The sequence below is a fragment of the Mustelus asterias genome, chromosome 21 (assembly GCF_964213995.1).
Source record: "Mustelus asterias chromosome 21, sMusAst1.hap1.1, whole genome shotgun sequence".
Classification (NCBI taxonomy): domain Eukaryota; kingdom Metazoa; phylum Chordata; class Chondrichthyes; order Carcharhiniformes; family Triakidae; genus Mustelus; species Mustelus asterias.
The window spans coordinates 5,754,761-5,826,375 of NC_135821.1; the positions used below are offsets into that span (position 1 = coordinate 5,754,761).

The 71,615-nt window shown below is 48.9% G+C and overlaps 2 protein-coding genes across 3 annotated transcripts; one reads left to right on the plus strand and one right to left on the minus strand.

Moving 5' to 3' along the window:
- Nucleotides 1-7,463: 7,463 nt before the first annotated feature.
- Nucleotides 7,464-25,266, minus strand: LOC144509028 (insulin-like growth factor 1). 2 transcript variants are annotated; one of them, XM_078237286.1, is made up of 4 exons: nt 25,130-25,266; nt 17,692-17,848; nt 12,778-12,941; nt 7,464-8,197 (listed from the first exon to the last, which is right to left on the minus strand). In XM_078237286.1, the coding sequence occupies exons 1-4, from the start codon at nt 25,202-25,204 to the stop codon at nt 7,940-7,942; spliced, it is 654 nt and encodes a 217-aa protein (XP_078093412.1). In that variant the 5' UTR covers nt 25,205-25,266; the 3' UTR covers nt 7,464-7,939. The 2 variants fall into 2 exon arrangements, with proteins under 2 accessions (XP_078093412.1, XP_078093411.1); XM_078237285.1 differs by having other exon boundaries at nt 12,778-12,962.
- Nucleotides 25,267-34,846: 9,580 nt separating this feature from the next.
- On the plus strand, nt 34,847-55,758 carry LOC144508891 (achaete-scute homolog 1-like). The gene is made up of 2 exons (XM_078237105.1): nt 34,847-35,396; nt 55,521-55,758. The coding sequence occupies exon 1, from the start codon at nt 34,925-34,927 to the stop codon at nt 35,390-35,392; it is 468 nt and encodes a 155-aa protein (XP_078093231.1). The 5' UTR covers nt 34,847-34,924; the 3' UTR covers nt 35,393-35,396; nt 55,521-55,758.
- Nucleotides 55,759-71,615: the final 15,857 nt, after the last annotated feature.

The window sequence follows — 71,615 nt, forward strand, 5'->3', positions numbered from 1 at the left end:
CTTACCCTCGCGTGGAGGACCCGGAGTCTGTCGGCGTCGTCGTTGACCGCTGTGGAGGCGTCGAGGTAATCCTGGAAACACTTCAACCAGTGGTCGAAAGTGTTCGAAGCTCCCGCCGCACGTGGGTCCAACGTAAGCCGTTCGGGTTTAAGCATTTGCTCCATGTTTTCTTTGTCGTTTTTTTTTCAAAAAAAAGAATTTACTTGGTTGGTAATAAAATTGATGCGCGATATAACACACGAGAGGCGTGATGTACTCGGGAAATAAAGGCTTTTATTGCCAACAATAACAGAGCTACCATATACAGTACACGATCCCAGACTAAAGGGTCACCAGGCAGAGCAGTGACCTTTATACCTCTCCCAGGAGGCGGAGCCGACTGGGGTGTACCATAACAACAATATTAACAGGTAGAACAGCCCAACCCTAACCCCAACAGTAACATATATACAGACTCATAGTACTGGCCAGACCATGGCTCAGCACTACCTGGTGGGAACCAACAATGGTTCACCACACTGACGCTGTGAGGCAGCAGCGCTAACCACCATGCCACCATGCCACCCATAGCCTTGGTGATTTGAACGGGACTGTAAGGCCATGAGTCGGCTAGCAGAGAGGTGACGTTGTGGTACTCCACAAGACAGGTTATACCTTTTAATCCTCACCCTCCCACCATTCCTACCATCACCAGAAGCCCTCCCTCTCCCCCTCCCACAGTCAGAGAGGCCCTTCTTCAAATGTGAAAAAGTTGGCAGCTCAGCCACTACGAGGATTGAAGGCAGCGACTGGAGAAGGGGGCACGATGGAGTGAGAGAGGAGGTAACTGGCGGGTAGAGGTGGAGGAGGTGCCGTTAAGGTCAGCTTGAGTCGAAGCCTCGGATCTGCAAAATGTGGTTTTGAAACCCAAACAGTGGACTTGTTGCTGTAAGCAAGAGTAAAATTATTTCCTAATCATTTGTTGTAGAATTATTATCTAATGTAAAGCAAAAGGTGGAGTTTGTTCCTCAGTGTTTATTTGGTCTAAACACCTTTATTACCGTGGAGAGCCAGGGGACAAATAAAGGCCAAATCCAATCTGAGGCGCATCAATAAATTGGTTTATCTTCCACCCTTCTGTTGATGGAATCCCCGAGAGGCTCCCACCCCCAGTTTCCTCAGAGCCAACCACCCTTGACCCTTAAACTCTGACTCCTGAAGAAGCAAATGACCTTTGTCAACAGGACCAAGAGGGTTGAAGGGTTGCAAACTAGAAGCAGGAGGAGGCCATTCGGCCCTTCAAGCCTGCTGCGCCATTCGTTTTGATCATGGCTGATCATCGAATTCAATATCCTGATTCCCCCCCCTTCCCCCCTGTCATATCCCTTGATCCCTTTAGCCCCAAGAGCTATATCTAATTTATTCTTGAAATTTACTGAGGAAACGGGCATGGAGTCTATGGAAATAGGGCAAACAGGTAGGGAGGTCATGGAACCTTTACAGATTAAAGGGGAGGAGGTGCTCGCTGTCTTGAGGCAAATCAGAGTGGATAAATCCCCAGACAGGGTATTCCCACGGACCTTGAGGGAAGCTAGTGTTGAACTTGCAGGGGCCCTGGCAGACATATTTAAAATGTCAGTATTCACGGGGGAGGTGCCGGATGATTGGAGGGTGGCTCATGTTGTTCCGTTGTTTAAAAAAGGTTCCAAAAGAAATCCGGGAAATTATCGGCCAGTAAGTTTGACGTCGGTGGTGGGCAAGTTATTGGAAGGTGTGATACGGGATAGGATCTACAAATATTTGGATAGACAGGGACTTATTAGGGAGAGTCAACATGGCTTTGTGCGTGGTAGGTCATGTTTGACCAATCTATTAGAGTTTTTCGAGGAGGTTACCAGGAAAGTGGATGAAGGGAAGGTGGTGGATGTTGTCTACCTGGATTTCAGCAAGGCCTTTGACAAGGTCCCTCATGGGAGATTAGTTAGGAAGGTTCAGTCGCTAGGTATACATGGGGAGGTAATAAATTGGATTAGACACTGGCTCAATGGAAGAAGCCAGAGAGTGGTTGTGGAGGATTGCTTCTCTGAGTGGAGGCCTGTGACTAGTGGTGTGCCGCAGGGATCGGTGTTGGGTCCATTGTTGTTTGTCATCTATATCAATGATCTGGATGATAATGTGGTAAATTGGATCAGCAAGTTTGCTGATGATACAAAGATTGGAGGTGTAGTGGACAGTGAGGAAGGTTTTCAATGCTTGCAGAGGGATTTGGACCAACTAGAAAAATGGGCTGAAAAATGGCAAATGGAATTTAATGGTGTGGAGATGCCGGCGTTGGACTGGGGTAAACACAGTAAGAAGTTTAACAACACCAGGTTAAAGTCCAACAGGTTTATTTGGTAGCAAAAGCCACACAAGCTTTCGGAGCTCCAAGCCCCTTCTTCAGGTGAGTGGGAATTCTGTTCACAAACAGGGCATATAAAGACACAAACTCAATTTACATGAATAATGGTTGGAATGCGAATACTTACAACTAATCAAGTCTTTCGCAGCTGGTCTGCATCCTGAGCGCAAGTTGAGAATATGATACCCAAAAGACTACGGATCACGAACCCATCAGGTCAACCTATAACACAGACTACGCTGAGAGACTTTGCCGTCGCACCTCTCTCACCCTCCTCAACCACCTCATACACCAACTCTACAGCAAACGCCGCAGCCTGGAAACCAAGATAGAGTCCATATTCTCAACTTGATTGGATGGACACTTGAAGGCAGGAGTCCATATATCTAAATCTCCAGAAATAGGTTTAACCAGAGATGGCAACCCTACCAGGGCATCTTAGAGTCATAGAGGTTTACAGCATGGAAACAGGCCCTTCGGCCCAACTTGTCCATGCCGCCCTTTTTTTTTTAACCATTAAGCTAGTCCCAATTGCCCGCGTTTGGCCCATATCCCTCTATACCCATCTTACCCATGTAACTGTCTAAACGCTTCTTACATAAAACATAGAACAGTACAGCACAGAACAGGCCCTTCGGCCCACGATGTTGTGCCGAGCTTTATCTGAAACCAAGATCAAGCTATCCCACTCCCTATCATCCTGGTGTGCTCCATGTGCCTATCCAATAACCGCTTAAATGTTCCTAAAGTGTCTGACTCCACTATCACTGCAGGCAGTCCATTCCACACCCCAACCACTCTCTGTGTAAAGAACCTACCTCTGATATCCTTCCTATATCTCCCACCATGAACCCTATAGTTATGCCCCCTTGTAATAGCTCCATCCACCCAAGGAAATAGTCTTTGAACGTTCGCTCTATCTATCCCCTTCATCATTTTATAAACCTCTATTAAGTCTCCCCTCAGCCTCCTCCGCTCCAGAGAGAACTGCCCTAGCTCCCTCAACCTTTCCTCATAAGACCTATCCTCCAAACCAGGCAGCATCCTGGTAAATCTCCTCTGCACTCTTTCCAGCGCTTCCACACCCTTCTAATAGTGAGGTGACCAGAACTGCACACAATATTCCAAATGTGGTCTCACCAAGGTCCTGTACAGTTGCAGCATAACCCCACGGCTCTTAAACTCCAACCCCCTGTTAATAAAAGCTAACACACTATAGGCCTTCTTCACAGCTCTATCCACTTGAGTGGCAACCTTTAGAGATCTGTGGATATGGACCCCAAGATCTCTCTGTTCCTCCACAGTCTTCAGAACCCTACCTTTGACCCTGTAATCCACATTTAAATTAGTCCTACCAAAATGAATCACCTCACATTTATCAGGGTTAAACTCCATTTGCCATTTTTCAGCCCAGCTTTGCATCCTATCTATGTCTCTTTGCAGCCTACAACAGCCCTCCACCTCATCCACTACTCCACCAATCTTGGTGTCATCAGCTTCTTAAAAGACAAAATTGTACCCGCCTCTACTACTGCCTCTGGCAGCTCGTTCCAGACACTCACCACCCTCTGAGTGAAAAAATTGCCCCTCTGGACCCTTTTGTATCTCTCCCCTCTCACCTTAAACCTATGCCCTCTAGTTTTAGACTCCCCTACCTTTGGGACAAGATGTTGACTACCTAGCTGATCTGAGCCCCTCATTATTTTATAGATCTCTATAAGATCACCCCTCAGCCTCCTATGCCTCCAGGGAAAAAAGTCCCAGTCTATCCAGCCTCTCCTTATAACTCAAGCCATCAAGTCCCGGTAGCATCCTAGTAAATCTTTTTTAATAATATCCTTTCTATAATAGGGTGACCGGAACTGTACACAGTGTTCCAAGAGCCAGTGACTGCCCAGTGGCCATTAGGATAATAAAGTTCCCAGCTCCAGGGGGAGGCAATGAAAAGAGATCGTAAAAGCAAACACAGACAAACATCTTTTACCATTTTATTAAACAGACAAAGCTTTACATACGATACGATTTTTAAAAATGTGAGTTTTGTTTATTCTTTCGTGGGGTGTGGGTGTCGCCGGCAATGCCAACAGTTTTTGCCCATCTCTAATAGCCCTCAAATCGCTTGCTGAACCTCTTCAGAGGGCAGTTGAGAGTCAACCACATTGCTGTGGCTCTGGAGTCACATGTCGGCCAGACCGGGTAAGGACGGCAGATTTCCTTTCCTAAAGGGACATGAGTGAACCAGATGGGGGGGTTTTTTTGACAATGGGCACCATCCTGAAACTAGAATCATAAAATCCCTACAGTGCAGAAGGAGGCCATTCGGCCCATTGAGCCTGCACTGACAATTCCACCCAGGTCCTATCCTCACAACCCCACGTATTTACCCTGCTAGTCCCTCTGACACTAAGGAGCAATTTAGCGTGGCCAATCCACCTAACCTGCACATCTTTGGACACTAAGGGGCAATTTAGCATGGCCAATCCACATAACCTGCAGATCTTTGGATACCACGGGGCAATTTAGCATAGCCAATCCACCTAGCCTGCACATCTTTGGACACTAAGGGGAAATTTAGCATGGTCAATCTGCCTAACCTGCACATCTTTGGACACTAAGGGGCAATTTTGCATGGCCAATCCACCTAACCTGCACATCTTTGGGCATTAAGGGGCAATTTAGCATGGCCAATCCACCTAACCTGCACATCTTTGGATACTAAGGAGCAATTTAGCATGGCCAATCCACCCAACCTGCACATCTTTGGACACTAAGGGGCAATTTAGCATGGTCAATCCACCTAACCTGCACATCTTTGGACACTGAGGGACAATTTAGCATGGCCAATCCACCTAACCTGCACATCTTTGGACACTAAGGGACAATTTAACATGGCAAATGCACCTAACCTGCACATCTTTGGACACTGAGGGGCAATTTAGCATGGCCAATCCACCTAACCTACACATTTTCGGAGTGCGGGAAGAAACCGGAGCACCCGGAGGAAACCCATGCAGACACGGGGAGAGGGTGCAGACTCCATGCAGACAGTGACCCAAGCCAGGAATCGAACCCGGGTCCCTGGTGCTGCGTGGCAGCAGTGCTAACCCACTGTGCCACCGTGCCGCCAATCGCCTATTGCGGCAGTACCTTGAGCCGCTATAATGAACCCCGGCATCTCTGGGGTGAGAGTGGACGTGTTTGCACTGTTTCCAAGTCAGACTGAACTGGTACATTTTGCTACCAGCCATTGGCCAATTGAAAAATCGCCAAGTTTTGACAAAACAAAACAAGTCAAAAGTTTATGCAAATAACCTCAAATTGGGAAATGTAGCTTGTGGCAAGTTAACTCATAGCTCAACTGAGCTTAGGTCTGAAAACTTTATCGTAATTTGCTTTAGAAAGCTTGCATCCAAACTTGTATCCAATCCCACCCAGCTGACTCCCCCTTTCCTTGTTGGTCTGCTTTGACTCCTGAACAAGTTATGCCTGAAATGTAAACTTCTCATTCTCATGGTCAAACCCCTCTGTTGCCTCGATGTTCCTCATCTCGGTGAACTCCTCCAGCCTTCCAACTGTCTGAGATCTTTATTTTCCTGTCATTCTGGCCTCTTACGCACTCACCCCACTGCTGGTGGCCATGTCCAAAGCAATGGAATTCCTCTCGTAAGCGTCTCTGATTCTCCCTCGTCTACGAAGTCTCCCTCTTTGACCAAATTCTGATCATTTGTTCCAATGGCCACAATTTTACCCAAAAAAAACCAGAATACCGGAGCGATCTGTGCTGGTCTCTCGGGGCGCGCTCCAGATCACAATGCTTCCACACTTGGTCACTTTTTTTGGTGAGTTGGGAGTTTTGTGCCGGTACTGGGGATGGGGGGAGGGCGGGGGGTTGGGGGGCTTAACACGCCGGTGAGCCGATTCCAGAGCACCTTTCCGCAAGGGTGTCCCGGTCTCGCAGTGCACTGGGAGACCCCCCCCCCCCCCACGGACATCGGGATCCCCATCCCACGCCATCAGCGGCATGTTCCCGCATTCCCTCCCTTCCGCAGGTCGCCAGTATCAAGGCATTAGAACCCTTCCGAAGTGTCCCTCTGCATGACGCCTGACCTGCCCCTCATCACAACCCTTGACCTGCCCCCCATCATGACCCCTGACCTGTCTCTCCAACATGACCACCAACATGACTCCCATCATGACCCCTGACCTGCCCTCCATCATGACCCTTGACATGCTCCCCAATCATGACCCCTGACCTGACACCCCGTCATGACCCCTGACCTGTCCCTTCATGACCCTTGACCTGTCCCCATTATGACCTCTGACCTGCTCCCCATCATGACCCTTGACCTGCCCCCATTATGACCCCTGACCTGCTCCCCATCATGACCCTTGACCTGCCCCCCATCGTGACCTCCGACATGCCCCCCTTCCTGACCTACCCCTGCATGACCCCCTTGCACGACCTCCCACACAACCCCTCACCACTTCATCATAGCTTCGTAGCCCCCACTCGGGCCCACCCCCTCTCAGACTCCCAGGGCACTGCCCCGGCACACTGGTAGTGCCCAAATGGTACATGCAGGGCGCCAACCAGGCACTGCCAGATGGACACTGCCCAGCCACGCCCCCTAACTACCCGGGGGCTTCAATGGCCTACGATCCTCCCTCTGGCGTGCCCATTGCACCAGGTCTCCGCTGGCAGAGACCTCTCGCTGGGGTGGGTGCGGGGAGGGAACATTCACCGATTGAAACTTTACTGGCCTGTTGTTAGTATCTAACCCCCGCGGAGATTTACCCAACGTAGAGATGAGAAGACGGCTTTCAGGCCAAAATAAAATCTGAGGTCCCCTGAATCAAGAGTGACCTGGAAAAGTTATCAGTTACTCGGGCAACTGTCCAACATTCTCATGCAGCAGACAAAATGGGCCGAATGGCCCTCCGCGCTACACCCCTGATACAAATCTGTTCAGCTGCTTGGTAAAAGTTTAAGGTGAAAGGTGATGTCAAAGGTCGGAGGGCGAAGGCCAGATTTGTACTTGGTGCTGGAGGTGGCACTATCGGAAAACCGTCGGCGGGGGAGGAGGAGCTTTGGTTCCGCACCGTTCCGGGGTCCGATCTTGCGTTGAGCTTTGGTCGCGACCGATTGGGTCAGATGTTGGCTCCATTTCCCTGTTGCCCCCACCTCCAGTCCTCTCCACCTCTCCTCTGTTGGACAGCCTTAGGGCGTAGAAGTAGCGGCCGGGTGAAAAATGGTGTTACCGCGACATGGGAGGCGGTGGAGGGCAAGGCTGGGCCTCGAGTTCGTCCACTTGAGGTAAAACCTCCTCCAACTCTGGGCGCTCCTTGTTGAAGCGAGGGAGATGGTTTCTCTAAGTTGTCGTTGCAGCAGGAATCCCTGAGCCTCTCTCCATTAACCCCCCCCCCGCCCTAAACTCCGCAGATTGTCTATCCCGTCGCTTTTTGTTTTGTTTTTTAGAAAAATCGGCTAGTCCGCGTGGCCGCGTCATTCCCCTCAAAGGTCAAAAGTCAACGCCACCCTCTGCGCGCTTTCAGAAGGCTTTAGGACACAGAGGGGGAGAGCAGGCCGGGCTGTGGTGAGGTAAGTGCCGCGTTCAGCCACGCCCAGTGCTGGGGCCAGTACCGTCCGTGCCCCCTGATGTCCCCAATGCGTGGCGAGACTTCACCCCCTCCCAGCCAATCAGGGCTCTTTGCCTTGGGTGGGGCCGCAGGGCTTGCGTAGCTGAGATATTTCTCCAGGTGTCCTCCAGGCCAGGTGAGGTTGTCCTGATCGCTTCCGAGAGAACGTTTCCCGACAATCTGTTCAAACAAAGAAAAAAAACACAAGGTCCAAGTGTTTTTCACTCTCATTTTGGACCTATTTTGTACAGTGCAGTATGGAGACAGAACGCCCCAGGTTCCAGCCATTGTCCTTGCTGCCCACTGACCTCCTCCAGGTAGGAAGCACAGATTCATAGAACCACACACTGCAGAAGAGGCCCTTCGGTCCATCGGACCTGCACCAACACTCGAGAAACACCTGACCTCCCACCTAATCCCATCTGCCAACACTTGAATGTTATGGCGTGCCAAGTGCTCATCCAGATACTTTTTAAAGGATGTGAGGCATCCCTCCACCACCCCCCCAGGCAGCGCATTCCAGACCCTCACCACCCTCTGGGTAAAAAGGTTTTCCCTCACATTCCCCCCCGAAACCTCCCACCCCTCATCTTGAACCTATGTCCCCTCGTGACTGACCCTCCAACTAAGGGGAACAGCTGCTCCTTATCCACTCTGTCCGTGTCCCTCATAATCTTGTACACCTCGATCAGGTCACCCCTCAGTCTTCTCTGCTCCAGAGAAAACAACCCAAGCCTATCCAACCTCTCTTCATAACTGAAACGCTCCATCCCAGGCAGCATCCTGGTGAATCTCCTCTGCACCCTCTCCAGTGCAATCACATCCTTCCTATAATGTGGCGACCAGAACTGCACACAGTACTCCAGCTGTGGCCTCACCAAAGTTCTATACAACTCCAACATGACTTCCCTGCTTTTAAGAACATAAGAACATAAGAAATAGGAGCAGGAGTAGGCCATCTGGCCCTTCGAGCCTGCCCCGCCATTCAACAAGATCATGGCTGATCTGAAGCGAATCAGTTCCACTTACCCGCCTGCTCCCCATAACCCCTAATTCCCTTATCGATCAGAAAACTATCGACCCGTGATTTAAACATATTCAACGAGGAAGCCTCCACCACTTCAATGGGCAGAGAATTCCAGAGATTCACTACCCTCTGAGAGAAGAAGTTCCCCCTCAACTCTGTTCTAAACTGACTCCCCCTTATTTTGAGGCTGTGCCCTCTAGTTCTTGTTTCCTTTCTAAGTGGAAAGAATCTCTCCACCTCTACCCTATCCAGCCCCTTCATTATCTTATATGTCTCTATAAGATCACCCCTCATCCTTCTAAACTCCAACGAGTACAGACCCAATCTGTTTAATCTCTCCTCATAAGCTACACCCCTCATCTCCGGTATCAACCTGGTGAACCTTCTCTGCACTCCCTCCAAGGCCAATATATCCTTTCGCAAATAAGGGGACCAAAACTGCACACAGTAATCCAGTTGCGGCCTCACCAGTGCCTTGTACAGTTGCAGCAAGACCTCCCTGCTTTTATATTCTATCCCCCCCGCGATAAAGGCCAACATTCCATTCGCCTTCTTGATCACCTGCTGGACCTGCAGACTGAGTTTTTGCAATTCGTGCACAAGGACCCCCAGGTCCCTCTGCACAGTCGCACGATGTAATTTTTCTCCATTTAAATAATATTCCAATTTACTATTATTTCTTCCAAAGTGGATAACCTCACATTTGCTAACGTTATATTCCATCTGCCAGATCCTCGCCCACTCGCTCAGCCTATCCAAATCTCTCTGCAGACTTTCCGCGTCCTCCACGCAATTCGCTTTCCCACTCATCTTCGTGTCATCAGCAAACTTGAATACCCTAGATTCAGTCCCCTCCTCCAGATCATCTATGTAAATGGTAAACAATTGATAAACAATTGAGGCCCCAGCACCGATCCCTGCGGCACGCCACTGGTCACCAACTGCCAACCAGAAAAGCACCCATTTATCCCAACTCTCTGCTTCCTGTTAGATAGCCAATCCCCAATCCACGCCAACACCTTACCCCTAACTCCGTGTACCCCAATCTTCTGCAGCAACCTTTTGTGAGGCACCTTATCGAACGCCTTCTGGAAATCTAAAAACACCACATCCACCGGTTCCCCTCTGTCAACCGCACTAGTGACATCTTCATAAAAGTCCAGTAGATTCGTCAAACACGACTTTCCCTTCATGAATCCATGCTGCGTCTGCTTGATCGAACCATTCTTATTCAGGTGCTCTGTTATTTCCTCTTTAATAATGGACTCTAGCATCTTCCCAACTACGGACGTTAAGCTAACCGGCCTGTAGTTACCCGCCTTTTGTAATCTTTGCCTCGATTGATAAAGGCAAGTGACACAGATGCCTTTTCCACCACCCTATTAACCTGCCTTTCCGCCTTCAGAGATCTATGGACAAACTCGCCAAGGTCCCTTAGTTCCACAGAACTCCTTAGTGTCCTACCATTCATTGAATATTTCCTTGTCAAATTACTCCTTCTAAAGTGTATCACCTCACATTTTCCAGTGTTAAATTCTGCCACTTATCTGCCCATTTGACCATCCTGTCTAGATCTTCTTGTGGCCCAAGCCACTCCACCTCACTGTTAACCACCCGGCCAATTGTCATCCACACAATCTGGACAGGATGTCTCTGGGGACGCAGGAAACAAAAAGCCCGAATCATTGAAGGATGAACGAGGTTCTACCCAGAGTCCCAGCTAACACCTTAAACTGGTCACTCACTGATGCACTATCAATCAAGCAAAGACTAGTTTGTATGCAAGAACAAATAGGCTTTTATTCGCAAAAGACTTGGAGCACACCCATGCTGATGAACTGGTCCGGCGACTGAGGCAGAGGGGGTTGGGAGCAGTCACCTTTATACCTGGACCAGGGGGGGGAGGAGTCTCAGGCAGGGGCGGCAGGGGCATGCCCAGGCATGTCACACACACGCACAGGCAATAAGCTTAACAGTGGTTTACCACACTCGCCTCATCACCGTTTGCCGGGAGTCTGCTATGAGCAGATTGGCTGCTGCATTTAGTCAGGATGGAATACTCCCCACTTGCCTGGATGGGTGCAGCTCCAACAACACTCAAGAAGCTCGACACCATCCAGGATAAAGCAGCCCCGCTTGAAAAACCCTCTCCACAACCTTCAACACTCACTCCTCCATCACTCGCACACAGTGACAACTGTTCACTAGATGCACTGCAGCAACTCACCAATCCTCCTTAGACAGCACCTTCCGAACCCGTGACCTGCCTAGAAGGACAAGGGCAGCAACTGCATGGGGAACACCACCACCTGCAAGTTCCCCTCCAAGCCGCTCCCCACCCTGACTTGGAAATATATTGGCCGTTCCTTCAATGTCGCTAGGTCAAAAAACCAGGCTATCCCTCCCTAACAGCACCTACACCACAGGGACTGCAGCGATTCAAGAAGGCAGCTCACCACCACCTTCTCAAGGGGCAACTAGGGATGGACATCAAATGCTGGCCCAGCCAATAATGTTCAACTCCCATAAGGTTAGATACAGAGTAAAGCTCCCTCTACACTGTCGCCATCAAACACTCCCAGGACAGGTACAGCGCGGGGTTAGATACAGAGTAAAGCTCCCTCTACACTGTCCCCATCAAACACTCCCAGGACAGGTACAGCATGGGGTTAGATACAGAGTAAAGCTCCCTCTACACTGTCCCCATCAAACACTCCCAGGACAGCTACAGCACGGGGTTAGATACAGAGTAAAGCTCCCTCTACACTGTCCCCATCAAACACTCCCAGGACAGGTACAGCACGGGGTTAGATACAGAGTAAAGCTCCCTCTGCACTGTCCCCATCAAACACTCCCAGGACAGATACAGCAGAAGTTAGATACAGAGTAAAGCTCCCTCTGCACTGTCCCCATCAAACACTCCCAGGACAGGTACAGCACGGGGTTAGATACAGAGTAAAGCTCTCTCTACACTGTCCCCATCAAACACTCCCAGGACAGGTACAGCACGGGGTTAGATACAGAGTAAAGCTCCCTCTACACTGTCCCCATCAAACACTCCCAGGACAGATACAGCACGGGGTTAGATACAGAGTAAAGGTCCCTCTACACTGTCCCCCATCAAACACTCCCAGGACAGGTACAGCACGGGGTTAGATACAGAGTAAAGCTCCCTCTACACTGCCCCCATCAAACACTCCCAGGACAGGTACAGCACGGGGTTAGATACAGAGTAAAGCTCCCTCTACACTGTCCCCATCAAACACTCCCAGGACAGGTACAGCATGGGGTTAGATACAGAGTAAAGCTCCCTCTACACTGTCCCCCATCAAACACTCCCAGGACAGGTACAGCACGGGGTTAGATACAGAGTAAAGCTCTCTCTGCACTGTCCCCATCAAACACTCCCAGGACAGGTACAGCATGGGGTTAGATACTGAGTAAAGCTCCCTCTACACTGTCCCCCATCAAACACTCCCAGGACAGGTACAGCATGGGGTTAGATACTGAGTAAAACTCCCTCTACACTGTCCCCATCAAACACTCCCAGGACAGGTACAGCACGGGGTTAGATACTGAGTAAAGCTCCCTCTACACTGTCCCCCATCAAACACTCCCAGGACAGGTACAGCACGGGGTGAGGTACAGAGTAAAGCTCCCTCTACACTGTCCCCACCAAACACTTGAAGCAGGTGGAAGGGTCTCACTGTTGGGTTTTCCCATTGAGTCTTACCCGGTGTAGCGAGGTCCTTTGTGGTACTGAGGAAGGTGTAGATCTGGCTCCCTCTGGTGGGATGGCGCAGTATGTCTCCAGAATCAGGAGGTCACAGCTCCGAAAGCAGCACTGCTCCACGATGCCGCGTTTCTGCATACTCCGACGGCCCATCACTTGGCTGACTGGGAACCAGGAAAGTGAAGCTATTAAACACACGGGAATCAGACAGCTGGTCACTCAAACTGCTCATCTGCGATTCGCCTTCCTTACATTTTACTCAAGTCCTTTGTTTAATCTTCTTCCAGTAACTTTCATTCCTGGTAAAAAGAAAAATATTCTACATACAGGGCTGTCCAATTTCCCATCAACCACTCCCAGGACAGGTACAGCACGGGGTTAGATACAGGGTAAAGCTCCCTCTACACTATCACCATCAAACATTCCCAGGACAGGTACAGCACGGGGTTAGATACAGAGTAAGACCATAAGACCATAAGACATAGGAGCGGAAGTAAGGCCATTCGGCCCATCGAGTCCACTCCACCATTCAATCATGGTTGATTTCAACTCCATTTACCCGCGCTCTCCCCATAGCCCTTAATTCCTCGAGAAATCAAGAATTTAAAGTAAAGCTCCCTCTACACTGTCCCCATCAAACACTCCCAGGACAGGTACAGCACGGGGTTAGATACAGAGTAAAGCTCCCTCTACACTGTCGCCATCAAACACTCCCAGGACAGGTACAGCACGGGGTTAGATACAGAGTAAAGCTCCCTCTACACTGTCCCCATCAAACACTCCCAGGACAGGTACAGCACGGGGTTAGATGCAGAGTAAAGCTCCCTCTACAATTGATTATGCTGGCTGCTTTTCCGAGGCAGCGGGAAGTGTTGACAGAGTCAATGGGTGGGAGGCTGGTTTGCGTGACGGACTGGGCTTCATTCACAACTCTTTGTCGGTTCTTGCGGTCTTGCTCAGAGCAGGATCCATACCTTGGTTTTGCCACTGGGCTAGTAATCCAGACCACGGGGGTGTTGTTCTGGGGACCCGGGTTCAAATCCCACCATGCCAGATGGTGAACTTTGAATTCAATGATACTCTGGAATTAAGAATCTACTGATGACCATGGAACCATTGTCAATTGTTGGAAAAACCCATCTGGTTCACTAATGTCCCTTTAGGGAAGGAAATCTGCCGTCCTTACCCGGTCTGGCCTACATGTGACTCCAGAGCCACAGCAATGTGGTTGATTCTCAACTGCCCCCCAGGGCAATAAGGGATGGGCAATAAATGCTGGCCCAGCCCACAGCTCATGAATGAGTAAAAAAAAAAAAGTTTTCAAGACAACATTAATCATTTCTGCTCCAGGATATTAGAGAAAGGCATTTTTCTGTTCACGGGATGTGGCAAGGCCAGCATTTATTGCCCATCCCTAGTTGCCCTTTAACTGAGTGTCTCGCTCAGCCATTTCAGAGGGCAGTTGAGAGTCAACCACATTGCTGTGGCTCTGGAGTCACATGTAGGCCAGACCGGGTAAGGACGGCAGATTTCCTTCCCTAAAGGACGTTAGTGAACCAGATGGGTTTTTTCGACATTTGATGATAGTTGCCATGGTCACCGTTACTGAGACTAGCTTTCAATTCCAGATTTTATTAATTGACTTTAAATCCCACCAGCTGCCATGGTGGGATTTGAATTGACAGCATCTATAGGGCGACAGGGTGGCACAGTGGTTAGCACTGCTGCCTCACAGTGCCAGGAACCTGGGTTCAATTCCAGCCTTGGGTCACTGTCTGTGCGGAGTTTGCACGTTCTCCCTGTGTCTGCATGAGTTTCCTCTGGGTGCTCCAGTTTCCTCCCACAGTCCAAAGATGTGCGGGTTAGGTGGATTGGCCATGCTAAATTGCCCCTTAGTGTTCAAAGATGTGTAGGTTAGGGGGATTGGCCATGCTAAATTGCCCCTTATTGTCCAAAGATGTGCTGGTTAGGGGGATTGGCCATGCTAAATTGCCCCTTAGTGTCCAAAGGTGTGTAGGTTAGGGGGATTGGCCTTGCTAAATTGCCCCTTAGTGTCCAAAGGTGTGTAGGTTAGGGGAATTGGCCATGCTAAATTGCCCCTTAGTGTCCAAAGATGTGCAGGTTAGTTGGATTGGCCATGCTTATTTGCCCCTTAGTGTCCAAAGATGTGCAGGTTAGTTGGATTGGCCATGCTAAATTGCCCCTTAGTGTCCAAAGATGTGCAGGTTAGTTGGATTGGCCATGCTAAATTGCCCCTTAGTGTCAGGGGGATTAGTAGGGTAAATATGGGTGGGGTTGTTGTCATTTGGAGGTTTGATGGGCCAAATGGCCTCCTTCTGCACTGTAGGGATTCTATGTGTCCAAAAGGGAAGACAGTGAGAAGATGGATTGGTGATGTTAATCTCTGAACAAGAGAAAGGGTCAATGAACCTCTTTCTGAGCTTAGAGAATCTTCCTTTTTCTGATAGAGAGGGAAGCAAAGATCTGGGGATTGTAAATGAGGTGGAATGCAGAGTGTGGTCCGGCCCACTGCTGAAGATTTGATTAATCTGTCAGCCAGCTTTCCATGAAATTCAGTCATTGGCAGATCTATCGATGAAGGTCTGTATACATGCCCCATTGAACTCCCGGCAGCCTGAATACGGCCAGTCAGCAATTTGTAGTCTCACACTCGATACAAGTCATGGACTGTAAATATAACTGGACTCGCGTGTAAATATAACTTCAACGTGTGTGTAAATATAACAACTGAATTGGAGCTCTCCCAGTCCCTTAGCCAATATTTATCTCTCAAAAGGCATGGCAGTGGAACTGACGGTCTGGCTGTTATCATGTTGCCCGCTGTGGGATCCTGCTGTGCAATATTTGCACAGCAGGATCCCACAACAGAGATGCAGTTCGCTGGCTGCGGGTTGTTCCGGGGTGTGGCAAGGATGTGCTAAGGTGCTATAGGAAAAAACGCAAGCCCTTTCATCCCCCAGGTTCAGTGGTCACCCAGGGGACGTACTGGAGAGCGGGTGACACCCATCGACCCCAGTGACAGAATCATAGAATCCTACTGTGCAGCAGGAGGCCATTCGGCCCATCGAGTCTGCACTGAATGCAATCCCACCCAGGCCCTCTCCCCATAACCCCATGCATTTAGCCTAGCTAGTCCCCCTGACACGAAGGAGCAATTTAGCACGGCCAATCCACCCTAACCCGCACATCTTTGGAGTGTGGGAGGAAACCGGAGCACCCGGAGGAAACCCACGCAGTTACGGGGAGAACGTGCAAACGCCGCACAGAAACTGACCCAAGCCGGGAATCGACAGAGTCAACACCTTCTGCAATAGTGGGGAAGGGAGAAATAGTGACAGGTTTCAGGTTATTTAACCTAAGACAGACTTGTCGCAGGTTTAAGAGAGAATATTGCCCAATCAATGGTGACTAATTGGTTAACAATCCCACCCAGGCTCATTCCCATGCATTTACCCTCGCTAGTCCCCCTGACACTAAGGGGCAATTTAGCATGGCCAATCCACCTAACCCACACATCTTTGGACTGTGGGAGGAAACCAGAGCACCCGGAGGAAACCCACGCAGACATGGGGAGAACGTGCAAACTCCACACAGTCACCCAAGGCAGGAATTGAACCCACTGTGCCACCTACAATAATTAGTTAACAAATTGACCACAATAGAATCATTGAATCCCTACAGTGCAGAAGGAGGCCATTCAGCCCATCGAGTCTGTACCAACTCTCCAGCAGAGAATCCCACCCAGGCTATTTCCTGTTCCCCCATGTATTTGCCCCAATAATCCCTCTAACCTGCACATCTTTGGACACTAAGGGGCAATTTAGCATGGCCAATCCCCCTAACCTGCACATCTGGTTAGGTGCATTGACCCGAACAGAAATCATAGAAACCCTACAGTGCAGAAGGAGGCCATTCGGCCCATCGAGTCTGCACCGACCACAATCCCACCCAGGCTCTACCCCCACATATTTACCCGCTAATCCCTCTAACCTACGCATCTCAGGACTCTAAGGGGCAATTTTTAACCTGGCCAATCAACCTAACCCGCACATCTTTGGACTGTGGGAGGAAACCGGAGCACCCGGAGGAAACCCATGCAGACACGAGGAGAATGTGCAAACTCCACACAGACAGTGACCCAAGCTGGGAATCGAACCCGGGACCCTGGAGCTGTGAAGCAGCAGTGCTAACCACTGTGCTACCGTGCCGCCCTTAGTGACCTGAATGCCAAGTGCCACAGAGAAAGGGGAATCAAATGTACGTATAGAAAATGTTAGGAATATATCTGAGGGACTCTGTATTTATTGAGTTAAAATTGGCATTCAAGGAAGACCGTTATCTGTACTGCAGTCGCAGTTTGTGGTATGGGGCGGCGCGGTGGCACAGTGGGTTAGCACTGCTGCCTCACGGTGCCAGGGACCCGGGTTCGATTCCCAGCCTTGGGTGACTGTCTGTGTGGAGTTTGCACGTCCTCCCCGTGTCTGCGTGGGTTTCCTCCGGGTGCTCCGGTTTCCTCCCACAGTCCGAAAGACGTGCTGGTTAAAGGTGCATTGGCCGTGCTAAATTCTCCCTCAGTGTGCCCAAAGAACAATACAGCACAGGACCAGGCCCTTCGGCCCTCCAAGCCTGCGCCGCTCCCTGGTCCAAACTAGACCATTCTTTTGCATCCCTCCCTTCCCACTCCATTCATGTGGCTATCTAGATAAGTCTTAAACGTTCCCAGTGTGTCCGCCTCCACCACCTTGCCCGGCAGCGCATTCCGAACAGGCGCCGGAGTGTGGCGACTAGGGGATTTTCACCGTAACTTCTTTGCAGTGTTAACGTGGGCCTACTTGTGACACTAATAAATAAACTTTAACTTTATTTAATGATTAAAAAAAGGGGTGTCCTCACCAAAGTAAAACCCCCTCTCTGCACAGATGAACTGCAGGGCATCGACAAGTTCCGCTCCACATAATGTCTCCTCTGTCCGTGCTCCTGATGTTCCCGAACAGACAGTCAGAGCGAACAAGAGACACAAGGGCTTCACGGGGCTCCTGAAACCAATTACCTAGGAAGGAAGCAGAGATTTGTCTCGATTCACTCTTGTTATCTTGGGATAAACTCAGGGTCGCTCACTGGGATGTTGCTTGGGCTGAAGCGTTGCAGCGATGAAGCGAGGCTGGGATTATTTCCCTTGGAGCAGAGAAGGCTGAGGTAGGACCTGATCGAGTTGTACAAGATTAGGGAGACAAGTAAGAAGCAGGTTAAAGTCCAACAGGTTTATTTGGAATCACGAGCTCTCGGAGCGCTGCTCCTTCATCAGGTGAGTCGCGTACCTGATGAAGGAGCAGCGCTCCGAAAGCTCGTGATTCCAAATAAACCTGTTGGACTTTAACCTGGTCTTGTGAGACTGCTTACTGTGCCCACCCCAGTCCAACACCGACATCTCCACATCCAAGATTATGAGGGATAAAGACAGGGTGGATCGGAAGAAACTTCTCCCCTCAGTCGACGGGTCAGTAACCAGGGGGCAGAGATTTACTCAGATAAACGCAAAATACTGCGGATACTGGAATCTGAAACAAAAACAGAAAAAGCTGGAAAATCTCAGCAGGTCTGACAGCATCTGTGGAGAGAGAATAGAGCTAACGTTTCATCAGAGCTGAGTCATGACCCGTGCTGAGAAAGGGTCATCCAGACTCAAAACATTGGCTCTATTCTCTCTCCACAGATGTTGTCAGACCTGCTGAGATTTTCCAGCATCTTTCTGTTTTTGTTTGTTGTGATATAGATTCACAGTCGGGGCAGGGGATTTAGAGGGGATTTGAGGGAAAACTTTTTCACCCAGAAGGCGGTGGGAATTGAGGGGAGGCGATGGCCTAGTGGTATTATCGCTAGACTATTAATCCAGAAACTCAACTACTGTTCTGGGGACCCAGGTTCGAATCCCGCCAAGGCAGATGGTGGAATTTGAATTCAATAAAAAATATCTGGAATTAAGAATCTACTGATGACCATGAAACCATTGTTGATTATTGGACAAACCCATCTGCTGATCTATGTCCCTCGTTATTTTAGAGACCTCTATAAGATCACCCCTAAGCCTCCTACGCTCCAGGGAAAAACATCTCAGTCTATCCAGCCTCTCCTTATAACTGAAACCATCAAGTCAAGGTAACATCCTAGTCAATCTTTTCTGCACTCTTTCTAGTTTAATAATATCCTTTCTACAATAGGGTACACAGTATTCCAAGTGTGGCCTTACCAATGATGGGAAGGAAATCTGCTGTCCTTATGCAGTCTGGCCTACATGTGACTCCAGAGCCACAGAGAGTTGACTCTCAACTGCCCTCCAAGGGCAACTAGGGATGGGCAATAAATGCTGGCCAGCCAATGATGCCCATGTCCCACAAACCTAGAACTTGCTGCCTGAAAGGGTGGTAGAGGCGGGAATCCTTAGAACATTAAGAAACATTTAGATGAGCACTTGAAATAGTGTACAAGAGTGCTGGAAAATGGATCAAAAACAGAAAAATGCTGGAAAACCTCAATAGGTTTGACAGCATCTGTGGAGGGAGAATAGAGTAAGAGTTTTAACAACACCAGGTTAAAGTCCAACAGGTTTATTTGGTAGCAAATGCCATTAGCTTTCGGAGCACTGCTCCTTTGTCAGATGGAGTGGATATCTGCTCTCAAACAGGACACAGAGACACAAAATCAAGTTACAGAATACTGATTAGAATGCGAATCTCTACAGCCAACCAGGTCTTAAAGATACAGACAATGTGAGTGGAGGGAGCATTAAGCACAGGTTAAAGAGATGTGTATTGTCTCCAGATAGGACAGCCAGTGAGATTCTGCAAGTCCAGGAGGCAAGCTGTGGGGGTTACTGATAGTGTGACATAAACCCAACATCCTGGTTAAGGCCGTCCTCATGTGTGCGGAACCTGGCTATCAGTTTCTGCTCAGCGACTCTGCGCTGTCGTGTGTCGTGAAGGCCGTCTTGGAGAACGCCTACCCGAAGATCAGAGGCTGAATTCCCGTGACCGCGATTTATTGAATGCCCGTGACCGAGGGAGAATAGAGCCAACGTTTCAAGTCTGGATAGCCCTTTGTCAGAGCTGGAAAATGGATGGTACTTGATTGTTGATGCAGACATGATGGGCCGAAGGGCCTTTTTGTGTGCTGTGAAACCCTGTGACTCGATGCCCCACTCTCCTCAATCCATAGAGGAAATCATAGAAGCCCTACTGTGCAGAAGGAGGGTGATCGGGTGAGATGCAGGCAGGACGAGGCTCATGTGGAGCATAAATACCAGCACTGAGCAGATGGGCCGAATGGCTTGTTCCACCACTGTGAATAATGACAGCATAACAATGGACTGCACTGATACACCACCTGCACCAACAACACAAGCTGTGGAATTAACCCCCTGAGGACTGAGCGTTGTTTGAGGGTTAGGGAGTCACCTAAGTTTCCTGATGGCAAACCAAATGGTGGAAGAAATAATTGTTCGGTTAGTTTGATGGGCGCCGTGTGGGGCACAAATCGTCGATATTTAGGATAATCCGTGAACGTTGAAACTTCTGGAAATCTCAGTCCCCATCCAATGGGCCAATCCAAGGGCGGCATGGTGGCACAATGGTTAGCACTGCTGCCTCACAGTGCCAGGGACCAGGGTTCGATTCCCGGCTCGGGTCACTGTCTGTGCGGAGTTTGCACGTTCTCCCCGTCTCTGCGTGGGTTTCCTCCGGGTGCTCCGGTTTCTTCCCACAGATGTGCTGTTTAGTTGCATTGGTCATGCTAAATTCTCCCTTAGTGTATCTGAACAGGCGCCGGAATGTGGCGACTAGGGGACTTTCACAGTCATTGCAGCGTTAATGTAAGCCTACTTGTGACATTAATAAATACATTTTAACTTAAAACTTAACCAATGAGTGTGGTGGGGACTGTAAAATGTAACGAGTTGTTCAGAAGGTCATTAACTTCAGAGAGGCTGGAGGAGGCTGGAAGATCTTGCCAACAGGCTATTTATTGACTACAGCTCAGCCTTCAACACCATTATTTCCATGAAACTCATCTCCAAACGCCTGGGCCTCTGCACCTCCCTCTGTGACTGGATCCTGAACTTCCGAACTCACAGACCACAATCAGTAAGGATAGGCAACAACACCTCCTCCACGATCATCCTCAACACCGGTGCCCCACAAGACTGTGTTCTCAGCCCCCTACTATACTCCTTATACACCTATGACTGTGTGGCCAAATTCCCCTCCAATTCAATTTTCAAGTTTGCTGACGACACCATCGTAGTGGGTCGGATCTCAAACAATGATGAGACGGAGTACAGGAATGAGATAGAGAATCTGGTGAACTGGTGCGGCAACAATAATCTCTCCCTCAATGTCAACAAAACGAAGGAGCTTGTCATTGACTTCAGGAAGCGTAAAGGAGAACATGCCCCTGTCTACATCAACGGGGACGAAGTAGAAAGGGTCGAAAGCTTCAAGTCTTTAGGTGTCCAGATCACCAACAACCTGTCCTGATCCCCCTCATGCCGATACTATAGTTAAGAAAGCCCACCAACGCCTCTACTTTCTCAGAAGACTAAGGAAATCTGGCATGTCTGCTACAACTCTCACCAACTTTTACAGATGCACCATAGGAAGCATTCTTTCTGGTTGTATCACAGCTTGGTATGGCTCCTGCTCTGCCCAAGACCACAAGAAACTAGCCTCCCATCCATTGACTCTGTCTACACTTCCCGCTGCCTCGGCAAAGCAGCCAGCATAATTAAGGACCCCACGCACCCCGGACATTCTCTCTTCCACCTTCTTCCTTTGGGAAGAAGATACAAAAGTCTGAGGTCACGTACTAACCGACTCAAGAACAGCTTCTTCCCTGCTGCTGTCAGACTTTTGAATGGACTTACCTTGCATTAAGTTGATCTTTCGCTACACCCTAGCTATGACTGTAACACTACATTCTGCACTCTCTCGTTTCCTTCTCTATGAACGGTATGCTTTGTCTGTATAGCGCACAAGAAACAATACCTTTCACTGTATGTTAATACATGAGACAATAATAAATCAAATCAAATCAAATCAGGTAGGGGCTGTAAATTTTCCCCCCCATGGGATCTTCCAATGCTGTCAAAGATGATCCCCGGTGGTGCAAACAATGGGAAACCCTCCTGACAGCGGCGGGACTGGAAGATTGTGCCTGCAGACAGTGGTGCAGAAAACATGCCATGGCGGACACGGACAATTCCCCCCCTACCACTGTCTCCTCCCTCCTTTGCTGATGGCGCTGACCCTTGTTTGGGTTGGGATTCCACGGATACCAGTTGCTTCTGGTTGCCTAGGTCTTGCGGATGCCTTAGGAATGGTTACTGAGAGGAAGCATCAAGCGGGTGACGAGATGCTTGACAGGAAAATGGTGAGAGTTGGGGTTCGGCAGAGAGTCGGTGAAGTGATTTCCTCCAGAACAATGACTGCTCTTCAAAATAGTCCATTGGGTGGGATTCTCCGGCTCCCAGCCACGTGTTTCCCACCGGCGGGAGGTGGCGCGTTGCTTGCTGGTGGCGGAATTCTCCAGTCCTGCAGCTGCCAATGGGAATCCCCATTGATGTCACCCCCCCCCAGGCCAACAGGAAACTCATGGGCGGAGAGTGCGCTGCCGGCGGGACTGGAGAATCCCTCCAGCGTGAACGGTCAGAGTGTTCCGGCCAATGGGCGGGAGTTTACGGCCTTGCTCGGGCGAGACCGGAAATTCCCGCCCGAGGTCAACGGAGATTTCTGTTGTCGAACCTTCGCCCTTGCCGTTTCCATGGCGGACGTGGTGGTAGAGTTCTGGCCATTGTCCTTGACGACTTTAGCGGGGGGGGGGGGGGAGGGGGGGGGGGCAACTGGGGCTGTGAAAGATTCTGTGGAATTGGAAATACTTTATTTTCTTTCTATCTCCCGTTCTTTGCTCCGATTTCCACCCTTTGCTCCTGTTTTAGTCTACCTGATACTGGATCCTGGACCCTGTCGTATTAAAGTGTTGCTGGGAAGTTTCTAAGGGGTTAAGACGACAAAGCAAATAAACAGTAAACATGCTTTTTGGCCCCAGGTGTTCCTGCGCTTATTAACTTGACCTTTAACCTGGCTCGATTGTTGACTCTGCTCCCTGGACTGACTGAAAGGCCTCCTTTGCTTTAACGAAATACAATTACCCCAAAATACCCCGATCTTCAAATGTCCCAACTCCCCCTAAATCTCCAACAAGAGGGGAATCTTCCCTTGACTTCCAGCAACATTGACGTCACTGAACGCCCCAAAGTCCCGGGGGCTATCATTGACCAGAAACATAACTGGGTCACCCACAGAAACTCTGTAGTCACAACAGCAGGCCAGACGTTGGGGCTGACACAGCAGTGGGTAACTCACCACTTGCTTTGGAAAGGGTACAGAAGAGGTTTACCAGGACGTTGCCTGGTCTGGAGGGCATTAGCTATGAGGAGAGGTTGGAGAAACTCAGTTTGTCCTCACCGGAACGACGGAGGTTGAGGGGGGCGACCTGATAGAGGTCTACAAGATTACGAGTGGAATAGACAGAGTGGACAGTCAGATGCTCTTTCCTTGGGTACTCGGGGACATATGATTCTATGATTCTATAGGCTTAAGGTGCGTGGGGAAAAGTTTAGAGGAGATGTGCGAGGCAAGTTTTCTTTACACAGAGGGTGGGGAATGTCTGGAACGCGCTGCCCGGGGAGGTGGTGGAAGCAGGTACGATAGCGGCATTTAAGGGGCAACTAGACAACTACACGAATAGGATGGGAATGGAAGGATACGGACTCTGTAAGTGCATGCGGTTTTAGCTTAGGCAGGCATCATGATCGGCGCAGGCTTGGAGGGCCGAAGGGTCTGTTCCTCTGCTGTACTTTTATTTGTTTTCTTTGTTCTTTGTTCTCCCGACTCCCCAAAGTCTGTCCACCATCTACAAGGCACAAGTCAGGAGTGTGATGGCATGCTTCCCACTTGCCTGGATGGGTGCAGCTCCAACAACACTCGAGAAGCTCAACTAACCCGCACATCTTTGGACTGTGGGAGGAAGCCAGAGCTGGAGCAGTCGGAGGAAACCCACGCAGACACGGGGAGAATGTGCAAACTCCACACAGACAGTGACCTGAGCCGGGAATCGAACCCGGGTCTCTGGAGCTGTGAGGCAACAGTGCCAACCACTGTGCCACCGTGCCGCCCTGTAAGTCACTCACCATCCTGACTTGGAAATAAATCGGCCATTCTTTCACTGCAGCTGGGTTGAAATCCTGGAATTACCTCCCTAACAGCACTGTGGGTGGACCTATACCACACGGTCTGCAGCGGGTTCAAGAAGGCAGCTCACCACCACCTTCTCAAGGGGCAACTAGGGATGGGCAATAAATGCTGGCCAGCCAGCGACACCCATGTCCCATGAATGAATTTTTAAAAAGTAGGTGTTAAAAATTGGCTGGGTCCATTGACAGGGGAGAATTAAACCTCCCCAGTTTTATCGTGCAGAAGGTGGCCAATCGGCCCATCGAGTCTGCACCGACCACAATCCCACCCAGATCCCTATCCTCGTAACCCTACATATTTACCCTGCTAATCCCCCTGACACTAGGGTCAATTTAGCACGGCCAATCCACCTAACCTGCATATCTTTGGACTGTGGGAGGAAACTGGAGCACCCGGAGGAAACCCACGCAGACATGGGAGAACGTGCAAACTCCACACAGACAGTGACCCAAGCCGGGAATCGAACCCAGGTCACTAGCGCTGTGAGGCAGCAGTACTAACCCACTGTGCCACCGTGCTGCCTATGCTTCCACCACACCTCCGTCAATAAAACACCACCAAAAGCAAACTATCCGGCTGCTCCATTTCATTACTGCGCGTGGGATCTTGCTGTGCATGAGGCGCTGCTGCATTTGACATTTTGGCAGAAAGGAGTAGAGGTCAGAGCGGGGCTATTGGGAATCTTTCTCGACAGTTGTTCTGGAATGTTCTGCTTGGAAGTGGGAGGGGTGGTTGCAGATTCAACAGCAACTTTCCAAAGTGATCCTGGGCTTGGACAATGGAAACATCTGCGGGGCTCTGCGAAAAGATACGGAGGACTGGAACTAATTGGGTAGCCCCTTTAACACAACCACGATGGCCTGAATGGCCTCCTTCTGTGATGGATGATTCCAGAAATTAACTCCATGCAAACACTGTGAAATGCAACAGACAAATGAAAGCCTTTTCTTTGCAAAGGATGGAAGGAGAAATCTCTGCAATGAAATTCTGGAAGAAATTGCCAAAGTTCTTGAGAATTTGGAAGTTACCTTAAAGGGGTGCGCTCCCGCAAGTCTGGGGAGCTGGCGGAACCCGGTGAGGCTGAGTGTCTGATATTTTCCCATTGTTGAGCAGTTGGTTTTACCAGGCAGTAACCAAGAAGGAAAGCCTTGGCGTCGTACCGAATCCCAGAGTGACACAGAGCTGTTAGCAGCAGCGAGTGTAATCAAACTCTGTCAGGGGGACTTTGCTCTGCTGTGCTTGCTTGGCAGCTGTGTGTGTGTGTGTGCGTGTGTGTGTATGTGAGTGAGTGTTTCTGTGTGAAAGTGTATGTGTGTGTTTGAGTGTGTGTCTCCGTGTGTATGTGAGAATGAGTGTGCGCGTGTGTCTGTGTGAGAATGAATGGGTCTGTGTGTGTGTCTGTATGTGTGTGTGTGCATGTGTGTGTGTGCGTGTATGTGTGTGCTTGTGAGTGTGTGTGTCTATGTGTGTGTGTCTGTGTGAGAGTGTATACGTGTGATTGAGTGTGTGTGTCTCTGTGTGTACGTGAGAATGAGTGTGTGTGTTTGCGTGTGTGTGTCTGTGTGACAGTGTATGGGTCTGTGTGTGCGTCTGTATGTGTGTGTGCATGTGTGTGTCTGTGTGTATGTGTGATTGCGTGTGTGACTGAGTGTGTGTCTGTATGTGAGTGTGTGTGTCTGCATTTGTGTGTGTATGCATGTGAGTGCCCGAGTGTGTGTGAGTGAGTGTGTGTGTGTGTTTGTGTGTGTATGTGTGAGAATGTGTGTATGTGAGTGTGTATATATTAGTGTCACAAGTAGGTTGTGGAATTCACTACCACAGAAAAAATTTGAGGCCAAAACTTTGCATGATTTCAAGAAAGAATATTCCTCTCCTTTCCTTCTCCTCTACGTGTCTATGAATTGTATGTTTTGTCTGTAACAACTCACAAGAAACAATACTTTTCACTGTATCCCAATCCATGTGACAATAATAAATCAAATCAAATATAGCTCTTGGGGGCTAAAGCAATCATAGGATATGGGGGGAAGGCAGGATCAGGATATTGAATTTGATGATCAGCCATGATCACAATGAATGGCGAAACAGGCACAAAGGACCGAATGGACTACTCCTGCTTCTATTTTCTATATTTCTATGTTTCTATTTGTCTGTGGTTTGACAAGGATCCTCCTCCAGGTTTTCCGACTTTCCTTTCAGGATTTCTTTGCCTTGCATCGCCACAACATCCAAACATCTGCACAAACTCAGGTGCTCAACCCCCCCCAACAGCGTACTCTTACCTCACAAACTGTAAGTAAGGACACCAAACCTTATAAGCGCTTCAGGTATGTTGTCTTTCTACAGCCAACCTCATCAGCTCTTCTCTTCCTAGGTCTAACTTTAACTTCTATGAACAGTAAGTACTCTGTTCCAATGGCAATTCCTCTCTGTTCCGTTTACTTCAATATTCCTGGCGCTTCTTTTCCTTTCCCTGGTTTCTGGAACCAACTGTCCTTTAGGTCCTCTGGAGCTTGCTTTCCTGAAGTTCATTCCATGGTATGGCTTTCCTCCTTCTAGCTGCGCCAAGAGCTGTTCCCTCTCCAACTTCTTATCACCAACTGCCCTGAATTCAGATAAAGACAATTACAAAAAGCCTTCCCAGCCTAAAGGTGCCCCCGTTTGCTGTGATGAAACTGCCTTTAAGAAATGCATTTGTGTCATGTTTCTGGTGCGGGATTTGTTTTAGCAGCCAGTCCTATTATCGGTGCTGCTCTGTCTGTACCCGGCAGCCCATGTTGTTGCTGCAGCAGCAAAATTGATCTTAATTGTTGGAAGGTTTGTTTTAATCTGGACTAATGCAGAGTTTTTCAGAATAGGGCTTGATTTGATTTGATTTATTATTGTGACATGTATTAACATACAGTGAAAAGTATTGTTTCTTGCACGCTATACAGACAAAGCATACCGTTCAGAGAGAAGGAAACGAGAGAGTGCAGAATGTAGTGTTACAGTCATAGCTAGGGTGTAGAGAAAGATCAACTTAATGCAAGGTAGGTCCATTCAAAAGTCTGACAGCAGCAGGGAAGAAGCTGTTCTTGAGTCGGTTGGTACGTGACCTCAGACTTTTGTATCTTTTTCCCGACGGAAGAAGGTGGAAGAGAGAATGTCCGGGGTGCGTCGGGTCCTTAATTATGCTGGCTGCTTTGCCGAGGCAGCGGGAAGTGTAGACAGGTCAATGGATGGGAGGCTGGTTTGTATAATGGATTGGGCTACATTCACGACCTTTTGTAGTTCCTTGCGGTCTTGGGCAGAGCAGGAGCCATACCAAGCTGTGATACAACCAGAAAGAATGCTTTCTATGTTGCATCTGAAAAAGTTGGTGAGAGTCGTAGCTGACATGCCAAATTTCCTTAGTCTCCTGAGAAAGTAAAGACGTTGATAGGCTTTCTTAACTGTACTGTATCGGCATGGGGGGGCGACCAGGACAGGTTGTTGGCGATCTGTACACCTAAAAGCTTGAAGCTCTCGACCCTTTCTACTTCGTTCCCATTGATGTAGACAGGGGCATGTTCTCCTTTACGCTTCCTGAAGTCAATGACAATCTCCTTCGTTTTGTTAGGTTGTCTGACAGGAAAGGTCATGTGACTGGGCAGGGCCAGGCTCATGAGAGAAACCCAGTTCAGTTGCTGCTTTAGGACTCGAGAGATAAGGAACTCTTTCTCTCCCTGAAGATGGGAGACTGGAATCTGCCAGAAAATAGGTTTCTTTTCCTGAAGTTCTGCTGCTTTAAGGGAGATGTTTCTCTGCCAGCTACTGTATGGGAGTCACAAGGCAAGTGTCTGATGGACCTCTGTCCAGAGGTGTTAAAAGGAAATCTAGCATCCATGTGAGCATATCTGTTTTTGTGCAAATTGCTGAAGAAAGATTGATGTCTGTGGGGATATTGCTTAAATTGGAACCATAGAGATAGTTAGCTGTTAAGAGTTATACCTTGTCATGTTTAAACATTTTCATTTGGTAAAATCTATGCTAATTCAACTGTGTTGTTAAATAAAGTTTGTTTTGATAAAAGCTTCCTAGTGGGTCACTGGAATCACACCCGGAGTGAAACACTGTATGCTTACCCTAATGCCAACTGCATAATATACCTTGGAGTTTCTGATCTGCTCCCTAATATTGCTAAGGAACCATTCATTCCTTTTCTAAGTTTTTATTTACTTTTCATGCTGAACACTCACTCAGCAGAATGGAAACGCAACTTTAACTGAAACCATGCAAACACCTGGATCTAACATGAATCGAACCATAGGTTTAGTGTCCAAAGATGTTAGGTGGATTGGCCATGCTAAATTGCCCCTTAGTGTCCAAATATGTGCAGGTTAGGTGGATTGGCCATGCTAAATTGCCTTAGTGTCCAAAGATGTGCAGGTTAGGTGGATTGGCCATGCTAAATTGCCCCTCAGTGTCCAAAGATGTGCAGGTTAGGTGGATTGGCCATGCTAAATTGCCCCTCAGTGTCCAAAGATGTGCAGGTTAGGTGGATTGGCCATGCTAAATTGCCCCTTAGTGTCCAAAGATGTGCAAGTTAGGTGGATTGGCCATGCTAAATTGCCCCTTAGTGTCCAAAGATGTGCAAGTTAGGTGGATTGGCCATGCTAAATTGCCTCTTAGTGTCCAAAGATGTGCAGGTTAGGTGGATTGGCCATGCTAAATTGCCCTTTAGTGTCCAAAGATGTGTGGGTTAGGAGGATTGGTCATGCTAAATTGCCTCTTAGTGTCCAAAGATGTGCAGGTTAGGTGGATTGGCCATGCTAAATTGCCCCTTAGTGTCCTGGGATCAGTAGTTTAGAGGGATTAGTGGGTTAAATGTGTGTGTTTATGGGATAGGGCCTGGGTGGGATTGTTGTCGGTGCAGACTCGATGGGCTGAATGGCCTCTTTCTGCACCGCAGGGATTCTATGATTCTATGAATGGTATGCTTTGTCTTTACAACACGCAAGAAACAATACTTTTTACTATATCCCAATACATGACAATAAGAAATCAAATCAAGTCGGCAAACTTCAGTAAGGTTTCCCGACTCTATTAAGATATCACATTAGTCTCCCACAATAGCAGCCTTCTGTTTGGTTTGACAAATTAATTATAATTGGCGCACAAGAATGGGTAGCTTTTGGAGCCAAATTTGGCGTCAGCTAAATTAAGATCCTGATGATGTGCCTCAGAGAGAGACCTTGAACCTTCTTGTGTCTGAAAGCATTTTAAGTCCAGGCCTGATTGTGTCTAAACACATTTCCATTAAGCAGTGAGGGGTGTGGCTCCCTCTGTCTGAATACTGGTGCTAAGGAACAGCAAGAACATCAACGGGGACGAAGTGGAAACGGTCGAGGGCTTCACGTTTTTAGGTGTCCAGATCACCAACAACTTGTCCTTGTACCCCCATGCCGACACTATAGTTAAGAAAGCCCAGCAACGCCTCTACTTTCTCAGAAGACTAAGGAAATTTGGCATGTCAGCTACGACTCTCACCAACATTTACAGATGCACCATAGAAAGCATTCTTTCTGGTTGTATCACAGCTTGGTATGGCTCCTGCTCTGCCTGAGATGGCAAGGAACTACAAAAGATCGTGAATGTAGCCCAATCCATCACGCAAACCAGCCTCCCATCCATTGACACTGTCTACACTTCCCGCTGCCTTGGCAAAGCAGCCAGCATAATTAAGGACCCCCACGCACCCCGGACATTCTCTCTTCCACCTTCTTCCATCAGGAAAAAGATACAAAAGTCTGAGGTCACGTACCAACCGACTGAAGAACAGCTTCTTCCCTGCTGCCATCAGACTTTTGAATGGACCTACCTCACATTAAGTTGATCTTTCTCTACACCCTAGCTATAACTGTAACACTACATTCTGCACCCTCTCCTTTCCTTCTCTATGAACGGTATGCATTGTCTGTATAGCGCGCAAGAAACAATACTTTTCACTGTATGTTAATACATGTGACAATAATAAATCAAATCAAATCAAAGATAGTGACTTGGTCAAAGCATTCCTGGCTTGGAGTTAGCAGATCCTGGTGCATACCCTACTCCAGACAGTCCCTGCTCTGGATTCTGGGTTGATATCCCCCATTGGGATATCGATGAGGGAAGTGTGAGTTTGCAGGAAGAATATGCAGAGATAATATCAAGTAAAGGGAGAAACTCTAAAGGAGGTGCAGACAAAAAGGGAGTGTGGGTGTACATTCGTCATTGAAGGTGGCAGGGCATGTTGAGAGAGCATAGGTGGCACGGTGGCACAGTGGTTGGCACTGCTGCCTCACAGCGCCAGGGACCTGGGGTCGATTCCCGGCTTGGGTCACTGTCTGTGCAGATTCTGCATGTTCTCCCCCGTGTCTGCGTGGGTTTCCTCCGGGTGCTCCGGTTTCCTCCCACAGTCCGAAAGATGTTCTGGTTTAGGGTGCATTGGCCATGCTAAATTCTCCCTCAGTGTACCCGAACAGGCGCGTGGTGACTAGGGGGATTTTCACTGTAACTTCATTGAGGAGACATTTCTTCACCCAAAGAGTTGTGAGTCTGTGGAATTCATTACCACTGGAAGTAGTTGATACCAAAACATTGAATGTATTCAAGAGGTGGCTGGATATAGCACTTGGGGCGAACGGGATCAAAGGTTATGGGGAGAAAGCAGGATTAGGCTATTGAGTTGGATGATCAGCCATGACCGTGATGAATGGTGGAGCAGGCTCGAAGGGCCGAATGGCCTCCTCCTGCTCCTATCTTCTATGTTTCTGTGCAGTGTTCATGTAAGCCTACTTGTGACACCAATAAATCAATAAATCTAACTTTAATAAAGCATAATGTATCCTAGGTTTTATTAATAGGCGCATTGAGTACAAGAGTATGGAGGTCATGTTGAACTTGTATAAGATAATAGTTGGGCCGCATCTGGAGACTGTGTCCAGTTCTGAGCTCCATACTTGAGGAAGGATGTGAAGACATTGCTAAATATACAGAGGAGATTCACAAGAGTCAGTGCCGGATTTAGACTTGGTGAGGCCCTAAGCTATATAAAGCTTGCAGGCCCCTTGTTAAAAAGTTACACCAAAAGGTCTCACAAAGGTGGGTACCAAAACAGGACCTTGGGTCGCCACAAAAAAATTGGAAACATAATTATGCCTCCTAATTATTTAATAGCAAGGTATTTAAAGTGAAAAATACAAATTATTTTCAAATGAATGCATTTACTGATAACCGAGGAGTTCATCCTCGGTTAAGACACCCCCCCCATTGATCTGCACCATTGAGTTTGGTGAATTTTGTTGTTTCAGCTGTGGATGTCGGCTCTGCAACGCTCGTATTTGCATCACTTCCAGTGTTTTCCTCAGCTGAGATTCCAGACTCTGTTGTCTCAAAGAACAAAGAACAGTACAGCACAGGAAACAGGCCCTTCGGCCCTCCAAGCCTGTGCCGCTCCTTGGTCCAACTAGACCAATCGTTTGTATCCCTCCATTCCCAGGCTGCTCATGTGACTATCCAGGTAAGTCTTAAACGATGTCAGCGTGCCTGCCTCCACCACCCTACTTGGCAGCGCATTCCAGGCCCCCACCACCCTCTGTGTAAAAAACGTCCCTCTGATATCTGAGTTATACTTCGCCCCTCTCACCTTGAGCCCGTGACCCCTCGTGATCGTCACCTCCGACCTGGGAAAAAGCTTCCCACTGTTCACCTTATCTATACCCTTCATAATCTTGTACACCTCTATTAGATCTCCCCTCATTCTCCGTCTTTCCAAGGAGAACAACCCCAGTTTACCCAATCTCTCCTCATAGCTAAGACCCTCCATACCAGGCAACATCGTGGTGAACCTTCTCTGCACTCTCTCTAACGCCTCCACGTCCTTCTGGTAGTGCGGCGACCAGAACTGGACGCAGTACTCCAAATGTGGTCTAACCAGCGTTCTATACAGCTGCATCATCAGACTCCAGCTTTTATACTCTATACCCCGTCCTATAAAGACAAGCATACCATATGCCTTCTTCACCACCTTCTCCACCTGTGTTGCCACCTTCAAGGATTTGTGGACTTGCACACCTAGGTCCCTCTGTGTTTCTATACTCCTGATGACTCTGCCATTTATTGTATAACTCCTCCCTACATTATTTCTTCCAAAATGCATCACTTCGCATTTATCCGGATTAAACTCCATCTGCCACCTCTCCGCCCAATTTTCCAGCCTATCTATATCCTGCTGTATTGCCCGACAATGCTCTTCGCTATCCGCAAGTCTCAGTAGCAGAGGCACTCGGCTGTGGTTGTTTTGGACTTTGCTGATCACCTCGGGTTTGTGGATCCTTATCTGTTTCTGGAGTAAAGTAACTGTCAACTTTTGGTAATTTTTTGAGTTGCTCTTCAAGCTGGTGCTTTCTTTTTCTTATCTGGTGTCCGCTCTTAAATGTTCTCTTCATTGGAAACCTTCTGAAATTTTGTGAGGCCCCTACGGATTGTGAGGCCCTAAGCTGTAGCTTGTTTAGCTTATGCCTAAATCCGGCACTGACAAGAGTGCTTCCTGGGATGTTAACTATAAGGTTAGATTGGAGAGGTTGGAGAAAAGAAGGCTGAACGGAGACTTGATCGAGGTATTCAAGATTCTGAGGGGTATGGCAGGGTAAATAGTGAGAAACTGTTCTCTCTCTCTCTCGAGAGAGTACATCAAGAAATAAAGGCCACCGAATCAAACTAATTGGCAAAATGAGGAGCAGTGATCTGAAGATCTTTTACCCAGTAGTTGGCTGGAGTCTGGAACCAACTTCCTGAGAGGGTGGTGGAGGCAGGTTTGATCGAGTTACTCCAAAGAGAATTGGATTGCTATCTGAAAAGAGAGAATGTGCAAGGTTACGAGGATACGGCAAGGGATATGGGATCAGGTAGAATACTCTTTCAGAGAGCCAGTGCCCACTTGATGGGATGAATGGGCCTAATCTGCACACCTTTGGGACACTAAGGGACAATTTAGCATGACCAATCCACCTAACCTGTGCATCTTTGGACATTAAGGTACAATTTAGCATGGCCAATCCATCTAACCTGCACATCTTGGAACACGAGGGGACAATTTAGCATGGCCAATCCACCTAACCTGTGCATCTTTGAACATTAAGGTACAATTTAGCATGGCCAATCCACCTAACCTGTGCATCTTTGAACATTAAGGTACAATTTAGCATGGCCAATCCACCTAACCTGTGCATCTTTGAACATTAAGGTACAATTTAGCATGGCCAATCCACCTAACCTGTGCATCTTTGGACATTAAGGTACAATTTAGCATGGCCAATCCATCTAACCTGCACATCTTGGAACACAAAGGGACAATTTAGCATGGCCAATCCACCTAACCTGTGCATCTTTGGACATTAAGGTACAATTTAGCATGGCCAATCCACCTAACCTGTGCATCTTTGGACATTAAGGTACAATTTAGCACGGCCAATCCATCTAACCCGCACATCTTTGGACATTAAGGTACAATTTAGCATGGCCAATCCATCTAACCCGCACATCTTTGGACACTAAGGGGCAATTTAGCATGGCCAATCCACCTAACCTACACATCTTTGGACTGTGGGAGGAAACTGGAGCACCCAGAGGAAACCCAGGCAGACAAGAGGAGGATGTGCAAACTCCACACAGTGACCCAAGGCCGGAATCAAACCCGGGTCCCTGGCGCTGTGAGGTAGCAGTGCTAACCAATGTGCCACGGTGCTGCTCCTTAATGGGCTGAATGGCTTCTTTCTGTGCTGAAACGCCGCTAAGACTTCAGCGCATGACTTGAACGTGAGAGGACTGACAATTAATCTATGGCAGACACTTTTTGATATTTTTTGATTTTTTGATTTGATTTATTATTGTCACATGCATTAACATAGAGTGAAAAGCATTGTTTCTTGCGCGCTATACAGACAAAGCATACCGTTCATAGAGAAGGAAACGAGAGAGTGCAGAATGTAGTGTTACAGTCATAGCTAGGGTGAAGAGAAAGATCAACTTAATGCAAGGTAGGTCCATTCAAAAGTCTGACAGCAGCAGCGGGGAAGAAGCTGTTCTTGAGTCGTTTGGTACGTGACCTCAGACTTTTGTATCTTTTTCCCGACGGAAGAAGGTGGAAGAGAGAATGTCCGGGGTGCGTGGGACCCTTGATTACGTGGTTGCTTTTCCGAGGCAGCGGGAAGTGTAGACAGTGTCAATGGATGGGAGGCTGGTTTGAGTGATGGATTGGGCCACATTCACGACCTTTTGTAGATCCTTGCGGTCTTGGGCAGAGCAGGAGCCATCCCAAGCTGTGATACAACCAGAAAGAATGCTTTCTATGTTGCATCTGAAAAAGTTGGTGAGAGTCGTAGCGGACATGCCAAATTTCCTTAGTCTTCTGAGAAAGTAGAGGCGTTAGTTAACTATAGTGTGGGCATGGGGGGGACCAGGATAGGTTGTTGGTGATCTGGACACCTAAAAACTTGAAGGTGAGAGAACTGACAATTAATCTATGGCAGACACTTACAGAGAAAGGGGAAAATGCAGGCACTGTGAGGGTTAACACCAAGCTCGTGACTTGATGGAAGAAATTTCTGATGACGTGAGTCGTGACTGAGAGATGGAGCGAAAGAGAGCAAGTGAAAGCTGAATGGGATGGGCAGGTTGGGACTGGCTGAGGGGTGGATCTAGTTGACAAACCAGCTCTCTCAGTTCAGGAAGAGCTCGGCTCTGAGGTGGCTGCGTGGCAGATAGCTCTGCTGGGATTCAGCTGCCAGCAGGGTGGCAAACCAGAGGCGCCACAGGGCATGGAGATCCCGCAGGTGCAGCGCGTCGCCCTGGAGGCGGACAGCCGGGGCGGCCGCAAGAGGAGGGCGGGCCCGCCCGTTGGCCTGCGCCCACGCCAGCGGCACTGCCGGTCCCCCAGCGGCCCCCCCGCCACCAGCCTGCGGCGCAACGAGCGAGAGAGGAACCGCGTCCGGTTGGTCAACTTGGGTTTTGCCAACCTGCGGCAGCACGTTCCCCAGTGGGGTCCAGCCAAGAGGACGAGTAAAGTGGACACCCTACGCTCCGCGGTGGAATATATCCGGATGCTGGAGGTCCTACTACAGGAACAGAGCTATGGAGATTCCCAACTGTCCCCCACCTCAACCATGGGGCGAGGATCCATCGCTGACTCCCCGCTCTCTTCCTACTCATCCGAGGACATCTCTCACGACTCCATCTGCTCTGAGCGGGAATTCATGGCCTACAAGGACTGGCTCCGGATCGAGTGAGCAGGTGAGCTCTATCTCAACACCAACCGCGCTCCCTCTCTTGCCATGGTTAGCGATCTATAGCTCTCACTCTAAACGGCTCCAGGGATCAGGAGGCTCAGACCAGGGACTGGCATTGGAGGCAGTCCAGAGCAGGTTCACCAGGTCGATCCCGGGTATGGAGGGATTTTCTTATGAGGAGAGTTGAGTAGGTTTGGGGCCTGGACTCGTTGGAGCTTAGAAGAATGAGAGGTCACCTTATTGAGATGTATCAGTTGGGTGGCACGGTGGCACAATGGTTAGCACTGCTGCCTCACAGCACCAGCGTCCTGGGTTCAATACTGGCCTCGGGTCACTGTCTGTGTGGAATTTGCACGTTCTCCCTGTGTCTGCATGGGTTTCCTCCGGGTGTTCCGGTTTCCTCACACAGTCCAAAAGACGTGCTGGTTAGGGTGCATTGGCCATGCTAAATTCTCCCTCAGTGTTATCCGAACAGGAGTGTGACGACGAAGGGATTTTCAGTTACCTTATTGCAGTGTTAATGTAAGCCTACTCGTGACACTTGGGTGGCACAATGGCACAGTGGGTTAGCACTGCTGCCTCACTGCACCAGGGACCCGGGTTCGATTCCCGGCTTGGGTCACTGTCTGTGTGGAGTTTGCACTTTCTCCCCGTGTCTGCGTGGATTTCCTCCGGGGCCTCTGGTTTCCTCCCACACTCCAAACACGTGCGGGTTAGGTGGGTTGGCCGTGCTAAATTGCCCCTTAGGGTCAGGGGGACCAGCTAGAGTAAATGCATGGTGTCATGGGGATAGGGCCTGGGTGGGATTGTGGTCGGTGCTGGCTCAATGGGCTGAATGGCCTCCTTCTCCACTGCAGGATTCTATCGGATTCTCAGGGGGCTTGACAGGGTAAATGCTGAGAGGTTGTTTCCCCTTGTGGGAGAGTTTGGGACCAGAGGGCATAGTCTCAGACCAAAAGAGAAAACGCTGGAAAATCTCAGCAAGTCTCGCAGCATCTGTAAGGAGAGAAAATGGGCCGAATGGCCTCCTTTTGTACTGTAGAGACTCTATGATTCCCTTTCCTTCCCCCCCACCAAGCACTGCCCCGCGAGTATCAGCCGGAAATCTGAGCTCAAACGTCCCGGGAGTGGGGTCTGAAAACCTTGTGACTCAGAGTGTGAGTCACCGAGAGTCCGCGGACACAGAATTTGGCCTGTGGCTCTCTGCTGGATCAACTGAAGACTGAGATGAGTGAGGAGGTCTTTTGCGATCCTTTGACGCAGGAGTTTTGAAGTCCTCTTCAAGAGTGAGTTGGTGTCGGAGGCTGAGTTTTAACTTGGAGACAATTCGTGGCTAATCGTGACAAATAAATCTCCGAACACCAATTGATCAGAATCATAGAAACCCTACAGTGCAGAAGGAGGCCATTCGGCCCATCGAGTCTGCACCGACCACAACCCCACCCAGGCCCTACCCCCACATATTTTACCCACTAATCCCTCTAACCTACGCATCTCAGGACTCTAAGGGACAATATTTTTTTAACCTGGCCAATCAACCTAACCCGCACATCTTTGGACTGTGGGAGGAAACCGGAGCACCCGGAGAAAACCCACGCAGACACGAGGAGAATGTGCAAACTCCACACAGACAGTGACCCGAGCCGGGAATCGAACCCGGGACCCTGGAGCGGTGAAGCAGCAGTGCTAACGACTGTGCTACCGTGCCGCCCCCAAAATTAGCAACAATTCATCATTCAACTTTTAATTCCAGATTTTAATTGAATTCCAATTTCACCGTGTACGTGGGAGTGGGATTACGAACTCAGGTCCCCAGTGCATTTTGCTTTGACCTGGATTACTAGCTCAGTGACAATGCCACTACACTACTTTGCCCTAAAAGTGAGGAGATCCCCTAGTGTTAATAGGCCGGAGATAAGTTAAAGTTCAAGTTTATTTATGTGTCACAAGTAGACTTACATTAACACTGCAATGAAGTTACTGTGAAAATCCCCTCGTCGCCACTCCGGTGCCTGTTCGGTCTCTTCCGCAGTGTGTGATCCAATGACTTTATGAAATCTGGAATGCAAATCCAGCCATGATTCTGAACAAAATGACTTTTCAGTGGTAGAAATGTCAATTACTAGGGGATAAAAGCTTTGACAAAGGGTCATCTGGACTTGAAACGTCGGCTCTTTTCTCTCCTCACAGATGCTGCCAGACCTGCTGAGATTTTCCAGCATTTTCTCTTTTGGTTTCAATTACTGGGGGATGTGGGTTGAAGGTAAAAGGAGGAAAGTTTAAAGGAGATGTGAGAGGTGAGTATTTTTATACAGTGGGTGGTCAGTGCCTGGCATGAGGAGGTGGTAGAATCAGATACAATAGTGAAGTTTAAAGTTTATTTATTAGTGTCACGAGTAGGCTTACATTAACACTGCAATGACGTTACTGTGAAAATCCCCTAGTCGCCACACTCTGGCGCCTGTTCGGGTACACTGAGGGGAGAATTTAGCACGGCCAATGCACCTAACCAGTATGTCTTTTGGACTGTGGGAGGAAACCGGAGGAAACCCACGCAGACACGGGGAGAATGTGTAGACTCCGCACAGACAGTGACCCAAGCCAGGAATCGAACCCTGGCCCCTGGCACTGTGCCACCGTGCCAACCCATTCAAGGTTTTGTGTTGCTCATCCTGACCCACGCTCCCTGATTGCGATTTCCCTGTTGGGGAACAAACTCTCGTGATTCAGTCCCAGGCCTGAGAGGATGATCGTAACGCAGGGAGAAACTATTTTCTCAGGTGGAATCGGGAACAAAGGGGGTATTGAAATATATCCTCTCTAGCAGCACTGTGGGTGTACCTACATCACAGGGACTGCAGCGTGGGTTTCCTCCGGGTGCTCCGGTTTTCTCCCACAGTCCAAAAGGTGCATTGGCCGTGCTAAATTGCCCCTTAGTGTGCCTGAACAGGCGTCTGAGTGTGGCGACTAGGGGATTTTCACAGTGACTTCATTGCAGTGTTAATGTAAGCCTACTTATGACACTAATAAGGAATAGTATCATAGAACCCTTATAATACAAAAGGAGGCCGTACTGACAACAATCTCACCCAGGCTCTATCCCTGTAACCCCATGCATTCACCCTAGCCAATCCCCCTGACACTAGGGTCAATTTTGCATGGCCAACCCACCTAACCACACATCTTTGGAGTGTGGGAGCAAACCGGAGCACCCAGAGGAAACCGACGCAGACACGGGGAGAATGTGCGAAACTCCACACGGACAGTGACCCAAGGCCAGGAATCGAACCCGGGTCCCTGGCGCTGTGAGGCAGCAGTGCTAACCACTGTGCCACCGTGCCATCCAGTCAAGGCAGCTCACTACCACCTTCTCAAGGGCAATTAGGGATGGACAATGAATGCTGGCCTAGCCAGCGACACCCACGTCCCATGAAAGAATTTGAAAAAACCTCTCCCTCCCTCTCTCTCTCTCTCTATCCCAAAAGGCTGGAGTGTCAGTAGAAAATTTCACAACTGAAAATGGTAGATTTTTATTAAGCGAGTGTTATGGAACCAGGGGCAGATAGAGAGATTAGACATGGGTCACCTGTTATGGTGGAGAATTCACGAGGGTCTAAAGGTCTCCCTGTATACCTTTGGAATATTTACAGGGTTCACTGTTTAACATCTATCGGATGGCAATATCCTGGGAATGTGCTTCCCTAAAACAATTCTCCCCCAGATTAGATAGGCTGGAGTTGTTTCCCTTGGAGCAGAAGAGGGTGAGGGGAGATTTGATCGAGATGTACAAGATTGTGAGTAGGGTGGGGCCTATTTACCCCAGCAGGTTAAAAGGGTGGTGAAAAAGGCATACGGCACACTCGCCTTTATCAATCGGGGTATAGGTTACAAAAGCAGAGAGGTCATGATGGATTAAAGCAAATTACTGGAGATGCTGGAATCTGAAACCAAAAGAGAAAATGCTGGAAAATCTCAGCAGGTCTGTGTTGTGGGAAAACCACCACTCGGAGTCAGATCTAAAGATTCAACACGCAGTTTATCGGACAAAGCTTTGGGAGAAGCACTGGGCTCTCCGCAGTGCACGCAGTCACCTTCGCAACTTTAAAATGGCAGTTGAGCATCTTTTATACATTTTCAAATAATGGACAAGTACGGACATTAGCCGTTAGCGCATCGTTATACACAGAGTAAATACATTTATGCAATTATGCCCCCCGTCAACGACTGATCTCGTTACAAAAACTCATTGTTTTGGCTCTGCTTTATCTCAAGCTAAGGTGCCTCAAGGTCTGATTTATTTCCTGCAGTAATTTAGACACTAACAGGATTTAACTCGTTGTGCAATGTCTGTTCCCAAGTCAGCACATCCTAATGTCTTTTCCCAGAGTCCATTTTCATCATAGAAATCATAGAAACCCCACAGTACAGAAAGAGGCCATTCGGCCCATCGAGTCTGCACCGACCACAATCCCACCCAGACCCTACCCCCATATCCCCTCATATTTTTACCCACTAATCCCTCTAACCTACGCATCTCAGGGCACTAAGGGGCAATTTTTAGCATGGCCAATCAACCTAACACGCACATCTTTGGGCTGTGGGAGAAAACCGGAGCACCCGGAGGAAACCCATGCAGACATGAGGAGAATGTGCAAACTCCACACAGACAGTGACCCAAGCCAGGAATCGAACCCAGGTCCCTGGAGCTGTGAAGCAGCAGTGCTAACCACTGTGCTACCATGCCAGGTAACCATCTTGTATCCTTTAATTTTGAGTTTACTCCAACAATCTGGCAGCATCTGTCAGGAGAGAAAAGAGCTGACGTTTCGAGTCCAGATTACCTTTTGTCAAAGCTTCGACAAAGGGTCATCTGGACTCGAAACGTCAGCTTTTTTCTCTCCTTACAGAGGTCATGTTGGAGTCATGTTGGGCCATGTATAGAAATTTAGTGAGGCCACAGCTGGAGTACTGTGTGCAGTTCTGGTCGCCAAGTTATAGGAAGGACGTGATTGCACTGGAGGGGGTGCAGAGGAGATTCACCAGGATACTGGTGGGCGGCACGGTAGCACAGTGGTTAGCACTGCTGCTTCACAGTTCCAGGGACCTGGGTTCGATTCCCGGCTTGGGTCACTGTCTGTGCAGAGTTTGCACATTCTCCCCATGTGTGCGCGGGTTTCCTCCGGGTGCTCCGGTTTCCTCCCACAGTCCAACGATGTGTGGGCTGGGTTGATTGGCCATTCTAAATTGCCCCTTAGTGTCCCGGGATGCATAGGTTAGAGGGATTAGTGGGTAAATATGTAGGGATATAGGGATAGGGCCTGGGTGGGATTGTGGTTGGTGCAGACCCGATGGGCCGAATGGCCTCTTTCTGCACTGTAGGATTCTATGATGCTGCCTGGGATGGAACATTTAAGTTATGAAGAGAGGTTGGATAGGCTTGGGTTGTTTTCTCTGGAGCAGAGAAGACTGAGGGGCGACCTGATCGAGGTGTACAAGATTATGAGGGACATGGACAGGGTGGATAAGGAGCAGCTGTTCCCCTTAGTTGAAGGGTCAGTCACTAGGGGACACAAATTAAAAGTGAGGGGCAGGAGGTTTAGGGGGGATTTGAGGAAAACCGTTTTACCCAGAGGGTGGTGAGGGTCTGGAATGCGCTGCCTGGGAGGGTGGTGGAGGCGGGATGCCTCACATCCTTTAAAAAGTGCCTGGATGGGCACTTGGCACATCATAACATTCAGGGCTATGGACCAAGGGCTGGCAGATGGGATTAGGTGGCAAGTGATGGCCTTTCATGCGTCGGTGCAGACTCGATGGGCCGAAGGGCCTCTTCTATACTGTAGCATTCTGTGATTCTGAGAAAGGTCAGTGACTGGAGGGGGTTGGGTGGGGGGTGGGGAGGAGGGGGGCACAGATTTAAAATGATCGGTGAAAAGGTTAGAAGGACGATGAGGACATTATTTTTCACCCTGAGGTTGGTCGGGGTCGGGAACTCACTGTCTGAAAAGGTGATAGAGGCAGAAATTCCCAGCTCGTTCAGAAGGTGTCTGGATTTCCACCTCAAGGGGCGGCACGGTGGCACAGCGATTAGCGCTGCTGCCTCACAGCGCCAGGGACCCGGGTTCGATTCCCGGCTTGGGTCATTTGGCCGGCGACGACACAATGGGCCAAATGGCCTCTTTCTGTGCCATGAATGTTCTACGATTCTTCTCTCTACTCTTTATATTGGGACATGAAGTGGGGCAAGGTTGCAGATTTTTGTAATTAAGCACAGCGGGTAGGATTTTACTGCCTTGCTCGAACAGAAGAATGAGGGTGCTGTACATTGATGGAATCTTGCAGTGTTGAAGGTGACCTTTCAGCCCCTCATGCCTATGCTAGCTCTTTGAAGGAGATAGGTTCTTGATTGGTAAGGGGATCAAAGGTTATGGGGAAAAGGCAGGAAAATGGGGTTGAGAAACATATCAACCATGATTGAATGGTGGAGCAGACCCAATGGGCCGATTCTGCTCCTATATGGGATGGCACAGTGGCACAATGGTTCGCTCTGCTGCTTCTCAGCGTCAGGGACCAAGGTTCGATTCCCAGCTTGGGTCAGTGTCTGTGTGGAGTCTGCACGTTCTCCCCATGCCTGTGTGGGTTTCCTCCGGGTGCTCCGGTTTCCTCCCACACTCCAAAGATGTGCGGGTGAGGTGGATTGGCCGTGCTAAATTGCCCCTTAGTGTCAGGGGGACTAGCTAGGGTAAATGCAATGCGGTTATGGGGATAGGGCCTGGGTGGGATTGTGGTCGGGGCAGGCTTGATGGGCCAAATGGCTTCCTTCTGCAGTACAGCACAGGAAACAGGCCCTTTGGCCCTCCACTGTACTGTAGGGATTCTATGATTCTATATCTTATGGTCTATTCCATGTAGCTTGAATAATTTCACCTTTTCCATTTCGCTTTTGCTACCACACTCTGTTGGACAATGTGTGAGCGCCGTGACGTGTTCAGGATGTGGGTTGATATTGAAAGGTTAAAATCCAAGGGCTGTGAGGAACTGGCAACAGGTTCATGGTGGAACACTCATGTCGGGAGTAGCCCTATTCTGAACTCCGCTCTAACCCATTAAGTTTGGATTCTGAAGGTTTGTTTGTGGTTTTGGATCAGTGCCAATCAATTAGAACAAATTCTGTTCTGTGATTTCGAGAAACCACCTCCCAGTTTCCCGATGCCACGTGCAAATAAAAAAGAACAAAGAACAAAGAAAATTACAGCACAGGAACAGGCCCTTCGGCCCTCCAAGCCTGCACCGACCATGCTGCCCGACTGAACTAAAGCCCCCAACCCTTCCGGGATCATATCCCTCTATTCCCAGCCCATTCATGTATTTGTCAAGACGCCCTTTAAAACTCACTATCGTATCTGCTTCCACTACCTCCCCCGGCAGCGAGTTCCAGTCACCCACCATTCTCTGTGTAAAACACTTTCCTCATACGTCTCCTTGAAACCTTGCCCCTCGCACCTTAAACCTGTGCCCCCTAGTAATTGACTCTTCCACCCTGGGAAAAAGCTTCTGACTAGCCACTCTGTCCATGCCGCTCATAATTTTGTAGACTTCTACCAGGTCGCCCCTCAACCTCCGTCGTTCCAGTGAGAACAAACCAAGTTTCTCCAACCTCTCCTCATAGCTAATGCCCTCCATACCAGGCAACATCCTGGTAAATCTTTTCTGTACCCTCTCCAAAGCCTCCACATCCTTCTGGTAGTGTGGCGACCAGAGTTGAACACTATATTCCAAGTGCGGCCTAACTAAGGTTCGATAAAGCTGCAAATATTTCCAACTTTTACACTGACACAACTACCCTTGTGAATGCGTGTCATTGCAAATTGAGAAGCGCAAGTAAGGTAAGCATGCAGGTGCAGCAGGCGGTAAAGGGGCAAATGGTATGTTGGTCTTCATTGCGAGAGGTTTCGAGTACAGGAGCAGGGATGTGTTGCTGCAATTATACAGGGCCTTGGTGAGGCCACACCTGGAGTATTGTGTGTAGTTTTGGTCTCCTTTTCTGAGGAAGGATGTTCTTGCTCTCGAGGGAGTGCAGCGAAGGTTTACCAGGCTGATTCCGGGGATGGCGGGACTGATGTATGAGGAGAGATTGACTAGGTTAGGATTGTTTTCGCTGGAGTTCAGACGAATGAGGGGGGATCTCAAAGAAGAACAAAGAACAAAGAAAATTCCAGCACAGGAACAGGCCCTTTGGCCCTCCAGGCCTGCACCGATCATGCTACACAACTGAACTAAAACCCCCTACCCTTCCGGGCTCCATATCCGTCTATTCCCATCCTATTCATGTATTTGTTCAGACGTCCCTTAAAACTCACCATCGTATCCGCTTCCACTACCTCCCCGGCAGCGAGTTCCAGGCACCCACCACCCTCTGTGTAAAATACTTGCCTCGTACATCTCCTTTAAACCTTGCCCCTCACACCTTAAACCTATGCCCCCTAGTAATTGACTCTTCCACCCTGGGAAAAAGCTTCTGACTATCCAGTCTGTCCATGTCCCTCATAATCTTGTAGACTTCTATCAGGTCTCCCCTCAACCTCCGTCGTTCCAGTGAGAACAAACCAAGTTTCTCCAACCTCTCCTCATAGCTAATGCCCTCCATACCAGACAACATCCTGGTAAATCTTTTCTGTAACCTCTCCAAAGCCTTCACATCCTTCTGGTAGTGCAGCGACCAGAATTGAACACTATATTCCAAGTGCGGCCTAACTAAGGTTTTATAAAGCTGCAATATGACTTGCCAATTTTTAAACTCAATGCCCCGGCTGATGAAGACAAGCGTGCCGTATACCTCTTGACTACCTTCTCCACCTGCATTGCCACTTTCACTGGCCTGTGTACCTGTACACTCAGATCCCTCTGCCTATCAATACTCTTAAGGGTTCTGCCATTTACTGTATATTTCCTATCTGTACATCTTTGGACACTAAGGGTTAATTTACCATGGCCAATCCACCTAACCTACACACCTTTGGAGTGTGGGAGGAAACTGGAGCACGTGGAGGAAACCCATGCAGACATGGGGAGAACGTGCAAACTCCACACAGACAAGGCCAGAATTGAACCCAGGTCCCTGATGCTGTGAGGCAGCGGTGCTAACCACTGAGTCAAATTCAGTCAGTAAAATCTGGAATTGAAAGCCAGTCTAGTCCACTGTGTGGCACGGTGGCACAGTGGTTAGCACTGCTGCCTCACAGCACCAGGAACCCGGGTTCGATTCCTGGCCTTGGGTCACTGTCTGTGTGGAGTTTGCACGTTCTCCCCGTGTCTGCGTGGGTTTCCTCCGGGTGCTCTGGTTTCCTCCCACACTCCAAAGATTTTATTTATTGTTGTCACGTGTATTAACATACAGTGAAAAGTATTGTTTTTTGCGCACTATACAGACAAAGCATACCGTTCATAGAGAAGGAAAGAAGAGAGTGCAGAATGTAGTGTTACAGTCATGGCTAGGTTGTAGAGAAAGATCAACTTAATGCGAGGTAGATAGAATAAAGTTTTAGAAGCATAGAACGAGAGTAAAAGATAGAATTGGAAGGCATGCTGGGCACAGCTTGCAAGAAGTCGCCTCACTCCGCCGCCATTTTGCTTCATCATGTGTGTTCGGGGAATTGGCTATGCTAAATTACCCCTTAGTATCATGGGTAAGTACATGGAGTTATGGGAATAGGGCTTGGGTGGGATTGTAGTCGGTGCAGGCTCGATGGGCCGAATGGCCTCCTTCTGCACTGTAGGGATTCTATGATTCTATGATCGTGAAACTATTGATTATTGTAAAAACCCATCTGCTTCACTGATGTCCTTTAGGGAAGGAAATCTGCCGTCTTTGCCCGGTTTGGCCTACCTGTGACTCCAGAGCCACAGCAATGGGGTTGACTCTTAATTTCTCCCTGAAAAGGCTGAGCAAGCAATGCAGAAATGTGGAAACAAAGAAAGTAGGAGCAGGAGTAGGCCCTTCGAGTGTGCTCCACCCTTCAATATGATCATGACTGATGAGTGTCACACTCCCGTATTCCCCCTTACCCCATTAGAGTCTAAAAATCTATTTCCTTCTGAAATATATTCAGTGACTTGTGCTCCACAGCCTTCTGTGGTAGAGAATTCCAGCCTCTGAGTGAAGACATCTCATCTCAATCCTAAATGGCCTACCCCATATCCTGAGACCCTTTATTCTGGACCCTCCCAGCCAGAGGAAACAACATCCCTGCATCCAGTCTGTCCAGCCCTGTCAGAATTTTGTATGTTTCGATCAGATCCCCCTTCTCATTCTTCCAAATTCCAGTGAATACAGGCCCAGTCGACCCAATCTCTCCTCATACGACAATCCTGCCATCCCAGGAAACAGTCCGGTAAACCTTTGCTGCGGTCCCTCAATGGCAAGTATATCTTTTCTTAGGTAAGGAGACCAAAACTGCCCACAACACTCAAAGTGTTGAGGCCCCGTACAACTGCAGTAAGATATCCTAACTCCTGTCAAGGGAAGTTATTTCTGTCTTTCTCTGTGAAGACAAAACTAAAGTAGTTGTTTAATTTGTTCTGCCATTGCTTTGTTGTCTATTATAAATTCTTCCGTTTTTGACTGTTCGGGAACTACATTTGGCGTCACCAATCTTTTTCATTATAAAGTTTTTTTAAAGTTTATTTATTAGCCACAAGTAAGGCTTACATTAACACTGCAGTGAAGTTACTTTGAAATTCCCCTAGTTGCCACACTCCGGCGCCTGTTCGGGTCAATGCACCCTAACCGCCATGTCTTTCAGACTGTGGGTGGAAACCGGAGCACCCGGAGGAAACCCAAGCAGACACGGGGGGAACATGCAAACTCCACACAGACAGTGACCCAAGGCCGGGAATTGAACCCGGGTCCCTGGCGCTGTGAGGCAGCAGTGCTAACCCACTGTGCCACCGTGCCGCCCCCCCAGTACTTAAAGAACTCAAGTTCTCAAAGTTTGACGTACGTATAGAAGCTCTTACTTGCAAGGTTACTCTCATACTCTATTTTTCCCCCCCTCTTAATCAACCTCTTGGTCCTCTCGTTGAATTCGGAACTGTTCCCAATCCTTAGGGCTTGCTACTTTTTATAGCAACTTTATGCGACTCCTCTTTTGATCTGATACTATCCTTGATTCCTTTTGTTAACCCGCGTTGGACCACTTTTCTTGTTGTGTTTTTGTACCAGAAAGGAATGTATAAGTGTGGCAACATATGCATTTGTTCCTTAAATATCAACCATCGCCTATCCATCGCCTACCCCCACGGAGTTGGGGGTAGTGTGTTAAAGTGGATTGGGGACTGGCTATCCGACAGGAAGCAAAGAGTCGGAATAAATGGGTGTTTTTCGGGTTGGAGGAAGGTAACTAGTGGCGTGCCGCAGGGATCGGTACTCGGGCCGCAACTATTTACCATTTATATAGATGATCTGGAGGAGGGGACGGAGTGTAGGGTAACGAAGTTTGCAGACGACACAAAGATAAGTGGAAAAGTGAATCATGCGGAGGACGGAGAAGATCTGCAGAGAGATTTGGACAGGCTGAGTGAGTGGGCGAGGATATGGCAAATGGAGTATAACGTTGATAAATGCGAGGTTATACACTTTGGAGGAAATAATAACAAATGGGATTACTATCTCAATGGAAACAAATTAAAACATGCTACCGTGCAAAGGGACCTGGGGGTCCTTGTGCATGAGACGCAAAAGCCCAGTCTGCAGGTACAACAGGTGATCAAGAAGGCAAATGGGATGTTGGCCTATATCGCGAGGGGGATAGAATATAAAAGCAGGGATGTCTTGATGCACCTGTACAGGGCATTGGTGAGGCCGCAGCTGGAATACTGTGTGCAGTATTGGTCCCCTTATATGAGGAAGGATATATTGGCATTGGAGAGAGTGCAGAGAAGGTTCACCAGGTTGATACCGGAGATGAGGGGTTTGGATTATGAGGAGAGGCTGAGGAGATTGGGTTTGTACTCGTTGGAGTTTAGAAGGATGAGGGGGGATCTTATGGAGACTTATAAGATAATGCGGGGGCTGGATAGGGTGGAGGCGGAGAGATTCTTTCCACTTAGTAAGGAAGTTAAAACTAGAGGACACAGCCTCAAAATAAAGGGGGGTCGGTTTAAGACAGAGTTGAGGAGGAACTTCTTCTCCCAGAGGGTGGTGAATCTCTGGAATTCTCTGCCCACTGAGGTGGTGGAGGCTACCTCGCTGAATATGTTTAAATCACGGATAGATGGATTCCTGATCGGTAAGGGAATTAAGGGTTATGGGGATCAGGCGGGTAAGTGGTACTGATCCACGTCAGATCAGCCATGATCTTATTGAATGGCGGGGCAGGCTCGAGGGGCTAGATGGCCTACTCCTGCTCCTATTTCTTATGTTCTTATGTTCTTATGTTAAGGTTCAAGTTAAACTCCAAAGTGTTTTATAAAGCCCGTCTGAATCAAAAGTTTTGCATCTTGAATGTGGCTAGGGTAAGCATGAGATGTTTCACTTCAGGTATGATTCAAATGACCCACTAGGGAGCCTTTATCAAACAAAATTTAATTAAGAATACAGTTAACACGTATAGTAAGAAAATGAACAAGAACGTTTATCAATTACAAACAAGAAACAAACAATCATGATAATGTATAACTCTTAATGAATATTTATAAGCTGTCCCACTCAAAACCAAAGCCTCCCATAGATAAAAGACCCTTTTCACAGGTTTAAAACATCACAGACTAATGCTCACGTGATACTGGGCTCGAGGCCCTTAGTTGAATTCTGCAGCCAAATGCTGTTGAGACTCAGAACAGTTTGGAGCCAAGACAGCTTCCCAAAACATCAGAGAGACTCTGGTCCAGCCCCCAACAACAGCAGATTCTCCCCCTTTTGGAAAATAAGTTCATGTTCTCAGTTAAACAACAGAATTTTAAAAACAACAGGGAGAGAGGGAAAACATTTCTTTTTAGCTTGCTGTATCTTCTAAAACTCAACTGCAGCTCAGAACTGAACATAAAGCTTTAAGCTCGTTGGAAAAACGGTCCAAAAACAAATGACTGTCCTTCTAACAACGCAGGGTCGTAAAACTAATCCCAGAGTAAACACAAACAACCCCATTTAAACCACTTAAGTAGCAATAAAAGGACTCATTCTAGTCAGCCCGGCAACAATAATGACATCACTGAAGCTGTGAGCTGCAGAGATCATGATTTTAAAAAAAATCTCTCAAAGGTACATTAACATCACACCAAACCACCGCCGCACCTTTTATTGAAGTTCCCAATCTGTCTTCGCGAACTCACGCCTCACACCTTCCTAGTATCTCCTTTGTTTAGGCGTAGGACCGTAGCTTCAGATTGGACTTTTGCACTTTCCATCCTAATGAAGAATTCTATTATGTTATGGTCACTATTTCCTAAAGGACCCTGCACAACAAGATTATTAGTTAACTTCTTCTCATTGCATAATACAAATTTAGAAGAGCATGTTCCCTAACTGATTCCTTGACAAAGTGGTCTATTAAAAAATCTGAGGAAGGATGTCCTTGCTGTAGAGGGAGTGCAGCGAAGGTTTACCAGGCTGATTCCTGGGATGGCAGGTCTGTCATATGAGGAGAGACTAAGTCGGTTAGGATTATATTTGCTGGAGTTTAGAAGAGTGAGAGGGGATCTCATAGAAACTTCAAATTCTAACAGGGTTAGACAGGGTAGATTCAGAAAGAATGGTCCCAAAGGAATCCAGAACTAGGGGGTCATGGTTTGAGGATAAGGGGTAAACCTTTTAGGAGTGAGGTGAGGAGAAATTTCTTCACCCAGAGGGTGGTGAATGTGTGGAATTTACTACCACAGAAAGTGGATGAGGCCAAAACATTGTGTGATTTCAAGAAGAAATTAGATATTGCTCTTGGGGCTAAAGGGATCACGGGATATGGGGGGAAGGGGGAGATCAGGATATTGAATTTGATGATCAGACATGGGGTAGATGATAGAGTCATAGAGGTTTACAGCATGGAAACAGGCCCTTTGGCCCAACTTGTCCATTCCACCCAGCTTTTACTACTAACTTTGGGCGGCACGGTGGCACAGTGGTTAGCACTGCTGCTTCACGACGTCAGGGACCTGGGCTCAATTCCCGGCTTGGGTCACTGTCTGTGCGGAGTCTGCACATTCCCTCCATGTCTGCGTGGGTTTCCTCCAGGTGCTCCAGTTTCCTCCCACAGTTCAAAGATGTGCGGGTTAGGTGGATTGGCCGTGCTAAATTCACCCTCAGTTTACCCGAACAGGTGCCAGTGTGTGGTGACTGGGGGATTTTCACGGTAACTTCATTGCAGTGTGAATGTAAGCCTACTTGTGATTAATAAATCGACTTTGAAATTTGGAAACTTTAAGCTAGTCCCATATTTGGCCCATATCCCTCTACACAATACAGCAGGATATAGATAGGCTGGAAAATTGGGCAGAGAAATGGCAGATGGAATTTAATCCGGATAAATGCGAAGTGATGCATTTTGGAAGAACTAATGTATGGGGGAGTTATACAATAAATGGCAGAGCCATCAAGAGTATAGAAACACAGAGGGACCTAGGTGTGCAAGTCCACAAATCCTTGAAGTTGGCAGCACAGGTGGAGAAGGTGGTGAAGAAGGCATATGGTATGTGATGCGCGATTGATTCACACGGGAGGCTAGGACGTACCCGGGAATAAAGGCTTTTATTCACAACAAGATTGGAGCACACTACTTAACAAGATTATCCCAGACTAAGGGCTACTAGGAAGCCGCAGTGACCTTTATACTCCTGTAAGAAGGCGGAGCCGAACGGAGTGTACCACATAAACAATGATAACAGGTGGAACACCCAAACCCTAACCCCAACAGTAACCAGAGTAACATATGTACAAGTACCCATAGTGGTAACCATCTATGGTTCACCACACTCACCCCTCCTTTAAAAACAAAGGCCGGTGGGGTAAGGAGACAATATGAACTGTCCATATGTTCACAAGTTCAGCCGTATCGGAGGTCCGCACCGTCTCTGCGACCTCCGCAGCACTGGCTCCAGTGCCGGTTCTGGTGACCGTGGTGACGACCCTCTCTCCGAGGTGGTGTCCACTGACTCCTCCAGTTCCTCACACGCCTGTCGACCTCGAGGTGGCGACAATCTCCTGGACTCAGGCAAGCTGTACACGGGAGTAAGAGGATTAAGTTGAGGTCCCGATGCTGCCCGCGCCGTGTCAGGAGGGGAGAGAATGGGCAAAGGAATCCTAACCAGGGGTGCGGGAGTGACGGGGGTTTCCAGGTCCCCTGCAGGCGCCAGATCTCTGATAGAGACTGTGTCCTCTCGCCCGTCAGGATATGCCACATAGGCATATTGAGGGTTGGCGTGGAGGAGATGGACCTGTTCAACCAAAGGGTCGGACTTGTGGGTCCTTACATGCCGCCGCAGGAGGACAGGTCCTGAGTACGTCAACCAAGACGGCAGTGAGGTCCCAGAGGAAGACTTCCTAGGGAAGGTAAACATCCGCTCATGTGGGGTAGCGTTGGTTGCCGTACACAGGAGGGACCGGATTGAATGGAGCGCATCAGAAAGTACCTCTTGCCAATGGGTGACTGGAAGACCCCTAGACCTTAGCGCCAGTAAAACAGCCTTCCAGACTGTAGCGTTTTCTCTCTTGACCTGTCCGTTACCCCTGGGGTTGTAACTCGTAGTCCTACTTGAGGCAATTCCCTTAGAGAGCAGGTATTGCCTCAAGTCGTCGCTCATAAACGACGAACCCCTATCACTGTGAATATAACTGGGGTAGCCGAACAGGGTAAAAAGACTCCGCAGGGCTTTGATGACCGTGGCAGAGGACATGTCAGAACAGGGGATGGCAAAGGGGAATCGGGAGTATTCGTCAACCACGTTGAGGAAATACACATTCTGATCTGTCGAAGGAAGGGGCCCCTTGAAGTCGACACTCAGTCGTTCAAAAGGGCGAGTGGCCTTAATGAGGTGTGCCCTGTCAGGCCGGTAGAAGTGCGGCTTGCACTCTGCACAAACCTGGCAGCTTCGAGTTATCGACCTGACATCCTCTATGGAGTAGGGCAGATTCCGAGCCTTTACAAAATGGAAAAACCGAGTGATCCCCGGATGGCAGAGATCATTGTGGAGGGCCTGTAACCGGTCCTCCTGCACACTGGCACATGTTCCACGCGACAGGGCATCTGAGGGCTCATTGAGCTTCCCCGGACGGTACATGATATCATAGTTGTAGGTGGAGAGTTCGATTCTCCACCTCAAGATTTTATCATTCTTAATTTTTCCCTTTAACGTGTTGTTGAACATGAAGGCCATGGACCGCTGGTCCGTGAGCAGGGTAAATCGTTTTCCAGCCAAATAATGGCGCCAATGCCGTACGGCCTCCACAATGGCCTGAGCCTCTTTCTCCACAGAGGAGTGCCGAATTTCAGGGCCTTGGAGGGTGCGAGAGAAAAAGGCGACGGGCCTGCCCGCCTGGTTAAGTGTGGCGGCCAGGGCGAAATCAGATGCATCACTCTCCACTTGAAAAGGGATGGACTCATCAACAGCGTGCATCGTGGCTTTCGCGATGTCAGCTTTTATCCCTGCAAAGGCTAGGCGAGCCTCTGCTGTCAGGGGAAAAGAGGTAGATTTTATGAGCGGACGGTCTTTGTCCGCGTAATTGGGGACCCACTGTGCATAGTACGAGAAGAAGCCTAAACATCTTCTCAGTGCTTTGATGCTGGTGGGTAGGGGAAGTTCAAGGAGGGGACGCATACGGTCTGGATCGGGGCCGATGACCCCGTTTTCCACCATGTATCCGAGGATTGCTAGGCGGTGCTTGCTAAATACGCACTTCTCCTTGTTATAGGTCAGGTTCAGGAGAGACGCAGTGCGTAAAAACTTCTGGAGGTTTGCGTTGTGGTCCTGCTGGTCATGGCCGCAGATAGTGACGTTGTCCAGGTACGGGAAGGTAGCCCGTAGCCCGTTTTGGTCCACCATTCGGTCCATCTCACGCTGGAAGACCGAGACCCCATTCGAGACGCCGAAAGGGACTCTTAAAAAGTGGTAGAGACGGCCATCCGCCTCAAAGGCCGTGTATTTGCGGTCCTCTGGGCGAATGGGGAGCTGGTGGTAGGCTGACTTCAAGTCGATGGTGGAGAACACCTGGTACTGCGCAATCTGGTTGACCATGTCAGATATGCGCGGGAGAGGGTACGCGTCCAGCTGCGTGTACCTATTAATGGTCTGACTATAGTCTATGACCATCCGGGGCTTGTCTCCAGTCTTAACCACCACGACTTGTGCTCTCCATGGGCTAGTGCTAGGTTGAATGACCCCTTCCCTGAGGTGCCGCTGAACTTCAGATCGAATAAAGATCCGATCCTCAGCCCTGTAATGCCTGCTCTTAGTCGCGATGGGCTTGCAGCCTGGCACGAGATTTTCGAATAGGGAAGGCGGGGTAATTTTGAGTGTTGAGAGGCCGCATGTGGAGCGCACTGGACAATTTGGAGGCTGCTGTTCTCCCACTGAAAGTGGAGGGAGTGGCCCATCGTACTGCAGGGTCACACTCTTCAGGTGGACCATAAAGTCTAGCCCCAGGAGTATCGGAGCGCAAAGGTGCGGTAACACGAGGAGCCTGAAGTTCTCGTAGACTGTGTCCCGCACCGTTAAGGTTACCACACAGCTCCCAAGAACGAGGACCTCGGGACCTCGACGCCATGGAGATTGTCTGCCTGACAGTTTGCACACGGAGAGCGCACCATTTTACTGTATCCGGGTGGATGAAGCTCTCCGTGCTCCCGCTGTCAAACAGGCAATGCGCCAGGCGCCCGTTTACCTTTATGTCCATCATGGACTTGTCGAGTCTGTGAGGCTTGGCCTGGTCCAGGATGATTGACGCCACTGTTGGATCCCGAGCATAACTGCAGGCAGCTGAGATAGCCGACGACGAGGACCCCTGCTGGTCTTCTGCGGCCAGTGTCGACCAAAGTGGCAGCGCCCATGAATCGCACGTGGTCGATGATGTTGAAAACGGCGGCACCCGCAGGTCGCACGTGGCTTGCGTCGTCATCATAGGAAATGGCGGCGCTCGTGGATCGCACGTGGCTGAAGACATCGATGAGGCCGGAGACGAGGAGATGGATCCTGGGGAGTCACACGCAGCACTGCTGGGCTTGGAAGGGGTCTTTGCTCGGCGCACTTTTGCATAGTGCCCTTTCTTCCCACAGGCGGAGCAAAACACCGTCCTGGCCGGACATCTCTGGCGAGGATGCTTCGCCAATCCACAGAAATAGCACCGTGGGCCTCCAGGAGCTGCCGCAGCCGTCAGGTCTGAAGTTGGGAGCATTATCGCGCAGTTCCGAGGAGCCGCCGAGTACAGTTGAGGCGGTGGCTGTGCTTGCCACGCTGTTCCCACGTGGTCAGTGGGGTAGGTTTCGAGACTTCTGGAGGCCGTTTCCATTGCATCGGCCAATTCTACCATCTTAGCCAGGTCCAGGTTACCCTGCTCTAGCAGCCGCAGGCGAATATAGGATGAGCCGATTCCCGCCACGAACGCGTCCCGAATAAGATCGTTGGTGTATTGAGTAGCCGACACCTCCTTGCAGTTGCAGGCTCTGGCTAGCTGTTGAAGTTCGCGCAGGTACTGTCCCGTAGTTTTGCCGGGCTGCCGCCGTCGAGTGGCTAATAGGTGACGAGCATGAATTTCGTTTGGCTGTTTATTGTACAGCTTCTTGAGTAATTCGATGGCATCTTTGTAATTTTGGGAATCGCAAATTGTTGCATACACAGTGTCGCTCACCCTGGCGTGGAGGACCCGCAATCTGTCGGCGTCGGACTGGACTGCTGTCGAGGCCTCAACGTAATCCTCGAAGCACTTCAACCAATGGTCGAAAGTATTCGACGCCCCAGCGGCACGCGGATCCAAGGTTAGCCGATCGGGCTTCAACATCTGCTCCATTTTTTTTTTCCGAATAAAATTTTCAGTATTTTGTTGTGAATAAAATTGATGCGTGATTGATTCACACGGGAGGCTAGGACGTACCCGGGAATAAAGGCTTTTATTCACTACAAGATTGGAGCACACCACTTAACAAGATTATCCCAGACTAAGGGTTACTAGGAAGTAGCAGTGACCTTTATACTCCTGTAAGAAGGCGGAGCCGAATGGAGTGTACCACATAAACAATAATAACAGGTGGAACACCCAAACCCTAACCCCAACTGTAACAAGAGTAACATATGTACAAGTACTCATAGTGGTAACCATCTATGGTTCACCACAGTATGCTTGCCTTTATAGGATGGGGTATAGAGTATAAAAGCTGGAGTCTGATGATGCAGCTGTATAGAACGTTGGTTAGGCCACATTTGGAATACTGCGTCCAGTTCTGGTCGCTGCACTACCAGAAGGACGTGGAGGCTTTAGAGAGAATGCAGAGAAGGTTTACCAGGATGTTGCCTGGTATGGAGGGTCTTAGCTATGAGGAGCGATTGGGTAAGCTGGGCTTGTTCTCCCTGGAAAGACGGAGAATGAGGGGAGACCTAATAGAGGTGTACAAAATTATGAAGGGTATAGATAGGGTGAACATTGGGAAGCTTTTTCCCAGGTCGGAGATGATGATCACGAGGGGTCACGGGCTCAAGGTGAGAGGGCCGAGGTATAATTAAGATATCAGAGGGACGTTTTTTACACAGAGGGTGGTGGGGGCCTGGAATGCGCTGCCAAGTAGGTTGGTGGAGGCAGACACGCTGGCATCGTTTAAGACTTACCTGGATAGTCACATGAGCAGTCTGGGAATGGAGGGATACAAACGAATGGTCTAGTTGGACCAAGGAGCGGCACAGGCTTGGAGGGCCAAGGGGCCTGTTTCCTGTGCTGTACTGTTCTTTGTTCTTTGTTCTTTGAACACCCATCTTACCCATGTAACTGTCTAAAATCTTTTTGAAAGACAAAATTGTACCCGCCTCTACTACTGCCTCTGGCAGCTCGTTCCAGACGCTCACCACCCTCTGTGTGAAAAAAATTGCCCCTCTGGACCCTTTCGTAAGGAGAAAAAGAGCAAAGAGACCAAACTAATTTCATGTCTTTTTCTATTTACAGGAGCGGTGTGCTATTTGATCCGAAGATTCCTTAAACGGGAGTGTCCCTGTTTTCTGCCCATTCCATTTTGCTGATAACATTCTCCTTTACACAGGGACTATGGCCTAAGAGAAAGGGGGTTTAATATCTCAAATGGCTTCTATCTTGGAGCTGTGACTGTTGTCGTTAGCCTTTCCAAAGCTTCCAGCTTCCATTGGGTTTATTTATGTTATACATACTGGAAATGTATAAATTTTGTTTAGGATAAGTTGGTGGGCCCGGGTAATAAATCTCTTCCTCGTAAACAGGAATGGAGGACAACTTGGGGAGATGGTGGGTTTGGGATAATGTTGCTGGACTGGTAATCCAGAGGCCCCTCTCCAAGGCTAATTCTTTGGGAGACACGGGTTCAAATCCCACCAGGGCAGCTGGTGGGGAATTTAAATTCAATTAATAAAGCTGGAATTGAAAACTAGTCTCAGTAACGGTGACCATGAAACTATCATCGATTGTTGGAAAAATCTATCTGGTTCATTCACGTACTTTAGGGAAGGAAATCTGCCGTCCTTACCCGGTCTGGCCTACATGTGACTCCAGAGCCACAGCAATGTGGTTGTGATACTGGATTTGTTGGTCCACAGACCTGGGCAAACAAGTTTTTAAAAAATTCATTCGTGGGACGTGGGCAGCGCCGGCTGGCCAGCATTTAGGCCAGGGTGGCACAGTGGCACAGTGGTTGGCACTGCTGTCTCACAGCGCCAGGGATCCTAGTTCAATTCCCGCCTCGGGTCACTGTCTGTGTGGAGTTTGCACGTTCTCCCCGCGTCTGCGTGGGTTTCCTCCGGGTGCTCCGGTTTCCTCCCACGGTTCAAAGATGTGCGGGTTAGGTGGATTGGCCATGCTAAATTGACCCTAATGTCAGGGGGACTAGCAGGGTAAACATGTGAGGTTATGGGGATAGGGCCTGGGTGGGATTGTGGTCGGTGCAGACTCGATGGGCCAAATGGCCTCCTTCTGCACTGTGGGGATTCTATGATTCTATGATTTATTGCTGGATAAAAGCAAATTACTGCGGATGCTGGAATCTGAAACCAATTTCAGCTTCTCTGCCGTTTGGCCATTCGCACCCTTTATTTCTCTCTATGGGCTGCCATTAGCAGCCTTTCCCCTGGTTTCTGTGGCTACGACTCATCTTTCATTCCCTCCCCCTGCAGTATAAATATCTCCCACTTTCTGTGCCTTTTAGCTTTGACAAAGGGTCATTTGGACTTGAAACATCAGCTCTTTTCTCTCCTTACAGATGCTGCCAGACCTGCTGAGATTTTCCTGCATTTTCTCTTTTGGTTTAAGTATTTATTGCCCATCCCTAGTTGCTCTTGGAGGGCAGTTGAGAGTCAACCACATTGCGGTGGCTCTGGAATCATGTAGGCCAGGCTGGGTAAGGATGGCAGATTTCCTTCCCTAAAGGACATTGGTGAACCATTAGGTGAGTCATGGACGATGAGTTCAAGTCTCATGGAATTTGAATCGTGCTTTAAAAAATCTGGAAATAAGACATAATCGTCAACGTTTTTGTCAGAGGCCAACTGGTTCACATTTTTATTTCCCGTTAAGGAGGGAAATCTTTGCCTCTCTGGGCTTATGTGACTCCAGCCCCGCGGCTAATTGACTGACCCCTAACTCCCCTTGGAAATGGTCTCGTGGGTCACTCCCCTTACCACCACACGCTTCCCAGGGCAACTCCGGGATTGTCCTGCCCACGCCCTGAGAGTGAGTCACAAAAATAAATGCATATATCCTTGCGGCTGGGCCACAGAGCTCGGAGCCGCCAGGGAATGTGGGTAAGGGGCCGCATTGCCAAGTGCCCCCGAGGATAATGGGCAAGGCTGGGTGTGAAGATGGGGCGTTGGGGTCGGAACCCTGTGGCAGTGATGTACATCGGATTGTCTTCAGCTTCCTGTTTAGTGTAAAAATGTAAAATGAAACAGTAAAGATGTTTTTATACCAAAGGAAAAAAACGTTTAATCTGCGTGTTAATGTGTGTGTGTCAGTATGCCACTGTGTGTGTGTGTGTGTGTGTGTGTGTGTCAGTATGCCACTGTGTGTGTGTGTGTGTGTTAGTGTATGTGTGTGAAAAATGGCAGATGGAGTTTAACCCTGATAAATGTGAGGTGATTCATTTTGGTAGGACTAATTTAAATGTGGATTACAGGGTCAAAGGTAGGGTTCTGAAGACTGTGGAGGAACAGAGAGATCTTGGGGTCTATATCCACAGATCTCTAAAGGTTGCCACTCAAGTGGATAGAGCTGTGAAGAAGGCCTATAGTGTGTTAGCTTTTATTAACAGGGGGTTGGAGTTTAAGAGCCTTGGGGTTATGCTGCAACTGTACAGGACCTTGGTGAGACCACATTTGGAATATTGTGTGCAGTTCTGGTCACCTCACTATAAGAAGGATGTGGAAGCGCTGGAAAGAGTGCAGAGGAGATTTACCAGGATGCTGCCTGGTTTGGAGGGTAGGTCTTAAGAGGAAAGGTTGAGGGAGCTAGGGTTGTTCTCTCTGGAGCGGAGGAGGCTGAGGGGAGACTTAATAGAGGTTTATAAAATGATGAAGGGGATAGATAGAGTGAACGTTCAAAGACTATTTCCTCGGGTGGATGGAGCTATTACAAGGGGGCATAACTATAGGGTTCATGGTGGGAGATACAGGAAGGATATCAGAGGTAGGTTCTTTACGCAGAGAGTGGTTGGGGTGTGGAATGGACTGCCTGCAGTGATAGTGGAGTCAAACACTTTAGGAACATTTAAGCGGTTATTGGATAGGCACATGGAGCACACCAGGATGATAGGGAGTGGGATAGCTTGATCTTGGTTTCAGATAAAGCTCAGCACAACATCGTGGACTGAAGGGCCTGTTCTGTGCTGTACTGTTCTATGTTCTATGTGTTTGTGTGTGTGTCAGTATGCCACTGTGTGTGTGTGTGTGTGTGTTAGTGTATGTGTGTGTGTGTCAATGTGTGTGTGTCAGTATGCCAGTGTGTGTGTGTGTTAGTGTATGTGTGTGTGTGTGAGTGTGTGTGAGTGTGTCAATGTGTGTGTTTGTGTGTGTGTGTGTGTCAGTGTGTATGTCAGTGTGTGTGTGTCAGCATGTGTGTGTGTGTTAGCGTGTCTGTGCATGTTAGCGTGTCTATGTGTGTTAGCCTGTGTGTGTCAGTGTGTGTGTGTCAGCATGTGTGTGTCAGCGTGTGTGTGTGTCAGTGTGTAATTATCAGCGTGTCTATGTGTGTTGGACTGTGTGTGTCAGCGTGTCTGTGTGTGTTAGTGTGTCTGTGTGTGTTAGTCTGTGTGTGTGTCAGCATGTCTGTGTGTGTTTGTGTGTGTTAGCATGTCTGTGTGTGTTAGTCTGTGTGTGTCAGGGTGTCAGTGTGTGTGAGACTGTGTGTGTCAGCGTGTCTGTGTGTGTTAGTCTGTGTGTGTCAGCGTGTCTGTGTGTGTTAGACTGTGTGTGTCAGGGTGTCAGTGTGTGTCAGTCTGTGTGTGTGTCAATGTGTGTGTGTGTGTGTCAGCGTGTCAGTGTGTGTCAGTCTGTGTGTGTGTCAGTGTGTGTGTCAGTGTGTCAGTGTGTGTTACTCTGTGTGTGTGTCTGTGTGTGTGTGTGTCAGCGTGTCAGTGTGTGTGAGTGTGTGTGTGTGTCAGTGTGTGTGTCAGCGTGTCAGTGTGTGTGAGTGTGTGTGTGTGTCAGTGTGTGTGTCAGTGTGTCAGTGTGTGTTAGTCTGTGTGTGTGTCTGTGTGTGTGTGTGTCAGCGTGTCTGTGCTGTTAGTCTGTGTGTGTGTCAGCGTGTGTCAGTCTGTGTGTGTCAGTGTGTGTGTATGTGTGTCAGCGTGTCAGTGTGTGTCAGTCTGTGTGTGTGTCAGTGTGTGTGTCAGTGTGTCAGTGTGTGTTACTCTGTGTGTGTGTCAGTGTGTGTGTGTCAGTGTGTCAGTGTGTGTTAGTCTGTGTGTACTAGTGTGTGAATATTGTGGTGTGTGTTTATATTCTGCAATCTGAGAACATAATCTGGACTGACCCTCGCGGTACTGCAGGAGAGCTGCACTATTGGAGGTGCTGCCTTTACAATGGGTTGTTAAACTGGGGCCCTGTTTACCCTCTGAAGGGGGGGTTAAAGATCCCATGGCCAGAGCATGGGGGGAGGGGGTTCTCTCCAGTATCCTGGCAAACATTTGCCCCTCATTCCACATCCGATGCTCACTAAGGAAGCTCGCTGTGTTTGGATTGGCTGTGGATGGAGAGTACACCACAACAGTGGCTGCACTTCGAGAGCACGAGGATAAAGTGGCTTTGGGCGGTGCCCTGCAGCAAGAAAGTGTGCCAAGGTCTTCCTATTCAAAAATTCATTTCCACAAAAGATTGGAACTGACAATAGGCGGGACAATATTTACTCAGGGATCACTGTGTTGGATTGAGTTGTCAACGGAGTGTGGGAACCTTGCAATAGTCTGGATAAACAGGACACACTGGGATCCTCCCTCCAGCGAATAGGATCTTTGACCCCTCTCTGACGTTCTGAACGAAGCCATTATTTGGTCGTGTATTCTTTAGAGATAAATCCAAAAACCTGACACATCCAATAACCACAGTTTGGTTTAACCTCATTGACCTGTAGTGCGGAAAGTCTAGCTGTTTGTCCGAACCAGTCACAAAGATTCGGACGAGCCTTTGTGACAGGTTCGTCAAACATGCCGAAAATAAACTTATTACAGGTACCCATACATAGAAACATAGAGGATAGGAGCAGGAGGAGGCCATTCGGCCCTTCAAGCCTGCTACGCCATTCATCACCATCATGGCTGATCGTCCAACTCAATAGCCTAATCCTGCTTTCTCCCCATAACCTTTGATCCCATTCGCCCCGAGTGCTATATCCAGCCGCCTCTTGAATACATTCAACAATAGAATCCATAGAATCCCTACAGTGCAGAAGGAGGCCATTCGGTCCATCAAGTCTGCACCGACCACAATCCCACCCAGGTCCTATCCCCATAACCCCACATATTTACCCTGCTAATCCCTTGACACTAAGGGTCAATTTAGCATGGCCAATCAACCTAACCTGCACATCTTTGGACTGTGGGAGGAAACCGGAGCACTTGGAGGAAACCTCACGCAGACACGGGGAGAACGTGCAAACTCCACATGGACAGTGACCCAAGCCAGGAATCAAACCCAGGTCCCTGGAGCTGTGGAGGCAGCAGTGCCAACCACTGTGTTACTGTTCCACCCCTGTTTTGGCATCAACTACTTCCTGTGGTAATGAATTCCACAGGCTCACCACTCTTTAGGTGAAGAAATGTCTCCTCATCACCGTCCTAAATGGTCTACCCCGAATCCTCAGGTTGTGATCCCTGGTTCTGGACTCCCCCCACCATCGGGAACATCCTCCCTGCATCTACCCTGTCTAGTCCTGTTAGAATTTTATAAGTCTCTATGAGATCCCCCCTCATTCGTCTGAACTCCAGCGAAAACAATCCTAACCGAGTCAATCTCTCCTCATACATCAGTCCCGCCATCCCCGGAATCAGCCTGGTAAACCTTCGCTGCACTCCCTCGAGAGCAAGAACATCCTTCCTCAGAAAAGGAGACCAAAACTGCACACAACACTCTAGGTGTGGCCTCACCCTGTATTTATTAGTCAGTGATATGTTTTACTTCTACAACTATTTCCTTACATTTAAGTCTGTAACAAGTCTAACAGGTCAAGGTTATTGTGATGTAAGTTTATACGCAATAGCAGAAGCCAAAATTATCTGGAGTAATTTGACAAGGAAGTATTCAGTGAATGGTAGGACACTAGGAAGTTCTGTGGTACAAAGGGACCTGGGCATGTTAGTCCACAGAACACTGAAGGCGGAAGGGCGTGTCAGTAGGGTGGTGAAAAAAGCATCTGTGTCACTTGCCTTTATCAATCGAGGCATAGATTGCAAAAGGGAAATCATGTTGGAGTTGTATCGAACCTTAGTGAGGCCACAGCTGGAGCACTGTGTGCAGTTCTGGTCGCCACATTATGGGAAGGATGTGATTGCACTGGAGGGAGTGCAGAGGAGATTCCCCAGGATGCTGCCTGGGATGGAACATTTCAGTTATGAGGAGAGGTTGGGTAAGGCTTGGGTTGCTTTCGTTGGAGCAGAGAAGACTGAGGGGGCGACCTGATCGAGGTGTACAAGATTATGAGGGACATGGACAGAGTGAATAAGGAGCAGCTGTTCCCCTTAGTTGAAGGGTCAGTCACGAGGGGACATAGGTTCAAGGTGAGGTGCAGGAGGTTTAGGGGGGGAATGTGAGGAAAAACCTTTTTACCCAGAGGGTGGTGAGGGTCTGGAATGCGCTGCCTGGGAGGGTGGTGGAGGCGGGATGCCTCACATCCTTTAAAAAGTATCTGGATGAGCACTTGGCACATCATAACATTCAGGGCTATGGGCCAAGGGCTGATAGATGGGGTTTACATGGGAGGTCAGGTGTTTCTCAGGTAACAGTGTGGGCTGGATGGGCCGAAGGGCCTCTTCTGCATCGTATGATTCTGTGAAATCTGGAATGCAAATCCAGCCATGATTCCGAATAAAATGACTTTCCCAGGGTAGAAATGTCAATTACTGGGGGATGCGCGTTTAAGGTGAAAGGGGCAAAGATTAAAGGGGATGTTAGAGGCAAGTTTTTTTACACAGAGGGCGGTAAGTGCCTGGCATGAGGAGGTGGTAGAAGCAGATACAGTAGCAACGTTTAAAGTTTATTTATTGGTGTCACAAGTCGGCTTACATTAACACTGCAATGAAGTTACTGTGAAAATCCCCTCGTCGCCACACTCCGGCGCCTGTTCGGGTAACACTGAGGGAGAATTTAGCACAGCCAATGCACCCTAACCAGCACGTCTTTCAGACTGTGGGAGGAAACCGGAGCACCCGGAGGAAACCCACGCAGACACGGGGAGAACGTGCAGACTCTGCACAGACAGTGACCCAAGCCGGGAATTGAACCCTGGTCCCTGGCACTGTGAGGCGGCCGTGCTAACCACTGTGCCGCCCTGTAAAGGCCCAGGAGATATGTGTTGGTCATTTATTCCACGGCTGTGGGAATCTTCACAGTAACTTCATTGCATTGGCCGTGCTAAATTCTCCCCAAGTGACGCGTTCTCCCTGTGTCTGCGTGGGTTTCCTCCGGGGGCTCCGGTTTCCTCCCACAGTCCGAAAGACGTGCTGGTTAAGCTGCATTGGCCGTGCTAAATTCTCCCTCAGTGTTACCCGAACAGGCACCGGAGTGTGGCGACTAGGGGATTTTCACAGTAACTTCATTGTAATGTTAATGTCAGCCTACTTGTGACACTAACAAATAAACTTTAAAAACTCCCTGGTGGAAATTGGACCCCGGGGTGGGACAGCAGGAAGGAGAGGGGTACGAAAATGTTGCAGAGATGCACCTATATTACCCACTCCAACCCCCCCACACACCGCCCCCACTCCCCCCGCTATCTCTGTAAAGGTTTATGGCTGTTGCCAGTGACGGCACTTTCCATCTGAAGCTTTCTCTGAGAACGGGGCAGCTTCCGTCCGAAGGCAAGCTTGCTGTTGTCCCATTCTGAGTGACGCCCTGTACAACCCAACCCTCGAGTCAAATTGAATAAAGTAACAGTCCTTGTCGATGCGTGCTACCTTCAGGGTAATTTCTGCTTCTGCAAACAGACCATTTCTTGCTGAATAGTGAACTGCTTCACCCAGTTAACGCCCACATGCCTCTCCAGAATGTTCCAGTACTGTTGGATAACCATGTGTAGCCCGGCCCAGGTGGATCTCGGTTGAGCGCAAGTCCCCTCTCGGTCATTTGTCCTGTGGTTTGTGATGATGAGGATGATACAATGGAGAGAAAGTTGTCAGCGCGATCTCACCTTGTCAACGCAAGACACACCATCACGCGAACTGTCATGGCGCTCCTCAGAGACCAGTGCTGATTCGACACTGCGGCAATGACAGTCTGAGTCCAACCACATTGCTTGTGGCTCTGGAGTCGGATGTAGGCCTGGCCAGTTAAGGACGACAGATTTCCTTCCCAAAAGGGACATTTGTGCGGCGGCAGGGTGGCACAGTGGGTTAGCGCTGCTGCCTCACAGCGCCAGGGACCCAGGTTCGATTCCCGGCCTCGGGTCACTGTCTGTGCGGAGTCTGCACATTCTCCCAGTGTCTGCGTGGGTTTCCTCCGGGTGCTCCGGTTTCCTCCCAAAGTCCGAAAGACGTGCTGGTTAGGTGCTAAATTCTCCCCCAGTGTTACCCGAACAGGCGCCGGAGTGTGGCGACTGGGGGACTTTCACCGTAACTTCATTGCAGTGTTAATGTGAGCCTACTTGTGACACGAATAAATAAACTTTAAAAAAAGCGAAAGGGACTTGGACCAGAATCACAGAATTGTTACGGGGCGGAAGGAGGCCGTTCGGCCCATCGTGTCTGCACTGGCTCTCCAATCGAGCATCGGGACTTAGTGCCATTCCGCTGCCTTTTCCCCCGTTCCCCGCACGTTGTTTCTAATCAAATAATCATCTAATGCCCTCTCGAACGCCTCGATTGAACCCGCCTCCACCATGCTCCCAGGCAGCGCATTCCAGATCTCAGCCGCCCGCTGGGTGAAGAAGTATTTTTCTCACATCAACATTCGATTCTTTTGTAAATCACTTTAAATCCGTGTCCCTCTCATTCTCGATCCTTTTACGAGTGGGAAGAGTTTCTCCCTATCTCCTCTGCCCAGCTCCCCTCGGACACTCGGACCTTGTGCAACTGTAGAAAACGTGGTTGGAAATGGGTGGGCCACATTATACCAGTTGCTATTTTTATTTCCACGGCATTGATCGCTGTTTCTTCCTCATCTACAGCAAAGCACTTTGAGGGCAACTTCAGGGCATTTAATCTATTTTTACAGAGGTTTCAGCTAATTAGTTGGAGAGTGGAGAACCCCTCCTACTCAAATATTCTGTCCCTCAATCCTGTATGGGAATTAATTTTAAGTTTATTTATGTTTATTTATTAGTGTCACAAGTAGACCATAAGACATAGGAGCAGAATTAGGCCACTCGGCCCATCGAGTCTGCTCCGCCATTCAATCATGGCTGATATTTTTCTCATCCCCATTCTCCTGCCTTTTCCCCATAACCCCTGATCCCCTTATTAATCAAGAACCTATCTATCTCTGTCTTAAAGACACTCAATGACCCGGCCTCCACAGCCTTCTGCGGCAAAGAGTTCCACACATTCACCACTCTCTGGCTGAAGAAATTCCTCCTCATCTCTGTTTTAAAGGATCGTCCCTTTAAGCCTGAGGTTGTGGCCCCTGGTTCTAGTTTTTCCTACTAGTGGAAATATCCTCTCCACGTCCACTCTATCCAGGCTTACATTAACACCGCAATGAAGTTACTGTGAAAATCCCCTGGTCGTCACTCTCCGGCGCCTGTTCGGGTTCACTGAGGGAGAATTTAGCATTACCAATCCATGTAACCTGCACATTTTTGGACACTGAGGGCCAACTTAGCATGGCCAATGCATCTTAACCAGTGCGTCTTTCGGACTGTGGGAGGAAACCGGAGCACCCGGAGGAAACCCACGCAGACACGGGGAGAATGTGCAGACTCCGCACAGACAGTGACCCAACTGGGAATCGAACCCAGGTCCCTGGCGCTGTGAGGCAGCAGTACCAACCACTGTGCCACCCAGGTCAAAGTGATTGATTGCTAAAACCAGTGAGGGTTTTCCCCCGGGGGGGGTGGGGGGGGGGGGGGGGGTGGGGGGGGGGGGGTTGTTTGAGGGACTAACTGGAGATGTAGCAAGAATCAAAACCTGGGGGAGGGCAAGAGGCAGGAAATTAGCTAATAAAAACAAGACCAGGGTCTCCTTGAGGTCACCAACTCCGTCAGGATATGGTTCTCCTTTCCGGGATATGGAATGCTCTGGGAATTCCGTGTTGTGAACTGGCTCCGTATACGTTGAGGGAGAAACCAATCCTTGCCAGTTAGGATATTGTGAAAGAAGTTGTACAAGACCCAACTTGCCACAGGGCAGTGGAAGATTCCGGCGTCACTTGTTCCATTTGACAAATCGCCCCACATCACAGGAGCGATTTAAATCATCAAGCAGGAATTAACCCCATTGCTGCCAGGAACCAATCCTCCCTCAAAACTCAAACCCTGTTGTTATCTTAAACATTTGAATATCTCCTATCCTTGTACCGATTATTTTTTAAATCCCGTTTTCTTTCTTCAAACCAATCTATAGCCGAATAAATTGTTCCCGGATCCTGATTCCAAGCCAGTCGCAATTCACTCGTCAACGGTAGGGAAGGAAGCACCTCTTGACCCACAAGCCGTGCTATAAATGAACGTGGCTAGCACTACTGCCTCACAGCGCCAGGGACCCGGGTTCAATTCCCGGCTTGGGTCATTGTCTGTGTGGAGTTTACACATTCTCCCCGTGTCTGCGTGGGTTTCCTCCGGGTGCTCCGGTTTCCTCCCACAGTCCAAAGATGTGTAGGTTAGGTGGATTGGCCATGCTAAACTGCCCCTTAGTGTCCGAAGATGTGCAGGTTAGGTGGATTGGCCATGCTAAACTGCCCCTTAGTGTCCGAAGATGTGCAGGTTAGGTGGACTGGCCATGCTAAATTGCCCCTTAGTGTCCAGAGATGTGCAGGTTAGGTGGACTGGCCATGCTAAATTGCCCCTTAGTGTCCAGAGATGTGCAGGTTAGGTGGATTGGCCATGCTAAATTGCCCTTTAGTGTCAAGGGACTAGCTAGGGTAAATACATGGGGTTACGGGGACAGGGCCTGGGTGGGATTGTTGTCATTGCAGACTCGATGGGCCGAATGGCCTCCTTCTGCACTGATTCAAAGTGTTAAAATTAAAGTAAAGTTTAAAGTTTATTTATTAGTCACAAGCTGGTTTACATTAACACTGCAATGAATTACTGTGAAAATCCTCTAGTCGCCCCACTCCAGCGCCTGTTTGGGTACGCTGAAGGGGAATTTCACTTACATAGGGTGGCATGGTGGCACAGTGGTTAGCACTGCTGCCTCACAGCACCAGGAACCTGGGTTTGATTCTCAGCTTGGGTCACTGTCTGTGTGGAGTGCTCCGGGTGCTCCGGTTTCCTCCCACAGTCTGAAAGACGTGCTGGTTAGGGTGCATTGACCTGAACAGGTGCCAGAGTGTGGCGACTAGGGGAATTTCACAGTAACTTCATTGCAGTGTTAATGTAAGCCTTACTTATGACGGTAATAAATAAAAAAAACTTAGCATAGCCAATGCACCTAACTAGCACGTCTTTCAGACTGTGGGAGCAAACCGGAGGAAACCCACGCAGACACGGGTAGAACATGCAAACTCCACACAGACAGTGAACCAAGCTGGGAAGTGAACCCGGGTCCCTGGCACTGTGAGGCAGCAGTGCTAATCACTGTGCCACCGTGCCACCCTATGTAACTGAAGCTATGTTATATAACTGAAGTTCAAATCTTACCGCAGCAGCTGGGGGATTTGAAGTTCAGTGAATTAAATAAATGTGAGATAAAAACTAACATTGGCAATGGTGATCATGAAAGTTCACTCATGTCCACTAGGGAAGGAAATCTGCTGTCCTTGCCCCTAAATGTGCCTCCGGATTGTGACAATACTGTGCATTTATATCATATTTCTTGTAAAGGGGTATGTTTAAAACTCAGCTCTGTTTTACACGGTGCCCATTTGTCTGCACCAGGCAGCTCACATGCTGAGTATGCAGGCTAATGATTGATTTTAGCTAGGGATGTGATTCTTTTAATCTGAGTTCATGCATTTTTGTACACTTCAGTCTGTTCCCCTAGGGTTTCAGTCGGGATTTGATTAGATTCATTGACAGAGTCATGTGAATGGGTGGAGCTAAGCTTGCAGAGAAAACAGACAGTTCTCTTTTATTCTAGTCAGTTTCTGTCTGGTCCTGAAGGAAGCAAGGGGTGTCTTTCTGTCTCTCTCTCTCTCTAGAGGTTGCTGTTTGGGGCTGTCAGAAGACAGGTGGCTTTCTCTCTCTCTCTGTGTCTCTCTCTCTGTCTGTCTCTCTCTCTCTGTCTCTTTCTCTCTCCAGGGGTGAACAAAAGGCCCCGGGATCCCAAGTCCCAGCACGTAAGCCTGCATGTCGCTAACTGATTCTAAAGAGGAGTTTAAGTCTATGAAAGGAATATTACTTGAATTGGAACTAATAGAGATAGGTTAGCAGTTAAGAATTGCATCTTGTCATGTTTAAGTATTGCAACTAGTAAAAGTTAAGCTAATTCATTCATTTTAGTCAAACTGTATTGTTAAATAAAGCTTCCTAGTGCGTCAATAGAATCACACCTGGAGTGAAACATGTTATCCTCACACTAATGCCAAAACATTTAGGATCTAGTCGGGCTTCATAACATACCTTGGGATTTCTGCTCTGGTACCCTAACAGAATTCACAGCAATGTGGCTGACACCTAACTGCCTTCTGTGTAGCGTTCAAGCGTTCTAAGTTTGATAGTGTGTCTGTTTACTATTGATGCTCACTGTGCTTGATTGTTTAGGCTTGGGTGTGGACTCAGAGCAAAGTAAGCAAAGCTGTAGAAAGAGCTGCAAGAAGTCTAACAACACCAGGTTAAAGTCCAACAGGTTTATTTGGTAGCAAATGCCACTAGCTTTCGGAGCGCTGCCCCTTCGTCAGGTGGAGTGAGAGATGTGCTCACAAACGGGGCATACAGAGACACAAACTCAATTTACAGATTAATGATTGGAATGCTGATCAAGCTAATCAATGCTAATACAGGTAATCAAGTCTTAAAGGTACAGGCAATGTGAGTGGAGAGAGGGTTAAGCACAGGTTAAAGAGATGTGTATTGTCTCCAGCCAGGACAGCTAGTGAGATTTTGCAAGTCCAGGCAAGTTGTGGGGGTTACAGATAGTGTGACATGAGCCCAAGATCCCGGTTTAGGCTGTCCTCATGTGCGCGGAACCTGGCTATCAGTTTCTGCTCAGCGACCCTGCGGTGTCGTGAAGGCCGCCTTGGAGAACGCTTACCCGAAGATCAGAGGCTGAATGCCCGTGACCGCTGAAGTGCTCCCCAACAGGAAGAGAACAGTCTTGCCTGGTGATTGTCGAGCGGTGTTCATTCATCCGTTGTCGCAGCGTCTGCATGGTTTCCGCTACGACAGATGCTGCGACAACGGATGAATGAACACCGCTCGACAATCACCAGGCAAGACTGTTCTCTTCCTGTTGGGGAGCACTTCAGCGGTCACGGGCATTCAGCCTCTGATCTTCGGGTAAGCGTTCTCCAAGGCGGCCTTCACGACACACGACACCGCAGGGTCGCTGAGCAGAAACTGATAGCCAAGTTCCGCACACATGAGGACGGCCTCAACCGGGATCTTGGGTTCATGTCACACTATCTGTAACCCCCACAACTTGCCTGGACTTGCAAAATCTCACTAGCTGTCCTGGCTGGAGACAATACACATCTCTTCAACCTGTGCTTAATGCTCTCTCCACTCACATTGCCTGTACCTTTAAGACTTGATTAGCTGTATTAGCATTGATTAGCGTGATTAGCATTCCAATCATTATTCTGTAAATTGAGTTTGTGTCTCTGTATGCCCTGTTTGTGAACACATCTCCCACTCCACCTGACGAAGGGGCAGCACTCCGAAAGCTAGTGGCATTTGCTACCAAATAAACCTGTTGGACTTTAACTTGGTGTTGTTAGACTTCTGTGTTTACCCCAGTCCAACGCTGGCAGTTCCACATCATGATTACGAAAGAGTTGCAAGCCAGAGCTGAAGCATGGGGCAGACATTCTAAGGCGCTGTGAACAAATCTTGTTACACCCCTAGAAACCAGTGCCATCTCCGCATAGATCTGAGGCACCAATATGAGCTGGTGGCTGAGGAAGTCGCCTGGTTGTATGGGTATGCTGGCCTTGCCAGCGATGTCCATACTCCATGAAAGAACATTATAAAGACTCCACTTGTGTCAGACCATAAGACATAGGAGCAGAATTAGGCCACTCGGCCCATCGAGTCTGCTCCGCCATTCAATCATGGCTAGCATCTTGTAGAAGATATGAAGGAAGTTTCAGGCTCGCTATAGGGTGAGCGTTAATTTATGTGTCCGTTCATATTTTGTTTGATTTCAGTGTAATAAATGCAGGGCTACATAGAGCAAGCCCAGAGAGCCAGGCCTCACCAGAGGAAAGAAAAGGGTTAATGCAAACAGCTGGCGACCTGCTCTGCCGACAGATAATGATTAACGCACGCTATCAACTTGTAATGCGCAGCAGATCGTTCCGAATAGTCACGACAATGGGAGAACCGACATTGAGACAGCCAGGCTCCATACAGTCTCGGGAGGTCATAATCTTCTGGAAAACAGCTTCACCTAAGCAGAGGGGTGGGGGAGCGATTAACACATCGTCGTAGATCGGCCGGGCAAACACAACGCTTTGACATTATAATCGGGTAAACGGGAGATGTCTGGAGAAATGATTAGCAAGGGTGTACTGAACAATGCATTTTGCCTGATGAGATTAAAAGAACCATCTTGCATCCAACTCGAAGAATTAATATGATAATGTACAACTCTGCGACACGGAAAAGTGTAATAGCCTGTACGAATCTACGATGGGCAGAGAGAAGTCGCTGGCAACCTGGGATTTCAGGCCTGAGGAATAAACATTTTTCTTGAAGTTCGACACAGCCTCCAAGGCTGGACTCATTTTATTTCCCTCCTGCAGTGCCCATAATTAATCCTGCGCAAAAGGTAAGTGATCACAATTCTGCAAATTGCAACTGTTTATTACGTTTCAGAGCAAGGAAGTGAATATACTTAACGAAACGTACACTACATCCTCTGTGCGTCAACTGTACAAATTTCAAAAGAGTCTACAGCCAGAATACTAGAACATTGCTACTGCACACGTCACGTGGACTTCTTTTGTTGGCCAGTTTGCATATTGGGAAAAGGGTGGGGTGCTGTTATTTAACAGTTATCACACAGTAGGCAACGTGACTGGGGTGTATTTGTGGGAGGGGGCAATGGGAGCAGTAGCGCAGGAGAGGTCTGAGCGAGAAACAGCGTGCCCTGGTGGAGTTCGACACTAAGCTAATCTTGTGGGGCCTGTTGATGAGAGGATGCAGTGGAGGGCGGGGGGGGGGCATTCCTCGTGGGAGGCTGGCAGAGCGGGAACAGAATGGCGCTGAGATCTCCAAGGAGCCCAGCGGGTCGCACCCACGCCTTCCGGTTCAGAATCTTCGTGGCTCAGTACGACATCCAGGTTGGTGCCCCGATGCCGTACTGAGCGAGTGCCGCACCGTCAGGGGGGCTGTTTTTTTTTGGGCTGAGATGTTGTCTCAGGTGGGGATCAAACAATCCCAAGGCCACTATTGGATGCAGAGCAGGAGAGTTCTTCCCATGGGTGACCTGGCCAATAAACATCCCACCACCGACATCACTAAAACAGGTCATGATCACATGACTGTTTGCTGTGCACTGATTGGCTGCCATGTTCCTGATATTATCTGGGTGACTACACTTCGAAAAAGGCATTAATTCATCGACTCAGAGAATCAAACAGGGCAGAAGATGTCCTTCAGCCCATCAAGTCTTAACCGACTCGCGGGAAAGTGCTTGAGATATTCTGATGTCACCGAAGGTTCTATGAATGGAGGTTTCATTTGACCTGATTGGATGATTCGTACTCGTCAGTCAAACAGGCTGCACCGCCCCCTCCCCGCCCACACACTTCTCCAATCTCTTCTCTTCCAGATTTTCCATTATCACTGGATATTGTTGAACTGGATGGAATCGCTTATCCAGGAATTCCGATGTTCATGCTGCTTGCTGCAGCGCTTGGGAGATTAACGTTGGGGCATCCTTGTAGAACCTCAGCATCCGTAGAATCCCGGCAGCGCAGAATGAGGCCATTCAGCCCATCATCTCTGCACCGACTCTCCAAAAGAACATCCAACCCAGGCCCCCGCCTCCACCCTATCCCCGTAACCCCGTGCATTTAGTACGGCTAATCCTAAACCTAACCTACACATCTTTCG

Bases quoted from the DNA above. Each gene is read 5' to 3' on its own strand.
- LOC144508891 (XM_078237105.1), top strand. From the start codon at position 34,925: ATGGAGATCCCGCAGGTGCAGCGCGTCGCCCTGGAGGCGGACAGCCGG.
- LOC144509028 (XM_078237285.1), bottom strand. From the start codon at position 25,204: ATGGGAAAATATCAGACACTCAGCCTCACCGGGTTCCGCCAGCTCCCC. The intron at 12,963-17,691 runs GTGAGGACACCC...TGTGTTTAATAG, and splicing joins AGAGAGGGGGTTTTACTTTG to CTTCACTTTCCTGGTTCCCA. The intron at 8,198-12,777 runs GTAAGACTCAAT...TTGTTTGAACAG, and splicing joins AAAGGACCTCGCTACACCGG to ATTGTCGGGAAACGTTCTCT.